Source organism: Antechinus flavipes, chromosome 2, assembly GCF_016432865.1.
Source record: "Antechinus flavipes isolate AdamAnt ecotype Samford, QLD, Australia chromosome 2, AdamAnt_v2, whole genome shotgun sequence".
Taxonomy (NCBI): Eukaryota; Metazoa; Chordata; class Mammalia; order Dasyuromorphia; family Dasyuridae; genus Antechinus; species Antechinus flavipes.
This window is the reverse complement of record NC_067399.1, coordinates 598,333,584-598,405,672: the sequence shown is the minus strand read 5'-3', so window position 1 is coordinate 598,405,672 and position 72,089 is coordinate 598,333,584. Positions and strand designations below refer to the sequence as shown.

The 72,089-nt window shown below is 33.8% G+C and overlaps 1 protein-coding gene across 3 annotated transcripts; it reads left to right on the top strand.

Annotated features, from left to right (window-relative positions):
* The first annotated feature begins 15,727 nt into the window (after positions 1–15,727).
* Positions 15,728–58,892, top strand: FAM204A (family with sequence similarity 204 member A). 3 transcript variants are annotated; one of them, XR_007951138.1, is made up of 9 exons: positions 16,288–16,445; positions 19,855–20,099; positions 20,562–20,652; positions 20,807–20,837; positions 21,544–21,643; positions 33,694–33,783; positions 51,650–51,756; positions 52,057–52,245; positions 58,172–58,892. XR_007951138.1 is itself a non-coding variant. In XM_051981534.1 (8 exons), exons 2-8 carry the CDS (start codon positions 19,863–19,865, stop codon positions 52,106–52,108), a joined length of 708 nt encoding a protein of 235 aa, XP_051837494.1. In that variant the 5' UTR covers positions 15,728–15,767; positions 19,855–19,862; the 3' UTR covers positions 52,109–54,594. The 3 variants fall into 3 exon arrangements, 2 of the variants coding, with proteins under 2 accessions (XP_051837494.1, XP_051837493.1); XM_051981534.1 differs by lacking the exons at positions 16,288–16,445; positions 58,172–58,892 and adding an exon at positions 15,728–15,767 and having other exon boundaries at positions 52,057–54,594; XM_051981533.1 differs by lacking the exon at positions 58,172–58,892 and having other exon boundaries at positions 52,057–54,594.
* The last annotated feature ends 13,197 nt before the right edge of the window (positions 58,893–72,089 follow it).

The following is a 72,089-nucleotide window of genomic DNA, read 5'->3' as shown; positions in this document are numbered from 1 at the left end:
GTGAGATAGTTCAGACCCGAGACCAGCCTATTTCCTTGAATAATTTACTTGTTGTCAATTTGTACAGCCACATTACACATGCAAATTGTGCTGCCTGTGCAAACACCACTTCGAGATGATAAAAACAAATTTACGAAGGCTATAGAAGAAGGATTTATTTCACTTTCTCACCCAGGTCAAGCAATACATGTATCTGACGATTGTGTGTACCCAATTTTGTTGTAATTATATCAGCAAATTATTCCTTATAATCTTATTATTTTTAGCAGTCTCCTTGTGCTTGGGATAATTAGCTTTCTTCACTCAGTGTAAAAACAATTCAACTTGCCAGCCAGGCAGGGCACAGCTCCATTATCTGTTTTGGGTTTAAATTTATTCCCTATATTCTTGGACACTTTGTGTAAATTAAAAATTTCATAGTCCCTAATACTGTACACGCTGTTCATTCAGTGATGAATTAAGGTCCCTAAACCTCTACGTTTGCTATTAGATATCTCACCCACTTTATATGTTAATCTGTGCTAATGAATTCCACAACCCCTAGCCACAGCGAGATGACTAAAATTATTACCACTTACAGAGATATGCCTTTTTCATTTAAAGTTCAATTCAAATTGCTCCCATAAACAGTCTGCCACACAAAGATACCTCCTATAAAGGAGAGTTACTTACCTATAAGTAGAGTTCTCTGAAGGTAGTATTATCTTTGGATGCACATTCCTAGGTCATGTGGCCTCGGGTGTGTGGCAAGGGGGAAGAGAATTCATGGCTGATAGGTAAGACTTTTTTTTTCCTCCGGGTACTTCATTAGCTCTGTGTCTTGTATTCCTGAAGGGTTATTTATGCCCCACCCTTTCACATAACCAACTTCCTATCTTTTATTAAAGGCCTTCATTGAAGCAATGGCATAAACCAACTACCTAATGAGAAGGCCTAGACTCTTGAGTCCCTTACTCTAGATCAGGAAATCTTTGAAGTTATCTATGTAATCATTATCCTAAGTAATGAAGAACTAGCATTTTGGTCAGAGGGTATTATGGAATTCTAAGCATTATCTAAAATCGATACTCATTTGTAATATAGGGCAAATGGCATTGGTCATAAAGTATGAAATTCCATTTCTCTTCTTAGACCAATCCTTAGCAAAGTAAAAAAAAAAAAAAAAGTCAATCACTCCTTTATCTCTTAGCTAGTTTAACCCCCAATTTAGCTATTTCTTTTATCTTTCCTGTCTTCATGAGTAAATTCCAGAGTTTGGGTCTTAGAGTCTTTCTTCTTTACCTTCTTTTTCTTCCACTAATAAGATCTCAGCATAAACCAAGGTGAAAGTTCTAACCTTAATAAAAATTCTGTAAATTAACCTTTTAAGAATACCAATTAAATGGGAAATTCTAGCACAGCCTAAACATATGAGTAGAAATGTCTTATGCTAGATTCTCATGCTAAAGTAAATACAAATTTACATACTTTGCAAATTTTATAAAGCATTTTTCTCATATTGTATGCAATTAGCTACTTAGCCTATTTAGTAGGTAGGATAGATTTTAATATTCCCATTTTGTGGTTATAAAAACTGAACCCCAACAATGTGTGGTGTTTTTGAAGATCATTCCCCTAGGTAATAGAAAAGACAGAAATCAAATCTAAATCTTTAGCATTTTTTCTACTATACAATACTAAATTCCAAATTAAGACTTTAGCTGTTATTTTTTGAGTCATTTCAATCGTGTCAAACTCTTTGTGACTCTATTTGGCATTTTCCTGGCAATGATACTGAAGTACTTTGCCATTTCCTTCTCCAGCTCACAAATGGGGAAACTGAGACAAATAGGATTAAGTTACTTGCCCAGGGTCATGCAAGTAGAGTGACTAAGGCTGGATTTGAACATAGGAATTCCAGTCTTCCTGGCTCCAGGTCCACCACTCTACAATCTTACTACCCTGTAAGACTTTAGAAATCCTCTTCTCAGTGTTGTTCCTTAAAAGCAGTACACGTAAAGGAAAATCTTTAGAAACTTTTGGTTAGAAACTCTAAGCTTGTATTTTTGTGATTCATACATTTTCTTTCTTTGGAAACTCCTTAATAATTGATTATGATGGAAAGTCATTTTACATAAAGCAAATATTTTGCTTCCGAGGAGTTTGTAATTCTCTGCCTTTTATAGTGTCCTCTACTTGGAATCATAAATGGCTTCTAAGAGTCAAGCTTTGCTCTGTAAAGTCCTGGAAACTTCCCCTGACTAGTCTCATACTTAAGACTGGTTGATGAGGTAAAGCTATTACTATATTAGAAAAGCTGGGTAATTGATCTGTAGAATAGAAAGTGACTGTGGCCAATTGTTCAGAAAAGGGCACCAACTCTTTTCTCTTTAGGAGATAGCTAAACTAAAAAATAAATAATAGAGCTGAGCCACGTGGAAGTATATGACATGGCAGCTTAGTATTGAGAGACAGCTTAGTCATCTGGGTAAGGCAGCTAGCTGACTCAGGTGATGGAGTGCTGAGCCTGCAGTCAGGAAGATCTTATTCAGATTTGGTCTCCTCCATTTACTAGCTGTGTGATCCTAGGCAAATCAAGTCACTACTGCTTGTCTTAATCCACTGGAGAAGCAAATAGTGAATTATTGTAGTGCCTTTGCCAAGAAAACCTCATGGACATCAGTAACATGCTGTGGCCCATGGGGAGACAGAGACAGCCAGCAACAATGACCACCTGGGTAAATTGTCATATATGTCTATGCTAGTGTTTTCACTCTTCACATTTTCATTGAGGAAGGAGGTGCTAAGGGCCTTATAAGGTAGCATATACCAGGACTTCTTAAACTTTTTCTACTAGTGACTTCTTTTCATCCAAGAAATATTTATGTGACTGGATATAAGTTTGTAAAACAGGCATACAAATCCAATATTTGCTGATAATAAATCATCATTTTGTGATCCCCACCTTCAGTTTTGAGACTCCAAATGGGGTCACAAATCACAATTTAAGAAGCTGGGACATAACAGGCTTACATGGTGAGGACATTGTGTGATAAGGTACAGTAATGGCTATGTTTTGGCAACACTTTCTAGTCTCTCTTCTATTCTCTAAGTTTCATTTGTGTCAAGTTATAGAAATTTATCAATGAGAGTTTCAAAGAATTGACAAAACCAGAAAACATGAGCAGTAGAACTATTAAAATCCCAGGCCCTATCCACAAATCCAACCAAAAAAAAAAAATATGGGAAAATGACTATGCTAGGTAAAAAACAATTCTTATTCATAGGATCATAGATGTAGAGTTGGAAAGAACATTAGAAGCTATCAAATCCAAACTCCACATTTTATAGATAAAGAAACTGAGCAGCCTGCTAAAATCTATGGATTCCTTTCATAATGTTTATTGCCTACATAATAATGAAATGAAATACTAAATTTTTGTCAGATGTTAGTAAAAAAAATTTAAGATTTTCCTCCCTATACAAAATAGAAAGACTTCCAGAAATGTATTCATGAATTCTTTAGGGGATGCCCAAATTAGGTAATCTTTCCTTAGATTATGGGAGAAACATCATATTACAATAATGTAAGGATTTTTTTTTTAATGAGACTGATCAGCAGAGAGACATTAGTAAACCTATACGTTACCTGGTTTGGGATTTGTCAGGGTAAGAAACAGCGTTTATAATTTTAAGTAAAATATTCTTTGTTCCTTAGTGACTAAAAATAAACAACTTTTTTGATTTAGTAATTTTTTTGGAAATACATAAAAAATGAATAAATTTCCATTTTTTTAGATTATGGGATACTAGTGTAGTAAGGGTGATTGGCTTATCTAGGATAGGCCATTTCTAATCCAAGTCAATCAAGAATTAATTTGTTTTCAGTTACTCTAGTCCATTCTTTGTTCCATTTTCCTCAAGAGGATCTTCCTTCTTTCATCTCAAGTGCCCAGTACATTCTTCTTAGGTCTGTCTCTTCAGTAATATTACTTTCCTCCCAGCTCTACTACTGACAGATAATCAAAACTTCTCCTTAAAAATATCGGCTAAATTAATTTATACTGGCAGTAAAAATGACTAATAATTCATTGCCACTTGCAGGATATGTTTTTATTTTTGAAAGGATCAAAAGCCTTTTATGGGAAAAGAATTAATCTTTAATGATAACAAGTCAGGTATTCCTTAAACCAGTAGTAGATACTTCTTGAGCCTATCAGGGAAAAAATCATAGGATTAAAGTTAAAAAGAACCAGGGAGTCCTTCCTACTTCTAAAATCATTATAAACAGTTCTAGGTTGAAAAGAGAAGTATTACTCCCAGTATAAACAACATTGTGTCTTAATGCTTCTGAAAATCATCTATCCAAGTAGATACTTCTATATGATTCAACTTGGATGGCAAGTGTTTCAATGTTTATGATTTACAAAATATCATGTTATTTCACAGAGGAAAATTAAATAATATTACTTAGAAAAACATCTCTGAGATACTAATGAATGGGCTAATACTATAAAGAAGGATGATTCTTTGGTAAAATACTTACTATTATGTTAATAAAGTTTCACAGAATAACAATAATTTAAAAAATAACATTAAGAGACTAGAAATTCTATTACTAATTAGAGCAAAATAAAAACAGAAAAGATCTAGTAGTTTATGATCTTGGTATATTTATTAACATCTAATTAATTTTTAAAATTGACATCTTTTGTTTTACATTATCTTTGCTTCCAAAAAATATAATTCTTGGGGCTCCTAGGTGGTACAGTGGATAGAGTACCAGCCATGAAGTCAGGAGGACCTGAGTTCAAATCTGGTCTCAGACACTTAATACTTCCTAGCTGTGTGATCCTGAGCAAGTCACTTACCCCCGATTGCCTCAACATCAACAACACACACACACACACACACACACACACACACACACACACACACACATCATTCTTCTTTCACCTCTGTCAAGAGCAATCCACTGTAATAGAAAAGAAAAAAGCAGGGGGAGAAGGAGAGAAAGTTAAAAATTCAGAAAAACCAACCAACATATCAAATAAGTTTCATAGTATGTGTATTGTTCCACATTGAAATTCCTTTTCCCTTGAAAACAAGGGAAGAGGGTCATATTTTCTTATTACCTCTTTGGAAATGAATATGCCCATCATAATACAATGTTCTTTGATGTTCTTTTTCTTATATTGTTTTAGTTACTCTGTATATTGTTTTCCTGTTTCTATTTACTTCAGTTTGCCTTAGTTCATCTGACTTCTCATGCTTCTGTTTTTTGTATTATTTTCTTATGCATAATTCTATTATACTTATGTACTTTAATTTCTTTAACAATATGATGGTCATCTACTTTATTTTTAGTTCTTTTCAACTACATGAAGTGATACTAAAAATATTTTTGCATATATGGGACCTAATATATATATAATATATATGGATTACAATGGGCCAAAGGGAATGAATACTTATAAGCCATTTTCTTACCATGAATCTAAAATGATTTCCAGAATGGTTAGATTAATTAATAGTTTCACCATTCCACCACATCCTGCAACATTAACAAGTTCCATATTTTGGCATCTTTGATAATTTTCTGGGAATAATCTGAAACTTTTTCATTTAATTTTTAATTTGCCTTTCTCTTATTAGTAACTTAGAGAAATCTTTCATGGTAGGAATTGTTCTTTTGAGAAATCTGATTATCTTTTGAATAAATATCAGAAATGACTTGATAATTTTCTATGTAACTTGGATATCAAGCTTTTATCAAAGATATTTGATGAAATTTTCCCCCAAAATTGATAAATTTTCATCATATTGACAAATTAGTCTAATTGGTCTTACCCTTGCACAAGTTTTTCAGTTTCATTCAATCAAATCTGAATAGCCAAAGAACTCTATGGTCCTACTCTCCCAGATTTAGCTCCTGTTTCACAAAATTGTAACATTCAAGAATTATCCATACTCTGTTTTAGCTAGAACTAAATGCTAAAAGTCTCTCACAAGCTTGCTGATGTTATACTTCTATTTTCCTTATCCACAGTAGAACTGGTTAATTTTTAGAAATCTCTCTTCTCCTTTTGCTATTCGTCCATATTCACTGATCCTCTCACCCAAGTGATAACTGTCCCATATCTAAAAACTCTTTGTAACCTCAGACCACCAAAGATTCTGTAGAGACCATAGTTCAGATGCAATCCATTGCTGGAGCCACTGAAAGTGGCTCTAGAGAACTAGTGTGAGGATTTACACCTTTGATATTGGTAAATGCTTTAAATCAGAAATTGATTTATTGTTTTGCTGATTTTTGGATTTAAGTGATGTGGAAAATAATGCAAATTAAACTTAAAAGTTTTCTGACATACTTTTGGGGGGAATAGGGGAGAGTGGAGTCTCTTGTTCAACATTTATCAGCATATCTTTTCAGTATATCCCACCATTCCTTTGGGCCACTATCCTACATATATGGGATGATGGTGGGTAGGGGGAGGGGTAAGGGAAGGATATTATATGCCTCAATTGTTGTCTATCTGACCACACTATTCTAGTATTGTTGGGTGCCACCTACCCAAACTCTCCCCTAAATTTGAATGACAAAAAATTATCTATTTTGTTTTTTGTGATCTTTATCATTTGACCAATTCTCCTTCTTACCATAGGTGGGAAAAGAACCTGATCTCCTTCTCTTCTAAATTTTTAATATTATGACATTTAGTGTTCCAGTCCTGTAACCATTTAAAGTTCATTATATTTATTCCATGAGATGTGAAATTCTTACCATTTTCAAGTTTTCTCAAGAGTTCTTATAAAGGATTTTTCCCCAAACAATTTAAGTTTTTAGGTTTATTGAACACTGGATTATTGAGTCAAATTGCTTCTAATTCTTCTTTATCCAGACTATTTCACTGATCTATTTAAAAAAAATTAATATCAACTGGTTTTGATGATTACAGCATTATAGTAACATATGAGATATAAGAAGTATCTTCTCCTTTATTCTTTTTTATTTTATTTTTTATTTTAAATCCTAGACCTTTTGTTACTTCAAATAAAATTTGTATTTTGTCTAGTCAATATTATGGATTCTCTTGATAGTCTGGCATAGCATTAAATCTCTAAATTTATTTATGTAATATAATTTTTATCATATTGGATAGGAACAGCTTAGAGTATTAAATATTCCTCCAATTATTGTCATTCTTTATATCTTTGAATATTTGATAATTATATCTATACAAGTCTTAAGTATGCCTTGTTAGACTGACATTCCAGATATTCTTTGTATCTTATATCTATTTTAGTGGGACTTCCCTTTCTATTATTTCCTTCTGGATTTTGTTATTGCTATATAGAAATTTTAACATCCCTTTTCAATTACTTTTTGCTATATTTAAGGATAAGGTCATCAAATGTTACAGCTGGAAGAGATTTTGAAGATAACTAGTCTAGACTTCTAATTTTACTTCAATACTTTAAAGATTTTTTATTTTTTTTTTAACATTGGCATTCCCTGTTTTAATGCAGATCACCATTTTTCTATGGCTTAGCAAACTTCTCAAGTTGATGTGACTGCAAATGTTATCAACTTCAGGCCAACCTGTCCATCTTAAAAAGTTTAGTCTTATAATGAAAGGTATACCTTCATGGGCCTTTACTTAAAGTCTTTCCATATAAATAAAACCAACAAAACTGAAATGAACCTAAAGAACCATGGATCATTTTCATACCACAATGTGGCATTACAGTAAAACTTTAATGGAAGAAATTTACCCTTTTAACTTTGAAGAGAAAAATGAGGGACAAATTAAAGATGTAACATGCCCAAAGTCATATTACTATGTAATAATATGATTAGAAATTGGCTTTCTACATTATAAGGCTCTCTATATTATACTACTTTCTATTATTTCTAAAATCTCATCAATGTTGCTACTATCTCCAGAAATATAAATCAGAATTCTTATCTTTTCATCCTGTGCAACTTTTTTCCTAAGCATGGGGGAGGAAGGATAGGAGTGAAGAAAGGGGTGCACATAATATTTTGAGCCTTTCTTCTAAATCTTTTTAAAGTTTATGTATACCAATAGAATCTATACATTATCTACTAGTTATCACTTTTTTGGAAATTTCCCTTTTGGGCCCTACATCTCTCTGATTGCTTTTCTTCATAAAGTTTCTCTGATGCAATTGTCTTTTAGGAACATATTCTCTTATTAATAAGCCTTTTCCTGTCCGTTATGACCAGTCTACTTTGGTAAGTACTTTGGAGTAGATTCCAGTCTACTTTGGGTAAGCCTAAACTTTAATTTTTGGTGACTTATATTCTATGATTCTCATCAGCAAAAGAAGGCTGAAGTTTAAACAGTTAAGATGTATGTGTATATGTATAGATACATGTATATTTACATTTCCTTGAGAGTAAAGATTGTTGCATTCTTTGTATCTGTATCCCTAGTTCTGAGTCCAGGACTTGATGGCTAGTAGGCACTTAATATATGTCTGTGATGTTTATGTGCATTTTGACATACACATATGTTTACATACATATATATTGTGTAGATATAAAAAAGTGTGCCCCTTCAGCCAAGTACAAACTTGATATTCATAAAGGAAGAAAACAGAGGTAGCTAGATGTGATGGTGTTCAAGTTTAAATGAAATATTCCTCATCTTATAGTGGATCTAAGACCTTGAGTAGCTCAACAGTATAATAAGAAGCCAGTTGAGAAGATGAATTTGCCATTAGGACATGAACTGCTTTTAGTATCTTTCTGCTCAGTCACTTATTTGCATAGGCCAAGAGAAAGATACTACATGATCACACAAAATAAAATTAAGGTAAAGTTCCTCTTGAGGGAACCCAGCTCTGAACTAAGCATAAATCTACTTAATAAATTCTTTCATGTACCTGAAAAGTGGTAATAGTATCCAGCTAAATTTTAGTCAAAAGATGTTAGATACTACAATAACCCAATGGGGAAAAAAAGACTGGAAACAAGAGCATTACCAATAACAAAATTCTTGCAAGTATAATGTGAGAGAATGATATGAGTAGTTACCTACACTGGAACACCTAATATGGATTTATTTCCCAATTTATTCCCATTGATAGATTGAGTCCTTAGAGGGGTGACTACTACCTAGAATTCCAAAATTTTCTGAGTAATTAATCCTAAAACTATGCTTCATGAATCTCCACCAGTATGTTTCATATTAAAAAACAGCCAATAGATTCAATCAGCCCTTTACAAAGACAAATAATATGACCAGTAGTTACAAAACATTACTCCTGAAATCCTGAGAAGAGTGGAAACAAATTTAAAGTACAATGACACCAAGGTACACACTAAGAGAGAATGTATGGCAAAGAAAATTCATAAGTCCAAAATTGCAGGTTCTTAATGTCTTTTCTTTCTCTGGAGTCCCCTAGAAGTTCACTATGGAGCGTGGATTAGTCATTGAAGAATTGCTCTTCTCATAGGCTGGTTTTGCTCTTCTGAGAAAGAGTAGCTCTTGTTAATCTTCAAAAGTAGACTTTTTAATCTTCAAAACTCACTTATTCTTCAATGAGAAGTTGAAGATTTCACCATTTCCAGTCTCAACTTTGACTAAGAATTACCAGTCTACATAAAAGATGAAAGGATTCTGCCACAGAATTGGCAGAATCTTTTTTAGTTCCGTTGATGGGGATGAGCCCTGAAACTGTCCCCTTTAATCTGTAAAAAAGGGTGATTGATTTCTCAAGCTTTCCCCTGGGAAAAGCATACTTCTCCCAAACAATGCCCTCTTAAGTGGTCTCATTCAGTTGGAGATCTGGCACCCTCTATTAAGTTGAAGATTAGTCCAGGACCACTCCCAGTAGCTAAAACTCCCAGTTAAGTGATTTTATTCAGTTGGAGATCTTGATCTGATATTCCTATTGAGTGGCTTGAAACTCCAAGATAAGTACTCTCTTTTCAACTGGAAATCTAGGCTTGGGGGCATTGACAACATTGAGGGATTCTCATTCAATTTTGATTGAAAGCCCTATTCTCAGACTGCTAATGAACTCCAAATCTTTGTAGAAGTCTGAAAAAGGAATTTGCTTTGCCAATGGAGCTCTCTTCTTGGCAAGCCTACCTGCCAGGACTCCTGCCCTCTGTGAAGATATACTCTTCTCAGTGCTAATCTTTGTTATTTCTCTGACAGGATCTTGCCACTGAGGAGTCTGTCTTCCTAGCAAAGCTGACTTCTCAGTGACAATAAAATTTCTTTTTGCCTCAGATTTTCAGGTTTGTAAATTCCTTTACATCGGACCTGCGTGGACCAGAGAGGATTCCCCACCCAAATTCTCACACCACTAGCATCACTGTGATCCCAGGGTTTTAGCTCTGAAGGTTCTTAACATTCCAGGGAGGGTGTGAGAAAGGTATAGTCTTTCCAATGTGACAATTCCTTTTTGGATTAGAGTTGGATTTCTTTGGTGAAAGATCCCATTCTATTCCCTAGTACCTTTCTCAAATTCCACATAGTCTTTAGTGACTTTAGGTTTAGTTAGTGACTGAGGGAAAAGGAAAGGAAGCAGATTATGCTCTGAGGACAAGTTCATTGTTTCTGGTGATCTTTTCATATGCAGTTGGGCTACTAGATTAATCAATCAAAAAGTATTTATTAGGCACCTACCCAGTACAAAATACTATGAAGCAAAAGAAGTCAAAAGCATTATCTCTATCCTCCAGGAGCTCAAATTCTGACATGGAATATTTCATCTATATTTGAAAGGGTCTTCCTGTATTTTTTTTTTTTGACCATTCCAATATGCTGGAGGTCTTTTTTTTGCTCTAAGAAATATGGAAAATATATTTAGAAGAATCTAAGCAAATTAGAGAGGATGGACTACTATCAGTTAGCTGACTAAAATGATTCTCAACTACTACTCTAAAAGGGAAATGCACCTAAAGTGGTTAAGCAGATGTTAGAGAATCAGGGTAACTAGATGACAAGCGTACCTGGCTTGGAGTTAGACTCATCTTCACCAAGTTCAAATTTGAGTTAGACTCATCTTCCCCGAGTTCAAATTTGACCTCAGGCACTTATTAGCTATATGACTGTGGGCAAGTCACTGTCAGGATCCTCATTCCTTTCTTTTTACTGTTCAGAGATATCCTGTGTTCCAAAGCTAAAGTTCCACAGGCAAGCTGTCCCTTGAATTTGATATAACAACAATCCTTTGCGCTCTCCCTCTGGATGAACTCAGCTACAGCAAAGTCCCAGAACTGTTTTATCCTAGTACCAGGTGGTTCCTGAGCTCAGACAAGCACCTGAGGTATATATGTTCTGGTGGTGAATTTGGGCTATGAATCATACTTGTATGTCTCTATTGTTGTTATCCTTTTATCAGGGCTACTTTACTGCTGTTTCCCCTCATTATCAGGCTTACAACTCACTGCATAGCCATTAGTGAGTGGATGTATTGAGATTTGTCCACAGTGAAGTTGGTCTCCTACCATGGTCCTGGTACATGTGTCTACTTTCCTTCCTCCAATAGAATAAAGAATGCTTTTTTTTTTTTTTTTTCCTGTTATCTCTTTGTTTTCAGAGTTAGCTGTGATTGTGATAACTGTGTGTTTTGGTATTGTCAGAGTTAACAGTGGGTTGTATAACTACTGTGACTCTTTGGTCATTTGTTTTCAGGGTTAACATCACTTTACCCTATTTACCTCTGTTTCCTCATCTGTAAAATGAGCTAGAGAAAGAAATGGCAAATCATTCCATCTTTGCCAAGAAAAATTCCAAAAGGGGTCACAAAGAGCCAGACACAACTTAACAATAATAATTAGTGATTCATTCACAATTTCATAGGGACAATTTTAGAACCTTGAGTTAGAAATATAGTTTTGTCCTCGGGACCAAGACCCATCTACGAGAAGTTGACATAAAAAACCTCAGAATGTTATAGGGGTTATAATATCTCTATAGACCTCAAATGTGTTTCCCTTCTGGGGAAGCCTCAAGTATGGGGTGATACTAGAGTGCAACACAAAAGTGGGATTTGTAGAGAAAAGAAGGGGATAGTTTATGCTTCCTATGACTGCTTTGTGTTTGTGCATTCTCCGTGAGGTGAAATTAAGTCTGTGTTGTAGCTGATATTCTGTATAGATGCATAGGCATTTAATATGGATATATATATATATACACCTATACAATATATACAAATGTGTATACACATACACATACACAATTACATACTAGACAGCCTTTATTTTACCTTATAGAACATGCACAAACACAAATGGACTCAGAGACCACCATCCCTTTTCTTCTCTTCAAGTCCTACTTTCTCCCAGACATACATATAAAGAGATGTGCACTTTCTCTCTCTCTCTCTCTTGTCTCTTTCTCTCTCCATTTATACATATGTGTCTGTGTATAAAATTCTGATATTTATAGGAGGGATCCTGAAAGTGGGAAATCAAAGAACAATTTGTATAAATATACTGAGGATTAAACTGGGTCTTTTTAAGCTCAAAGAGTGCTATTTCAAGTGTTAACTAAAATAATGTTTCTCCTTGCTTTTAGATCTATGAAGAAGCCAAATTTACCAACTTCTTTACACTGTTCCCTGAGTAAAACCCATTTGATATTCTTCTAATTAGCTATAATTTCTCTGTTTTTCAATTTCATTATAACAAGTATGTCAAAATGGATGTGGCTACCATTAAGATATCAACTCATAGATCACTAGACAAAAATTATAAATTAAAAGAAGGCAACATAGTTGGATAGAAAAAATATTGGATTTGCAATGAAAAGACTTGAGTACAAATCTCAGCTATGCCATTCATTAAGCTATGTCACTTTGAACAAAACTTTTAGCTTTTTTGATACTTAGTTTTTTTCAACTGTAAAATGAGGGGGGGGGGAATCATATTTGTACTGCTTGTATCACAAGAATCAAATAAAACCATGTTTGTGAATGATTTGTTATGCTTGGCCCAAAAAGATAGAAGTTATAGAGGCTAGATTTACAGTGATGTAAGAAAAAACTGTTTGGCAAAATAAGAATTGTCTAAACTGGGATGGATAGCCTTGGGAAGTCATAGATTCCCTTCAATTGGAGGTTTCCAAGTAGAAATTAGATGGCTACTTGTTTAAGATTTTAATATTAATACTAATTGCTGGCATGTCACTTAAAATGTATAAAGTATAGCATAATTAATAGAATTGACTTCGAAATCAGGAAAAACTGGTTAAAATTTTTCCTCTGACATATTGTGTAACCTAACTTTTCAGTGTGCTAAGCAACTGACTAAGATGCAAAAGAAGGTGCCAACATTCATAGACAAGGAAGTTTATCAGGAGTTGTCAATATCAATGAATTTATAGATTCTGTCCAAAATATTTCCTGAACTTATTTATGAATATCTGTGTGTCCTATCTGTTTTATAGTTTCTGAAATGGGAAAAATTAAAAGTTATCCCATAGCTGATAGCCATGTTGTACACTGAGTACCTTCTAGCAGGAAACCCTTTTACCTACATATGTGGAAATACTAGATATGAGTCAAACCTAAATTTTGTTTTATATATTTTCCTTTAGTATCCTTGGGTACAGGAGAGGGGAAAAGGGAGATGAGTAAAACAGAGAGATCAGAGGTTCATAGATTTATATTTGGAAGACACCTTATCTAGTTCAACCTTCTCATTTTACAGATGAGGAGACTGAAGCCCAGGAAGTAACTTAACCAATTTATACACATAGTCACACAAATAGAATCTGAACTCTGATCTTCTAAATCCAAAGACAAAAACTGATCTCTGAGGGCAGGCCCTGATGATTAAGCCTAAATCTGTAAGAATTTAGAGTCTTTTAGTGAAGAGTGGTTGGTTGGCTGAAATGAATTCCTGATGAAACAAAATTCAGATATCATTTATTAGCAGAAAAATGATTATTTATTTCATTTATACTTAATTACCAATGTTGGCAATTTTATGTTTCATATAACTATTGCAGATATAATTATTGCATTCTCAGAATTTATTGTTTGGCAGATATTCACAATAGGAATTTTTCAAAGGAGAGTGATTAAAGGGAAATAAATGACTTTAGTATTTCCCTAGAAAAGTGATATAATTATCAGCAAATAAAAGAGCTATCTTTGACAACAGGAGGGAAAAGTTTAAGTTACAAAATATGCAATGAATGCTCAAGATAAGTATTGAAGAGAATTAACTAATAAAAAATATCAGTTTTTAAAAGAGTGATAATGCTAATTTTAAAAGAGATTTTAGGATCACTGATTAAGAGACTTTGATTAAAAGAGATAAAACACTGTGCAAACCTTAAAGAAAACAAGGCATCAACAGTTTCTTCAAAAATTTTAATTAACATAATCTCTTTAATATTCTTTTTTCTCCCCTGAGACAATTGGGGTTAAGTGACTTGCCCCAAGACCACAAAGCTAGGAAGTGTTAAGTGTTAGATCATTATTTGAATTCAGGTCCTTCTGACTTCAGGGCTGGTACCGCTATACACTACGCCACTTAGTTTACCCCCTCTTTAATATTCTTAATAAAATGTTTCGAGTTAGTTGGTTTGCTGTAAAAAAAAAATTCACAACTAGAGAATGTATTTATCAAAGTTGATTACTCCGTATTTCCTCTCAAGAGCTCTTTTCATTACTGTTGTGCCGTTTCTCTTCTGTTTGTTCATTTTTATTAACAGACCATTAAGTTGCCATCATAACCTAAAATATACTGATCGAAAATAGTTGTCAGCGTCTGACAATTCTGAAGGCGTATAGAATTTCCCTTAGATTATCAAATTCAATGTCATCATTTTATAGATTAAGAAATTACTCTATAGGATATTTGCCACCTGAAAACGTGACACTTGGTAATTGCTACAATTTGATCAGCCCTTGAACCTCACAAAATTAATGTAGAGGGCCTGGGTGCGATGAGTGTCTTCAGCAACCTTTTTCTTTGGCTCCCTAAGTTATGTAGTGTTTTGTTTTGTTTTGCCTTCCCAGCACTCAGCATAGTGCCCTACACCACGTAGGCGCTTGAGAAATGCTTGTAGCATATTCGTTCACAGTGAACAGTCTTTGATGAGTTATTGCCTCATCTTTCCTGCAGAGGCTGACTGATCCAGTACTATTAGCACAGCAACGGAATTTAATTCCGGGATCCTAGAATAGTCCTCCTCTTTCCCTCTCTTTCACACTCCTCGTCCTTCCCCCACCCCTTTCCGCAGTTAGCTTTGTTCAGAGATGGACGGAGACTTTAAGACTTCATAGCTCGGGAGCTTCGTCACTACTCAAAAAATAGTAACTTTGGCCAAATCAGTTCCCTTCGCTGGGTCTCGGCTTCCTCCCCTATAACGAAGAATACACCAGGGCCCATCTACTGTGGGGAGCAGCCACATATACCCGACTGCCTCAGCGTCCACTTAAAGAGCACTAACAACGTCCACCTCAGTTCCCAAATCTCAATCAAGGCCAACTACCCTCACCTTTCAGAAGAGGTGACAGGGCAGGGCATGGCCTGGAGGAAACCAAACCAACAAACACGGGGCTCTTAAGGACAAGGGAGGAGAATGAGTCTGAGCTCCGCACACGCTTCCTTTCCAAACACCGAACTTGGGTGAGGTTGGTTGCTATGGTGATCCCCTCGGCAAGGCTGAGTTTCCTATTGGATGAAAGCCCTACCAGTTCCAGCCCATTGGATAGGAGACCAGAACCAATAGAAAGACAGGATGTTGACGACGTCTCAAAATGGCCGCCGGGTCGCGCGAGCCGGTCGGGTGAGTAGTTCCTCGTCTTGTGAGTTGTGGTTCTCAGGGAGGGTTGGAATCCTCCGGGATTTCCGGTGGGTTGCTTTCTTTCTGGATTGGGGTGCCTGTCGGGCCCTCGGTGGCAAATGCTGCGACTGCGACAGTGGCGACATCGGAGGATTCGGATTTGCTTTGAGGGCACGGGGACTTCGGGTCTGTGCCCGTGGGGGCTTCTTTCCGCGTCGGGAAACCCACGAGTGTGTGAAGGCCCTGGGAGTTATCCTTAATGATAACGAATGGCGTGCATGTTTCTAGAAATACAGAAAAAACAGGGATAGATAAAAACCAGGAAGTTGGAGATCCTAGAAGTCGCATATCTGAAATCTGGGACTCCTCGTTCAGGCACCCCCCACCCCCACCCCGTCTCCCCGAAGGTTTTTCCTTTTGCCCCAAATTGTGGTTACAGTTGAAGAAGTAAAACGAGAAGAATGTTGGGCTTGGAATGTTGGGGGGCCCTGGATTGGGGACCAAGCCCCGCCACGGACTTTGTGGTCTTGGGCTTGTCACTTTCCCTAAGAGAGAACCCCGAGGTGACGTCTAAGATCTTTTCCAGCTCTAAGGTTTGATTATGAGTTTACCGCATTCCGAGAAGAGCCTAATTCGAGTTACAATGCCAGTAGAAGCAATTCCTTTGTATATATAAACCTTGTAAGTATGCACTGGGCAGCATTTCCCTTGTCCCAAGTCTGAGGTGTCACAACTTGAGGGTAGCAGAGGAGGAGTGTTGTTGTTTTCGTTCTCAAATTAAAAGCAAAACAAACGGGTTAGAACCTTATTTTAACTTGTTCTTGAAGAGTTTATCTTATTCGTCTTTAATTTCAGGAGAGACTTGTGTTAATATGATTATTTCCTTGTATTTTAGTGAACAAGGTTTGATGCATTTTGGAATAAGTAAAAAATACTTATATCACTTGCATTGGTATTTAATTCTAAAAAATGAATCATTCTGAATTATAAATATTTTCTATTTATTTGTATTTAACTAATTAAATCATTCAGAATTATGAGTCATATAGCCTTGTTTGTTGTATTAGAATATTCAAATATGAAGGACAGTATTGTAAATAAAGTGAAAATAGCATCAGAAGATTTGGATTTCCATTTTAATAATTTAGTTTAGTGGTAATGAAATACAATTTCACATGTAATGAAAAGTAATTTGTTTCACATACTTTTGGATATTGAAGCTTGGAATTAATGAGATGAATTAGGTGTGGAATTTGAAGTTAAAAGGCCTAGGGTTTGAATCTTAATATAGTCATTTAATACCTTTGTGGCCTTAGCTGTACTCAGTTTTTCTGGGCCTCAGTTTCCTTATTAGTAAAATGAGATTTTTGGAGTAAATGACTCTTTCTGTGATCTTGAATAAGGGATAGATATCCTTTGAAGTGGTAGCTCTTTAAAAGGTCAGTATCATTCTTTTGAAGTTGGTGTCTTGGAAGGCAACTGCCATGTTCTACAAAATATACCACTGTCAAAATACTGTACTTTTTGGACTGATTTACTGATCTTAATAAGTTTATCTTATATCATTGGCTCTTCTTTGTAATTTGAAGAATTTAACCAGGTTTTAATAAGTATGAAGTTTAGCATTGATTGCTGATTTAATCCTTAATGCTTGCTTGCTTTCTCTTTCTTTCTTTCTTTCTTTCTTTCTTTCTTTCTTTCTTTCTTTCTTTCTTTCTTTCTTTCTTTCTTTCTTTCTTTCTTTCTTCTTTTTCTTCCTTTTTTTTTTTTTAATACTGATTCCTTGTTCTTTTATAATAAGCACTTAAAGCAGTTCCTTAGATTTTGTGTAGAATGAATGTTTAGGTAGTTTCCAGTGGAAAATGCGGTTTGTATTCTTTCAGATTTTAAGACTGACTATATATAGTCAATTCACAATCTTTAATAATCCCTTTAGTTAGCAAAAATAGAATGTAAATGAAATTAAGATTGATTATTCTATTAAATATATTTTCTGAAACATAGTTCTAGATTTCTTGGAAATCTGTGACTGGGAATATGATATTCCTATAAAAATGGATTTGTGGAAAAACATCTGTAGAGGAACATAATCTGTAGAGAAGCAGCCTCTTTGTAAAAGTGTCATTTAGACAGCAACCTTATTTTAAAGTAGGTATACAGCGACTGTAACAGTTCCATAGTTTGCTGTAGTATACCAAAAACTTTTAAGAATTGCTTTAAAGATAATACCGAATAATGCAAGACTACAAGTAGACAATAGCTATTGACTTATTTTTATGTCATTGTTATCTTTTTTCCTAAAAGTCATACTTAGGAAATTGATTCTTTCCAATTACTATCTTGAGATTTATTTTTGGAATACTTTACTTGCAAAGAAGGATTTCACCAAAATAAACAAACAAAAAAATTAGTCATGGGAATAGTCTTTATGCTTGGGAGAGAAACCTTCCCCACTAAAGTAGAATACTCATTACATTTTGTGTCCTAGAGAGCAGTTAAGAATAGCAAACAAAAAAAATCTGCTCATTAGATATATGTGATATTTAAAGTGTTAGAGGTAGAGAAGAAATTTAAGTGTAGCCAATCCTTGATTTTATAGTTCCGAGAAAGTAAAACCAATGAGATTGATTTACTCAGAGATTGACTAACTTACAAGTTAGTTTCATGATTTCAGAGTGGAAAAATTGTGTTCTTTACTCTTTAAGTCCAATGTTTTTTGTATACCCAGTTTCCTCCAACGAGTGAATTTTTGCATGGCAATTATTGGTATTGCAGAACACATACAATTCTAGATATTTAAAACAGGATGAAATAAATGTCAATTCTGGTTACAACTAGTGATTATTACACTAAAAATGTATTTTGCATTAAGTTTCAGCATAAATTAGTGAAATAATTGATGAATTGATTAAATGTGCAGTTTCAGGGCTTTTGGTGGGTTTATATTGAAAGTAATGGAAAATAAAATGGCATATACAGAAGGAAGTCAGAGGAGAAGTTTCTGTCTCACATTTTTACTTCTTTTCTGAAGTAGATAAACAGGTAAATTACAAATTTCAATTAAGTCTTGGAACAAATAATAGATTTTTAGTCCATGAACTTTTTATTACATTCTTTCCTGTATGACTTTGGACAAGCTTTTTAGTGTTTTAGGGTTTCAGTTTCTTCATCTATAGAAGGAAGGCTCTCTAAGGCTCTTTTCAGCTCCAAAGTCTGTGAGCTGTTATTAATTAACAATATAAATAAAATGGAAAATAGTGTCAGGCTCTAACATTAAGTTCTTTGTAAGTCAGGTTCAGTTATAACATTTTCTTCTCAAGTCAGTTATCATTGGTATGTGAACTCTACTGATGTACATCATTATCTACATAATCTTGAAAAGTACATAAAACTCAGAGATGTTAATCCATGGCCACAATAGCTTGTAAATGTCAGAGGTGAAATTTGAATCCAAGTTTTTCCTTTCTGCTAGTCCAGTACTCTCTTTGATATGTCATGTCTCTTACCTGTTACTTCCCAAACATAATTTTCTTTCTTTAAAAAATAACAAATGGAAATTGCCTGAAGTTTTTCTAAAAGCGACAAACTTTTATTTCCTAATGCATTTGCTAGTTTAAAACTAGCCTTTGTTTCCTTTCCTGCTGTGTTTTTCCAGGTTTTCAGGTTCAATCTTATCACTATTAAATATCTTAATTTTTAGCTTAAAATTATAGTTTTTAAGATACTGTTAGTATTGAATAGTTATATTCTTGAGATTCACAATGCTATTTTGATTCATATCTTTAAAAATTTAGGTCCTTTTTCTGTTTCTTTTAAAAGTTTTGCATATGCCTTTTTGCTTTTATAGCATAATCCCTTTTATATATATGTAGTTATATATACATATATGTATATATGGAGAGTGTGTGTCATGTTTCTCTTGTAACAAAGAAAACAGTAAGAAAATTATTTTTGAAGGTTGAGATAAGTTTTATATTTTTAATCATTAGATGAAAAGTAACTCATCATTATTATTGTTGAAACCCTTAATAAACTTATTTGGAACTTTTATTTTCTGTTGGTCATAAAGTCTTTCCTCCTTCCCATTTAGAAAAGACAATGTGGAGTGGACTGTTACCTCCTGGAATGAATGAAAGTGACATTGAGTTGAGTTCTGAAGATGAGACTACATCAGAAATCACAGAACTTAGTTCAAACAAAGATAAGGGAGATGGTGTGAGAGAAGAGATTGGGCTCTCTGCTTTCCATACTGATGGACCTAAAAGTGGGGCAGAGACAAATGCAAAAAATGCTGATGAAGAATGTCCATCTGGAATTCCTCAAAATATGTGGAATGTAGGTTTTTCTGAAGCCTTATTGTTGTGCTCTGGGGGAAAAACATTTTCGTGCTGTTCTTAGTACCATGTTATATTCAAATAGAAAATTACCATGTGAAGAGGGGTTTGTTATGAAATTAGCTTTACCTCAGAGTAAACAAATTTTGATTTTATTATTAATTGGCTTTAGCGATGGCTTCCTTTTTTTTGGAAAATACTAAATAGTAATATTCATATTTTCAGTGCCTCGTGAGGCAAATATTGTAGATATCTATCCCCATTTTACAGATAACAAAACTCATCTCAGAGAATTTGTCACTTGCTTGTAGTTATAAACTAGTGTCAGAGGTTCATTTTTTTAAAATTAAATTGAAACACCTGTTTAGGTGACAATATATTTTTCTCTTAATGATAGTTATTTTAACACAGTAGATTTTGTTTTAATGACTTCTTATCTGAATTGTTTTTCATTCCTATACAGAAGTTTCAAGAGTTACATAAAAAGCATACTGAACTGAAAACCTTAACTATTTCTACAAGCAAAGGGAGTAAAAGAAAACGTCCCAGAAAAGGTATTTTATGCAGTTTCTGTTTAATAAACTTAACTGTTAATAAGACTAATGGTAAAAAAGTAATTTCTTTTATTAGTCATTTTAAAGAATTAAAACTTTGAAGGATATAATTGGTAGCATATGTCCCAACTTTTATTAATGCTTTTTTCTCCAGGTAAATTGAAGAATAAAGAAAAACCTGACAGGTATGTAAAAACTAGCAAATAGCTTATAATGAAAAATAGGCATTTTTCCTGTCAAACAGTTTATCTATGGGCTATTGCCATATCTGTATAAATTGTATACCAACACAAGCTATTGATTTTTAGAGTCTTAGAATCTGAGTTGGAAGTTACCTTAAAGATCTTTTAGTTTAAGCCCTACCTGGAAAAAACTGTTCTAAAATTGCTCCTTGTGGTAAACATTTGCTCTTCCTTGAAACCCATAGGAGAACAGGTTATTGTCTTAACAGATAGCTCATTCCTTTCTCTGACAGGTCCACTGGTTAGAAAATTTTCCTTTAAATCAAGCCTCACATCTACCTCTAAAGTTAATTCTAATATTGGCCTCAGGTCCAGTAAAATAGATCTCTCTGCCATAATAACTCATCCAGCTTTCGAAAATGACTATCATTCAGGCTGAACTCTTCACTTCTTTAAACTAAACTTCACAGTTTTTTTTTTTAATTGACCCTTATATGGCATAGTTTAAAGTTCACTTACTATCCTGGTTTCCTTTCATTCTTGTTCCACTTTGTCAGTGTCCATTCTGTAACATGCCTAGAACTGAATATGGTACTCTGTATGTAGTATGGCTAGAACAGTTATTTTAGTTTCCCTGTTAAATATGCTGAAAATAATGATGGTTAAGTCATTTTGAATAAAATATAGCCATTGATTTGTTTTTATGTAGTCAACAGTCTTCAAATGAAGCCCAGTGGAAGGAACTTACTCAGTATTTTGGAATAAATGATAAATTTGAACCTCCCATAATTAATACAACTTTTCAGAAGGTAAGTAATTTTTAAATTTTTTGTCTAATTCAACCATATTTAATGAAGTCATTATCCCCCAAACCCAATACCTAAGAGGCACTATAGATAAAATAAGCTAATACTGACAGAATGTAGGAGCATTACTAAAAGTTGTATTCAGAGAGTCAGACATCATATGCTGAAGTATTTCTCATATTTAAGACCTTTTACTTTAAAGAATTTCCTTCATGAGATTAAATTTTCATTCTTCCTCTTTATATCTTGATATCTTGTTCTCCAGGTTAAGTGGTTCTGGCAAATAATTGTAAACTCTTCTTACAGAGTGGTTGTAATATTTGGGGTGCTGATGTTGTAGAATTGAATTACATAGATAATATTTGGCTTGTTCTTTGAATTCAGTTCAAACTTTCAATAAATATTAGGTGCAGAGTTATGCTGATACCGGGAACACAAAGATGCAACATAGGGCCCTCTTTGAAGAAAATTGATTTCTAATAATGGGAAGGGCAATTTCATACGTAATTGGGACATAAAGGAGAGAGTATAGATAACTACAGGAGAAAAAAATCTATAAAAATCTGAGCCCAGGGAAATGGATTTTTCCTGGAGGAGTCTAGAAGGACTTCATGAAGGATCTGGCATTTTAATTGGGCCTTGAAGGCAAAAAAATACTTCAACAGTTGGAAGTAGTTGAATGGAAAAGAAAGGAGCCAAATATGGGTATAATACAAACAGACATGGAGACAGGGTGGTAGAAGTGAAATAGTTCAATTTGACTATTATAGACTGATAAAGGAGAGTAGTAGAGAAGGATACATCTGGACAAATAGATCAAAGGCCAAGTGTACTGAGCCTTTCTAGGGCCCGGAATTTGTTTTATTTGATAGATGAAAAGATACTGCTGAAGGTTATTAATTAGGGGATTGAAATGGTAATAAAACTAGAAAGTAGATTACTAAAATCATTTTATAGATAGATAGGAAGCAGAACGACCAGGTCATAATATCATGGCTTTAGAGCTGGAAAGGACCTCTGAAATCCAAGTCCCACCCCCTTGTTTTACAGAGGAAGCCTAGGGAGGGCAAAGAATTTGTCTAAGGTTATATGAGTATGGGCGTTAGGGACAGAGTTTGAATGCAAGGTTCTTTTGTTCTAGAATCACTGGATTGTACCCTGCTGTCTTCCAGCTATGGTGCATTGAATTGTTTAGCCATGAAGATAGTTTATAGCTAGTCACCTGAAGTGCAAAGAAGCCAGATTGCTTGTCTGAGATAAAATCACTGGCAAAAGTGAAATAGAACTTAGGGATTCTTCACTTTTTTTTTAGTACTCTTCTACTCCCATGGATTGCCTTTCAGAAGTAGGATAGCTAGTTATTAGACCAGTTTTTCCCTATGTTCGAGGAAGAGTAACATGGAGGGGGTGGGGGGAGGTGGGGGGAAGATGGTGTTAACTTCATTGAATTTTAGAAACAAATAGAAATAGTATGGAATGTAGTGGCAGCAGCTGGCTAATGGAACACCATCTTAGCACACATGCTATAAATTTATGGCCTTTACTGTATTCTGCTTTTTAAGAATATAGTAAAATCTTGGTTCTTTTAGGGGAAATATATATATATATATATATATATATATATATATATATATATATATATATATAATATATATATATATATTATATATATATATATATATATAAAATTAAATTTCTCATTTGGTCATGGGCCATAGAAAAATCCTTGATTCAACATTATTTAAAGCATTTATTGTATACTTTACATATAATCATATGGTATTGTGGTAAAATCATAAATTTAGATTGTCTAAGTTGGAGTTGATTAGTATAGTTATACCACTGAAATTGTTAAAATTATTTTAAACATTTTTTGCCACTGAATTTGCTGAAAACATGTAACATACTTTTGTGGTTTATTTATTGTATTTTGAAAAGTTAAATTACATGTATAAAAATTGATTTTTTTGAAACAATGATGCTAATACTGCATGTTTCTACACTGTAAACTTGTAGCCTTTATTTGAGTTTGATACCAAGGTTCTTTATGACATTCAAGGTGTCTCAAAGTTCTGAGGAATTCATTAGTGATCAACTTTACTATCAGTACTGTCATGTTTTTAATCCTTAGAAAATATTCCTGAAAAGTTACATATTAATCAAATCATGTGAAATATTTTGTAAAATGAAAGATTTCAAAAGAATTCTTTCCAATTTATCTGCTTTATGGGTTCTCTAAAAAGCCAGCAGAAGGTACAACTAGGGGGAAGCACTGGATCAAGCACAGGCCCTGGAGTCAGGAGAATCTGAATTCAAATCCAGGTTCAGATATGTTTTATCTATGTGATCTTGGGCAAGTCATTTCACCCCAATTATGTCCTGTCCCCCATTCCCCTTTTCTCCTCTTCACCTCCCCAAATTAAACCAGCAGACAGAAAATCTGACCCCACACTGGCCTTTACCCAGCCTATGACCTCAGGCATGACCTTTAATCTTTCTATGATTTAGTTTTCTCATTTGTAAAGTGATTAAATTGAACTATATTAGAAATTCTTAAAATCTGTTTTGTGACATAGATCTCCATTAATAGCCTAGCGAAACCCATTATGATTCCCTTTTTAGATTATTGTCTATTATATGTCAACATTGTGCTAAACTCTATATAAAATAAAATATTTGGGATTATATAGGAATTCAATTATGTTGAAATACATTTATCATTTTTTAAAACAAGTTGTCAGTCCCAGATTAAAACCCTAAGTTAGATGATGTCTATAAAATCCTTTCCAGCTTTGAATATATCCTTGTTACAAATAAGCTGTGTAGTACAGTATATACAGCACAAGACTTGGAGTCTTCCTATCTCAAATTTTAACAAATTTTGTTAAATTAAAATTTTGCCTTATTACTAGCTGCGTCACTAGTCAATAATTTACTTTGTGACCCTGTACCTTTTTTTTTTTTTTTAATATAGCTTTTTATTGACAGAAAAAATGCATGGGTAATTTTTTTCAACATTGTCCTTTGCAATCACTTGTTCCAACTTTGCTTTTCCTTCCTGTAATGACCACGTATTTAAAATCAGCCGGAGTCAGGAATTCAGGTTAAGGGAAAAATGTTCAATCTTTATTAAAGTGAAGAGGTGAATAAGGATTGCGATAGCAATATGGGCAAGAAAGATTGCAATAGCAATATGGGCAGCTGCGACAGGAAGCCAACTAACAGATGGGGATCTGAGCTGAAAAACCGTTGCAATGGCAATGCGAGTTCCTCCTTCCCCTTCCTTTTCCACTCCCCTTGCCTCCACCCACCAAAATCGTCATTTCATATGCAACACATCAGGACTTGCACAAAGAGTGGACTGGGGCCATTCTTTCTCCAAGCATATATATTAATAGAATATGGTCCAATTACTATTTAGCCTCATGTGCTTGGGACCTCAGTGCATCAACTCAAGCCTCAGCCCATTACACCTTCCCTCCATTCCTTCCTCTAGATGGCAGGCAGTCTTATACATGTTAAACATGTTAAAGTATATCTTAGCTACAATATATATGTGCATATCCATACGGTTCTCTTATTGCACAAGAAAAATCGGATTCAGAAGCAAAAATAACCTGGGAAGAAAAACAAAAATGCAAGTAGTCCACATTCATTTCCCAGTGTTCCTTCTCTGGGTGTAGCTGATTCTGTCCATCATTGATCAGTTGGAACTGAATTGGATCTTCTCTTTGTTGAAGATATCCACGTCCATCAGAATACATCCTCATATAATATTGTTGTTGCCATGTATAATGATTTCCTGATTCTGCTCATTTCACTTAGCATCAGTCCATGTAGGTCTCTCCAAGCCTCTCTGTATTCATTCTGCTGGTCATTTCTTACAGAACAATAATATTCCATAACATCCATATACCACATTTTACCCACCCATTCTCCAATTGATGGGCATCCATTCATTTTCCATTTTCTAGTCACTGCAAAAATGCCACAAATATTTTGGCACATACAGACCCCTTTCCCTTCTTTAAAATCTCTTTGGGATATAAGCCCAGTAGTAACACTGCTGGATCAGAAGGTATGCACAGTTTGATAACTTTTTGAGCATAGTTCCAAATTGCTTTCCAGAATGGTTAGATTCATTCACAACTCCACCAATAATGTATCAGTGTCCCAATTTTCCTGTTTCCCCTCCAACATTCGTCATTATCTTTTCCTGTTATCTTAGCCAATCTGAGAGGTATGTAGTGGTATCTTATAATTGTCTTAATTTGCATTTCTCTGATCAATAGTGATTTGGAACATCCTTTCATATGAGTAGAAATAGTTTGTTTCATCTGAAAATTGTTCATATCCATTGACCATTTATCAATTGGAGAATGGCTTGATTTCTTATAAATTAGAGTTAATTCTCTATATATTTTGGAAATGAGGCTTTTATCAGAACCTTTAACTATAAAAATGTTTTCCTAGTTTAATGCTTCCCTTCTAATCTTGTTTGCACTAGTTTTGTTTGTACAAAAGCTTTTTAACTTGATATAATCAAAATTTTATATTTTGTGATCAATAATGATCTCTAGTTCTTAAGGAGGTGATGAGAATATCCACTTCACAAACATGAGGGTCAAATGAGTTATGAAGAAACCGTGTTTCTTGACAAGTTTATATTTATGTTGTTGCTTTGGGCTTGCTCCACACTCAAGGAATGTTTTTTCAACCCAAGAAGCTAGAGGGTCCAGCTTCTTAAAACTGTGTATTATGACCCCATGTGGGGTTTTGTAACTGAATTTAGAGGTCACATAATTGTTATTTATTATCAATAAATGTTTGATTTGTTTACTTTTATGTACCTATATATCCATGGTCATATAAAGATTTCTTGGATGAAAAGAATTCATGAGTGGAAAAAGTTTAAGAAGCCTTTCTCTGTGGTATAGTGCAAAGAGGACCCTGATTGCGGATTGAGAGAAGAATGAAACTTTAACTCTCTCCTTTGAAACTTCTCGCTTTTTTGACCTGAGACTAGGGCCTTTCCAGCTCTTCATTTTGTAGGATCCTATGACAGAGAAGTATGGATTTGATGATCAGAGGACCATAAGTTTAGACTAGAAAGGATCTTAGAAGTCATATAAACAGCAGCCTTATTTTACAGGTGAAAAAATGGAGGCCCAAGAAAGTTAGATGACTTTGCCAAATAAGATATGAAATAAATTACAGAACCAGGATTTGAACTCAAATCTTCTGACTCCAGATCCAAGGCTCTTTCCAGTGTACCATGATGCTTTTCCAACTCTTTGGTTTCATTTTTTCTGCACACAGCTGCATAGTTGCAAGCCAACAGAAGTCTCACTTTTTCTTTTGTAGAGATCATCATTGTGAGGTTTTATCCTTTCACTCTTATTCAGATAACACAGTGCCAAGGTTTCCTACTGATCTTGGTAGAGAAGAAAAAGGTAAAGATACCAGGTTAAAAATACCAAGATTAACTAAGAACAAATACATGTCTAAAAGATGATAATGAGTTGATATCTTAAGAAATCAAGAGTGAATAGTGAGAGTGTATGAATTCCTAAGTCCATTATTTAGTTCTCTGAAGTAGATTCTCATCTATTAACTTAGCTAAAAGGGCTTTTTATCCTGTATTTAGTCAGTCCTATGGAATTTATTATTTTTTAAAAACAGAGTGTCATCATTTTTTCCCCTCATACTTCCTTTTTGAAACATTACTTACTATGCTCAGGTTCTTCAGTCAAGATGTATAGTTATACAAAAAAAAAAAAATTTCCATTGTTTCCTATGCAGTACAAAAATATTTATTTTAAAATGTCATCTTCCTCTCATGTAGTGCTGAATTCAGTTCTTTGTATTAAATACAGATATAAATTTTTATCAAGCATTAGATATGAAATACTCTAATCTATAATTATGATGTGATAGGTTATATAGATTCAAAATTGTAATTTCAAAAGAATAAATTTTACCAGTTTTGGAAATATTTTAAAAATACTTACGTGACTTTGAATATTCAACATTCATTGGAGAATATAATGAAATTATTCACTTCAAAAAAATTATTCAGCTGCAGTGGCAGCACCTATAAAGAATCTTAGAAGAATTGTTTACTATAAGTGATTATTTTTACCTAAGAAAATTTTAGCAGGCCTTGTATTTGTTTTTAACAAAGAGTTTCTTCATTAGACAACTTAAGCAATATCTTTGTTTTATTCTTATTACTATAGACAGCAAACTCCAGTATTTTGAAATTTTGTCAGTTTCAAAAAGTATTTTGTAATACAGATTTTGTTTTTGGTCAGAGTCTAGGTTCTGTGTATTAAAAACATTTGATCTATGGTTTTAAAATTCACATACTTTGAATCTTGAAATATTCATTTTGCTATTAAGTTGTTTTCTTCCTGGGCCTGGTAATGTTCCTATTCTCTTAAGTCTAGCAATATTGTAAATAGTAGACCTTAATTTTTTTTTATTTTATTTTTTTAATAGCTTTTTTTTTTTTATAATAACTTTTTATTGACAGAACCCATGACAGGGTAATATTTTTACAACATTATCCCTTGCACTCGCTTCTGTTCCGATTTTTCCCCTCCCTCCCTCCACCCCCTCCCCTAGATGGCAAGCAGTCCTATATATGTTAAATATGTTGCAGTATATCCTAGATATAATATATGTTTGCAGAACCGAACAATTCTCTTGTTGCACAGGGAGAATTGGATTCAGAAGGTAGACCTTAATTTTTTAAATACAATTTACTTAGAACATAAACATTTTAGAAAATAAACTGGTACATTGTGATGACCACGTATTTAAAATCAGCCGGAGTCAGGAATTCAGGTTAAGGGAAAAATCTTTAATCTTTATTCTTTTTGAGGTGAAGGGGGATTGCTATAGCAATATGGGCAGCTGCAACAAGAAGCCAGCCAGCAGAGGTGAAGGGGGGGGGGGGGGTCACGATAGCAATGTGAGCAGCTGTGTCAAGAAACCAGCCCACAGTCTCTACTTCCACTTCTTCCTCTGCCCCCCTGCCTCTACCTACCAAAATCGTCATTTCATATACAACACATCAGGACTTGCACAAAGAGTGGGCAGGGGCCATTCTTTCTCCAAGTATATATATTAATAGAGTATGGTCCAATTACTGTTTAGCCTCACGTGCTTGGGACCTCAGTGCATCAACTCAAGCCTCAGCTCATTACAGTACATGAAACCAGAATTGATATAAAACAAAGTAGAAACTACTTTCAGAAAAGATTTTTTTTTCCCCATGGATAAAGCATCTTTTGCCATAATATCTGGCTAATGACATCCTTAACCTCATTATTGCTATAAAATTAGCATTAGAGTCCAATAAAGAAAAGCTTGGTTTGAATTGAATAGGCTATCATATATTGTATTTAAGGTCTTTATAGCCCAGGTTTCTAGTGCTAGGGGTTCTGTCACTAACTCAGTCTAGGCACTTATTCTAGGTCTGAGTTTTCTCATCAGTAAAATAAGTATTTTAGACAAGATAATTATTTCTAAAATATAATACTTCTATATATGAACTTACACAGTCTAAATAGTGGTTATATGAAGAGACTATTGGTGATACTATTTTTCCCTCTAAAATATTATATCTAAAATTTTTCTTGAATTATATATATTAATTAGAGAAGAGTGTGTGTGTGTGTGAGAGAGAGAAAGACAGAGAGAATAGATTTGATCATTTTGCACTAGAATTTCTATGATCATGATCACCCGATCCAGACCCTCTAGGATTGACAGATGTGTTGTCAGGATACTTAAAACTAAGTTTGGAAGATGCTATATTAGATTATCTCTAGGGTTCTTTCTAAATTTTAAAACCCTCTCATTTTATCTAGAGATTTAGTTGTTACAAAACTCTAGGTGTTCCACAGAATCATCTGTTGAAAAAAATCAAGAAGCATTCAACAACTGAAATAATTTCATTTTCCAATAGCACTGTAATAAATATTTAGAACCAGTTTGGCTCAATTTATCGATTACAGAAGTACTATAATGTCAATTCAAAAAGCTTAAACTGGTTTTTAGACTGGAAAACATAATTGTTGTAGGGAGATCTCAAAGCAGTACTCAAATAGACCTGTTATCTCATTAACTCAGGAATTCCCTTCAGTAAGTGCAGATTATAACCAATACATGCTTGTTCATCCTCTCTGACATTTGTTCCTAGCTTTTTGAAAGTTCATCGTAAGTGGTCCACTCAAGGAGCTAAAGAACATTTTCTCCTTATATCTCAAGAGTACCACTGGAACACTTCATCGTTCACCTGCCATCTCTTGTTCTTATCATGTGACCAGGCCATCTTCTCTATCATACAGTTCTTTAATGATATCCTTTTTTTCTTATTCTTTTTTGGATTTGCTTATATGTTTATATGATACAGGCTGTTCACATCTGCTATGTCCTTCATTACCTATGCATCATTTTCAGCTTTAGTTCTTTGCATGTCTTAATGTTTCACATCTTGCTGCTATATAATAATAATACTATTAAAATATGAAACATTAAAAAGAAGGCTTTGCTTTCACAGGAAGCTTGGAATCTATAAAAATACTTTTCAGTTTCCTGAAAGCAATTTAGCATACTCTTCCATTTTAACCTGGGGTCAGTTCATTGTCTGTCTGTAGTGTTTATCCAGTATATACATACTATTGAACAACCTATAGATTGTTCATGCAAATGCATGTTGAAATCTGGGGTTCAGATATTCTTAATGTATTTAATCTTTCTTTTAAAGATTAGAGATGTCCTACAATAGAGTCTGATATTCTAGGACTTAATGAAATTCGTATAATGCCAATGTTTGTAAACTCTTTTGTACCAAATCCAATGTTTTATTCTATAATGATCATATTAGGCTCAGTGAGATATTGTATTTTTCTATAGCTTTCAGCTTGTTAACAGTATAAAATGTGTTCCCTTATTCAGTATCATTGTAGAAACTTGCCTGTATCCTAGTAACCCCATCATTGAGGAGGATACTTTTGGGCAAAAATCTTTATTTATAGATGAAGAGAGTAGGCACCTAGAATGATAATTATTTCTGGGCTCTTGGTCACCTCTTTGCTTTTAGTGTCTTTCCCCATTTTAGGTATCTTGTATCCCTCAGTGTCTTCACAAGTTCATAACATTAAGCCTGGATTTCTTTGATATGTACTTGTTCCCATAGAGCAAATGTCCTTGTCATAGTTCTCTTTAGTGCCATTTTTGCCTTCTTTATAGGTGTATCTGATTGTTGTTAGCATCCAAGTTCTTTTGGTTTCACTGCCGTGATAGCAAACTAATTTGCTAAAAAATATTTTTGCAAATCTTTTCTATTTTTCTTCAGTTTTTAGTCTGTCAATTTTTGTCCTTAAATAACTTTGGAATGACTTTCTTTCTTGCTAAGCTTTTAAAAACTAATTTATATTTTTAACCTGTTATCTTTGATAGCCTTCCCTCTGGGTTTGACAAATCAGTCAGATGTTTTTCTGACTTGGATACTTTCTTTGTTCTTGTTGGAGCAATTAGTTTATATCACTAAACTTGTGGATAAAATTAGTATTATAGCTATCAATATTATTTCTGTTGTCTGTCATTTCTGATTTTCATTTGTTAAAATAATTGAGGGAAAATAATTTTGATTTTGCACCTTTAAAATTCTTGTTTTTTATTCTGATGTTAGTACAGATGAGTCAGTGGTCTGACTATACTCAGCTGACTCCTACATCAATAATAAATTTTTTTCCATCTGTTAAAATATATTTCATTCTTTATGGTGTCATTTACTGCTTACATGATAATTATAGAAGTATTCATGATATGATGCTATGATACTTATGTGTAATTTGCAAGTTTTTTGGCCTCCCTATATCTTCCTGAACTATGCTTTGCCATTTATTCTCCCTTACTTTTCCGTACCCCAACTTTGCATTTGAGTCCCTAAGTATTAGTGGGTATCTAGATTTTCATTTTACTTTTTAAAAATTCCTTTAAAATTGAATTCAAGAAATCTTTCCTAATGAAGTCTTCATTGATTGTCATTCAGGATCCTGGAAAATAGTGCTTCCACTTTTTCATTACTTGATGTAGAGAAGCCCCCCGGTATGAGAGAAAGATTATTAGATTTTGACTCTGAACATCTAGTTCTGAATCCCTTCTATCTGTTTGACCTTGAGTGATTCATTTTTACCTTAATCATCTTATTTTCATGCTTTCTAATATATTTATATATTTTATATCATAATTATGTTATTCTTTTATGAGAATTCCTTTATTAGCTCCATAAAATCAGGAACTGTATTTTATCCAAACTTTATAAGTTCCTCATTGCTTAATGTAATGTACATTGCTCTGTACACTGTTGATGCTTAAATTTTTTTATTTAATGCAGTTGAAGTATTATTAATGATCACTTAACCTTTATTTGCATATTATATTCTGAATTGAGATTTACTTTTTTATGGGAGATAATTGGTAGTAATTTTTACAATCTTGTTTGAATGGAGATTAAGCAGAAACAATTTTTCTTCTTACCTAACTGCTTAATATAATTTAGTAAGTCTTAAAAGTGGCATTATGTAGGACTTCATTTGTGGGCTACAATAAAAATAGCAGTTTTATGACTTACATGGAACTCTTTATGGTTTACAAAGTGATTTATAACCATTATTGCATTTAAATTCAACAAGCATTTATTAAGATTTACTATGTACAAAATGTACTAGGTGCTGGAAATATAAAGAGTGACACCATCCTTCCTTACCCTGAAGGAATTTACATTTTAGTTGGTGAGGTAAGGCATAACTACAGCCTGAACACAGACAGGTATAAACAACAATCCTTTGGGACAAAGTAGTATAAATGTTAGTTATATTTAACATGGAGATACTGAGTCTCAGAGAAGTTGTGACTCTTTAAGATCATACAGCTAAGCAGTGGTGAAGCCAAGACTTGTATTCTAGGTCTTGTAAATCTAGTACTTTTTCAATCACACCTGCTTAATAAATCAGCATTTTGTTTAACAGATTTGAGAACTCTAAAAGAAAGTATTAAACAGTTTAAAAATGTCAAAGAAAGATCAAAATAGATGAAGTAAATCATATCTAGGGATAAATTGTTGACAGGTATAAAACTATTATGTGTAATACACATATGTGTGTGTATGCCTTTTTATTATAGCAACTGTAGATTAGGTGGAGCTAATGTGTTCAAGCAATTAAAAAAAATATATATTGTTTAATGTTTTTCCCTAGTTACATTCAAAACATTTTTTTAAGATTTTGATTTCTAAGTTCTCTCCCTTATCCCCACCCACAATTAAGAAGTCACTTGTGAACTTAGGCAAAATGTGTTTATGTTCCAGTCTGAGTATTGCATATCATTTGAATATAGTGATAATTTTTATCAATCTGGTTTTAGCCATTTTTTATATTTAAGTTTTTTAAAGTTGTAGGGGGAAAAAAAACATACATCTCCCACCCTAATGAAAATAAAAACCCTCAAGAAAAATCAAGGGGGAAGGGATAAAGGATGGGGAAAGATAGAGTGAGGGAAAGAGAGATGGAGGGAGGCAAAGAGAGGAAGGAGAGAGAATGCTTTGATCTGTATTCAGATACAATCAGTTCCTTTTTTTGGGGGTATGGATAGAATTTTTCATAATAAATTCTTTAGAGTAACTATCAGTGATTATACTACTGAGAATAGCAAAGTCATTTACAATTGGTCATCCCTGAATATTGGTATTACTCTGTATACAGTACAATTCACTTTGTCAAGTACTTTTTTTTATAGATCTTCAATTATATCAATATGTGTTTTAGTGTTTTAGTTCCATGAAACTGTATGTATAGTTCTTTTATTAAATATCTTCAACTTTGTATAAAAATCTTTTATCAAATATCTTCATCTAGTAAAAAAAGAAAAAAAAAGTCATTTTTCTTAGGAAGATTAATTTCCCAGAAAGAAACATTTCTCTTTCATAGACAGCTTAATTATTAATAATGACTCTAATTTAACATTTGTTTTCTTTCTAGTCAGGCCTTGAAGTACGCATCGATGAATCTGTGGCTGAAGGGGATTTTGAAAAGGCAGAAGAACTCAGTAATAGGTTAGCAACTCGAGAGGTAATTAAAAAATTTTTAAACTTATGTTCATTTTAAAAATATTTTATAAGAATATATAGTTAACATTTTCAATACAGTCATTCAGCCTATATATCTTTATTTTATTTTGAAATGTAGAATTGTTGCTAGAGTTGTTTTTAGATCATTTTGTGCTAAATCTTATTTCTGAAATGATTCTTTCCTCATAATCTCATAAGTAAGTAGATCTTTTTTCCCTGCATGACCAAAAGGTTAGCCTTCCTTTCCCATTTGCTTTTTTAACCCCATTTAACTTTCATTGTAGGGGGAAAAGTAGCTTGCTCTCTTTCTAAAGATATGATAGGCAAGGTCACAAATAGGGGTTGCTGACTTATCAAGAGTAAAGACCACATGTGATCTGGCAGCTTTCTGTATAACTCCTTTTCATTTTTTTTTTTTTTTAGCATTTAAAAATATACTTGCAAACTAGCTAAATTCTTATGTTTTATTTGTAGTGTACTAAATGACAGGTTTACCAGTTTGCTACCCTCTTGGGCTGTGTTTATGTGACATCCAATGGATTGGTACATTTAGTAGGGGAAGAAAGAAAGCTAAAATTATTTGTCTTCTACAAACTACCATGGTACATGATTTATAGAAAATATTATACTTCACCTTTTCATTCTGATCATTTTCTAAATGGAAATTTAATAACCAAAATTTCATTTAGTAAATATCACACTATACTGTGCTTTAAAACCAACATTGATTGTTGGAGCTTTATTTTATTTTTGGTTCTGGAGCAGCTGCCTTGATTGGTATAGGGCTCAGCAGATATAGATACTTGAATTCTTTTTTTCTCCTGCTCTTCATTGAATCACTGAATTCTTAAGGAAGCCATTAAGGCTGATTTAGGGGTGTGAACACAAAGACATAGGGAGTATCTTGATCATTTTAAGCAACTTCTTTTTTGGGGGAAAAGGGTTGTATTTTTGATATATAATCTCAAATTTATTAACAACAATTTTAAAAATATTTTTCTGCCTAAACTGTTGTTCTGTTAAGATATATTAGTTCATTGCTATGCTTTATTTTTCATTTTTTGAGGTGCTTATAGCTTGACTTCACTGGGTACTGCATATAATTTGAATATAGTGATAATTTTATCAATCTGTTTTTAGCCATTTTTATATTTAAGTTTTTAAAAAATAATTCATTGGTTTATTTTCCTTTTTTTCCCCCATTGGGTTATTCTTTTGAGAAAATTATTTTAAATAGCATTTTATACATTGTACATACCTGTTAGGCCTTCAGTAAATTTTAGCTAAAAAGAAGAAATAGTGTCCTGGTAAGTAGAGAGCTATCCATGGAATCTGGAAGACTCAGATTCAAATTCTACTCTGATGGATATTTAGCTATATGATAGTTGACAAGTCATTTAACCTCATAGTGTCCAGGCAAGTCTATACTAGACGGGTTTCCTATGACAATGAAGCATAGATTTAGAATTGTTAAAGAAAGTGAGCTGTTGATTTTGTAGTTTGTATAGTAATTTGGGAAATACTGCAGGCGATTCTCATTTTAAACATTAGTTTTATTCTAAAAGTTCATTTATAGTTCAACTGTTAGAAACTCAAAATGTGTTTTTTTAAATATAGAAAAAAATGTAAATGTTGGAGTGAAGTCTTCTGATATTCTGAAAAGCTTATATATGAGTCCTTAATTCCATTTCAAGGAGCTTCTGCAACTTGGTATCTTAGAACCTGTTTCAAGGACTCTGCTTCTACCTCAAGTAAGGAAAGGCTTGGGTAGAGGTGTTTAGCAGCAAGGAGAGTTTTAACATTCTTTCTTACATCATTTGTTAGGTGAATACTTACTAATTGGGGATAAATAACTTCCCATTTAGATCAAGATTACAATGGATTAGCAAGAAGGCCAGTTTGATTTGTAGAATGTATGAATTGGGGATAATATGTAATCTAGCTGGAAAGGTAGATTGTAAAGGACTGTAAATGGCACAGAAGTTACATTTATCCTTTGGAAGTAGAAAGTCATTGTAGCTTTTGGAGCAATGAAATGACTTGAATTAACTTGTGCTTTAGGAATATTAAATTGTAACATTCTGAAGGAGCTAACCATAAAGGGGAAAGAATGAAATCACAAAAACTAGTTAGGTAAATACAGTAGGCTAGGTATGAGCTTATGAGAATTAAAACTACTTTGATGGCCACAGGTGAGAAAATGGGATAGGTCTGAGAAATGTGGAAGTTCAATTGAAAAAACTTGGCAACTAATAGGATATAGTGAATAAAAATCAATAAAGAGTTTTAAATTGTTAACTAGGCAACTAGAGGAATGGTGGAATCATCAATATTAAATAGGTATGTTAGAAAGATAAGTGGTTTTATGGGGAAAGGTAGAGTTTGAGATAGCTTTTGGACATCCAGTTGGAGATAACTAGTAGCAGATGCAGATTTGAAAAAACAATTGAGGACTCAAGATATAAATTTGAGAGTAATATGTATAAAGACGGCATTTGGGATCTGAAGAGATCACATAGAGTGGGGAAAGAACACAGGACAGAGTCCTGCGGGCACATCCAAATGGGAGGACAGGAACTTAGATGATCTTGTGACAAGTGAGAACCTGAACAGAGTAGAGTTATGCAAACCTGGAAAGAGAGAATATATCCATTAGGAAAATAGTGGTTCAGAAAGGAGGATGCAGACTGGAAAGAAGCTTATTGAATCTAGTATCATTAGATCATTAAAGATCTTAAATCCATTTCAGCTAAGGAATGGAGTTGGAAGCCAGATGGTGGGGGCTGAGAAGTGAGTGGAAGATGAGAAAGTGGAAGCCATTGAGTGTAGACTGCACATTGTTGGAATTGAGCTGGGAAAGGGATCAGATAAAGAAAATAATCACCTGATGGGGAGGTAAAGTAAGGGTTGTTTAGAAATTCAAGTTATGTAAAAACAAAAAATGTCAATAATTTTTTTTTAATAAAAGATTGTTGCTGAGGTGTGGATTTGGGTATGGAAGGGAACTTGAGACAGCCTAAGTTTTTCAGTGAAATTTGAAGCAAGATTCTCTGCTGCAGATAAAATAATGAGGGAGTGAATGGGGAGAATGACTTTTGAGAAAAGGCTTTGAACAAATGCTTTGGGGGGGTGTTAAAATCTATCAGAGAAATGTAAAAGACTGGGATAATGAGGGTTCAGTTGAGACTGGATAACGTAAAATTATAGTAGAGTTCATTTAGTAGTTTTATAAACTTCTGGAGAGGTATTATGCAGCCTAAGACAGAGAAAGTGGATAGGATGCACTGAAAAATCTCAATGTAGAGGTAGTGACTGTTAACTAAAGGGATAAGAATTTGAAGGGAGGAGACAAGCTAGAGCAGGGGAGATGGCCCAAGAAAAAGAGAGTACAGTGAGGGGGGTAGAGGATAGTTTAGATTTAGTGGGGATGATATTCATAGAGAGAAGAAACAGGTAATTATGGTCGATAAGAGACTTAGATATAACAATGAAACCTGTCTTATGGGTTGTAAAGAAAGCATTTATAAAGGCAAACTATATAACCATCCATGGGCACAATTGAGGTGGAATGAAAGTTCAGTTTGTTGCAGTTGAATAATAAGTAAATGTATCTTAGGATTTACAAAATGGAAGTCCCCAACTTTAAGGACAAATATTGAGATATAGGAAAGATATATTTGGCTTGGAGGGACCTAGAAATATGAAAAATACATTGTCTCTGTTTTCAAATGGTGGCTAGGTGGCAAAGTAGATAAGAGTACTGACTCTGGAGTCAGGAATACTTGTGTTCAGATATTTAGTAGCAAGTCACTGAACTTCCCTCTCAGTTTCCTCAACTGTAAACAGCCATCACCTTGAAGAACTGTTTTTGAGGGTCACATGAGATAATATTTGTAAAGTGCTTAGAACAGTACCTGGCACAGAATAGATACTGTATGTTAATACTTACTCCTTTTCTCTTTTCCTTTCCAATTCAGTAATCAGAAATCAATGTTAGGTTTACCTTAGGCTCTTTTGTTTACATTTATATATTTATATAACATTTGTATTATAATTTATTGCTTAAATTATATATATATTATATTTATTTAAATAAATATTTATTATATTATATATTATATTATGTATATATAGAGACCATATGTATATGGTCTATAAAAGTTGCCTTAGGTCCAAAGATTAAAAATGTTAAAACAGAATGTTAAAATAAAACACAATATATATAATATATATTGTATATTACATTTACATATATTTTACATGATTACATGATCAAAAATTAATAATGCTGAAATAGTATAACAAAGCAGTTTTTGACATTAAATACTAAATAATTTTGCTGTGATATTTTAAGAGAGAGTACCCCAAAAGTGTTAGTGCAGTTGTAAGCATTAATACTCTATGTCATAAAATTTTAGATTTGTAATGGAACTTAGAAATAATCTACCCCACCATATATCTGAACAAGAGTCTTTCTTTCACATCCTTGACAGTTTTGATCATGTGGCTTTTGCTTGCAACACACTAATGAAGGATAGCCCACTAGCTTTCATGGCATTCTATTTCAGTTTGGAGGCAGTTTTAGTTATTTGTAAGCTTTTTTTTTTTTTTTTTTTTTTTAATATCAAGTCTAAATATCTGCCTCTCTGCGGCTTGCAGTCAGCCCTGTACTTACTAGCTTCTCTTGTTTTTGCAGCAATTCTTTCATTTCCTTTCCCATTTGCATAATAGCATCATAGGATTATAACTGAAAAGGGACCTTAAAGGTCAATGTAGACTAACCCACTCTTTTTTCATTCAAGCCAAAAAAGACCCAGAAAGATTGTGATCTGCCCATTGACATAGAAATCATCATAAATTTGCATTTGGACTCATGCCATTTGATTTCAAATGGAGCACTCTTTCCTTTTTTCTTACCTTGTTCTTTAGAACTACTTTTCAGTCTATATTTGTGCCTAAACTCTGAGAGGGCAGTTAAGATAGCAGAGTAGATAGCTCACTGGGCCTGAAGTCAGGAAGACCCAAGTTCAAATCTGACCTCAGACACTTATTGGCTATGTAACTCTTATTATCACTCTTTCATCTTTTTCCCTGTTTTATTACCTCCTAGATGCAAACATACCCAGTTCTACCTCCTTCAAGCTTTCATCTGTCATTCCTTCAAACAGGCATTTTATAAGATTTTTAAAATATTTTATATTTTAGTAAATATTAATTTTAATTAATTAATTAAAAATTTTAATAAATGTTTTGTATTTTATAAGATCTTTACAACCAGCCACCTAAGTCAGTCATTCTTGATACATATCCTTGCTCACCATTCAGCATTTCTCAACAGCCTCTTATAATTTGTCTTCTGACCCCCACTGTTCTATACAATTTCAAGTTTACCAATGATTTTTAATTGTTAAATTTTAATGATCTTTTCTCAGGCTTTATTCTTGACCAGGTCCTGGTTTTCCTATTGCTTTGGTCTTCTTGCTAATATATCATCTAGTCCTCCTTCCCTGATTCAACCCTCTAAAAAAAGTATAAATGTCTCTCAAGGCAGTGAGTGCCATTAATCATCTTTCATTTCTTTACATTAGGAGCTTTTTATGTTATAAACTTCTTTGACAACCTATTGACCCTTTCACAGAAAATTAAGTACATAAAATAAGATAGATTGGATTGCAAAGGAAATTGATGATATTAAAATAGTTATCAGAATATTTTTGGAAAAAATATTTCAGAGACCCAAGAATCCTTATCTGCATTCTTCCTCAATTTCCACTAACTGTTAGCTCGATGCAAACAAGCCCCAAATCTATATATCCAACTTTCTTTGATTTCCAAAGCCAATCTTATCAATTTGCCCATTTCTACCTAAATGCAACATCTCAAATTCAGCAAGTTTAAATAAAGATTTATCATCTTGTCTCATAAACCCATTTTTCATCCAAATGTCTAGCTACATTCATAAAAATATAATCATAGAATTGAGATCTAGAGATGGAAAATGGTTTTTAGAGGTCATTTTGGATCATCTTCTCTTATCTGTTCATTTTAAAGAAGTGGAAACTGAGGCCTAAAGAGGTCAAATGACTCGCCCAAGGTTACACAAGTAAGAAGAAGAGTAAGATTCAAACCCTTTCCTTTGATTCCAGAACCAGATAACACAATATACATACCATAAAATGGTTTACATTGAGTGGGAATTATGTGGTTCATGCCTTCATTGTCTAAATTAGAGGTGTTAAACTCTGAGATGGCAGTTTGAAAATAACTAGTGGTCTATAAAAGTTGCCTTAGGTCCAAAGATTAAAAATGTTAAACAGAATGTTAAAATAAAATACAATGCAACATAGATAATGCAGATTTGTAGTTTTCTAGATCATTATGCTGCTAGCAGGGAGCTGTTTTTGTTTCAGTTTGACCCCACTAATCTAGACTATTATAATAGCTTCCTAATTGGGTTCTTGCATTTATTTTATCTTCCCTGTCAAATCTGACCTCCTTTTAATGTCACAATTATCTTAAGGTACAAAGTCTGATCATGTCACTCTTCTGATCAATAACTTATAGAGGCTCCCTATTGCATATAAAGCAAAATGTGAATTTCTTAGATTGGTATTTAATATCCTCACCTCAGCTGTAATGTACCTTTCTATTATTTTTTCACATTGTTTCTTTTTGTACACTCTAAGGGACATTCAAACTAGACTCCTTGATTTTTAAAATTTGCCTTCTGGGCATTTGTACAGTCAGCTCTCATCCCTGCCTCTCACAATATATTTATTTTCCTTTTAAGATTTAGCTCATGTGTGACCTGCAATGGGAAACCTTCCATCATCTTTTGGTAGTCCTTTTTCCTCTTTTAATACTTTCCCTCCACAAATTTATTTTTTTTTCCCAATGTGTACAAGTTCTTTTTCTTCCTTCTCCCATCCTCCTCTTAGGACATAGCCCAATTGAGGGCATGAATTATTGAATAACTTTTTTTTAATTCTTGCAAGCTTAAACAGACTTTTCATACATGTTTTTCATATTGAACTAAGTATCCCTCATTGACAAATTTAAAAGTTTTCTGAAAGTTACTATTTTCAACTATAGTTTTTTTGTTCTCTTGAAGTTAAAAGTACTTATTTATACTGCTTTTAAAATGGGAATTGTATGTTATTGACTAGATATTTTCACTCTTCACAAATGTGTTTAGTTTAAAAGGCATTACTTACTTGGCATGGTTTATGACAAATAGGATTGCTTTTGCAACACTTGATACTTTTCATCCTCTGAACTTCATATATAAGGATTGTAAAGATTTTTTTCAAAATTGTTTTTTCTCCTTCACACAAATATAACACTTTGTTCTCAAAAGTAAATTCAATTTATTCGGTTTTTTGATTAAAGAATTCTAATTTTTAAAAAAAAACATTTTTTGAGTTCACATAATTTAAGCTCTGTAAGTTTTCCATGGAAAAGTGGAAAAACATCTGGAAAATGTTTGTTGTTGGTCTGAAACAGACATGGAAAAGATGCTGATGCCATGTTAATTAAGTACTCATGAGGAATAACTAAAGTAATCAAGATTGAATTATTGTTGTATACATAGTTAGAGATTTCATTTTTCTTACTGTCCTTAATGAATATTAAGGTTGGGATTTTGAAACATTAATAATTGTGTGTTTAAGACAATAGCCCTTTTAGAGTAGAATGTGTTTGCACTTGCTGGGAGTCTTTTTGGAAGTCAGGTATATTGGTTTTTAATCAGTACCATTTTCTTTTTCATGAGCAATGACTGGGGCCTACTGATAAAGCCTGGGCTGTGAGGCAGAGATCCGAGAGTTCTTCAAGCCTTTTCCTGCCATAATAAGTGAAACTAATTTTTGATGTATAACATTTATAAGCCTGTGAAAGCAATAGAGCTGCATCAGCATTGAAAAAAAATGAAACCCAAAATAATTTCACAGCAAAGAATAGCCCTTGAAAACGTATCCTGAAAAACATGGTTTGTTAAAATAATGCCCATCAGTGTGCTATCATTGTGATATCACAAGAAATATTCCCCCCCCCCCCCAGATGAAAGTCCCTTAAAATTCTTGATGACATTAGGATGTTCATCATCTGGTTTGAGGGAATGGCTCAAATTCACATATTTGAGGCCCTAGTTGTAATGTGGAAAGGTTTTTCTGTTTTGGTTTTTTTTCCATTGTATGATATTTTGCGGCTATCACTTATATTAAAAATATTTTTTGTTTTGGAAAGGGGAAGAGTTGGGATAAAGAGAATATGCAGAGGTGAAATATATGGTTATGCTCTTTTGTTTATCATACATATTGAACTGCTCTAATTTTTGAGGATCCTGAGGGGTTTGTTTTTTTGTTTTTGTTTTATTTTGTTTTAACTATTACATACCTACTTGTTTTGATCTCATATTGTTGTAGCACTTTTCATTATGGGTAGCAAGAAGTATTCTAGTAAAACCTGACTTTGAAATTTTTTCCCTTGATGTTTTTTTTAGACACAAAACTGTCTTTAAATTGAATAGCCAATGAGAAATCAGTACTTTAAAATTTCTCAAATACTAGAGTCTAGATTTAATTAAAAAGAAGAAACCAGTTAGGTTGAATAGCACATTTGGAAGCAGAATTTTTCTCTTGGCTTCTGCATGTCAGCCTGTTGTAGATCAAAACCAGCTTTCTATTTGGCAACATAACAGTGAGTTTCTATCATCAAATGAGTCACACCTCCACTAAGTTAATGTACTGCTAAGATTGATTTCAGTTTAACTAATAGTGTTAGAAATAGAATGACCAAAGACAGAAAGAATATAATAGTTTATCACATAAAGAAACCCATCTCAGGCTTGCTGTCTATGAACTTCCTTAAAGTTTATTTAGATCATACCACTTACTTAATGCCATTCTGTAGATATTGCAATAGAAAGTATTTAATCAGAGCAGTAGCTAAACTTAATTCACTATTCAAAAAAATATATAAACTTGTGTATTTATGTACATTACTGTAAATAGGTAATATTCCTGTGCATACTAGGAAGAGTAGCTTTTTTGTCCCTTTTACATTTTACAAAATATTAATATTCATACTTGAGATACTCTCTCTTGTAATCCACTGCCATCTGTGCCTGAGCTGAAAGCCTTTGATTAAAGAAAAAGATATGATAAAGTAGTTCATATTTTAAAGCTCATTGCTTGAACTTATATAAATGAGTACCTAAGGCAATGACTTTCTCCCCCGTATATTTAATGATAAAATTCCCTGCCTTATTTCTATAGAGCAAAATATTTATTTAGGAATACCTAGGTATTTCAAGAATAAATGATATTAAAAGAAGTGAGTTATTGTCATTAATTTTTAAAATATATCTGGAGAAATAGAAATAAGTTTGAGTCTATTATTTTTATTTTGCCAGTATGTATTTTCTTCAATAGTAAACTTTATGGTAAAGCTAGTAATGCTGACCTTTTAATTTTAAATAGGATCGGAAAAATATTTTTGGCCTTAAGCTCAATATGATTAGGTCAAGTTTTTAATACTTGAGTGAATTAAATGCTCTGAAGTTTTGGACAAATGATTTATTTTCAGACTAGATTGAGTATATAGTACATCATTATTAGAACAACTTCTTCTTAACTGTGGAAGTGGTCTGATTTGAAATGTCAGAGTAAAGCTATGGAATTTTATCTTAGCATGTAAGTTACTCCTTTCTGAGGAAGGTTAATTTTGTTAAGGATAGATAGATATAGATATAGGTGTACTACTATTCTGCAGGTCAAAAGGAACCCTGAGAATATTCTGGTTAATGTATATCTTTTGTTTCTTTTCTTAGTTTAATGTTGATATTTCATTATCTAAACATGAAAGTTAAAAACTTCCTAAATAATAAAACAATTGTGACATTATGTTTACCTGTCAAAGTACTTTAGTAGTATTGCCCAGCTCAGAGTTAACATTTTTTTGAAGTATTGTTAATTCTTCTAAAGAACAATATATTAAAATGATTGTGAAGGTGCTTTTGGTGTTTTAGTAAGTGATGTATCTAACATAATTTTTTAGGACTGAGAAGAGAAGCTGAGAAAATAAGAGAAATTTTAGTCATTTCAGTATTTCACTGAAGCAAATGTGTATTATTTGAAGCTTTTCGTCCTACAATTTAAGCAGCAAATTATTTTCTCCATCTTTCTTTAATGTATATTTCCTATATGTAAAAATAATACTGATAACTGTTATTTCCAGGGTAAACTATTTTGTATATATATGAAATAGAACAGCATTACAGTGAATTATTATCAAATTTTTCTAATCTCTAAAATTAAAATGGATAACTTCTTAACAATTGTGATTTCTCACCACTTAAAATTGAACAAATATATAAAATACATTAAAAGTAAAATAACTGTACACATGCAGCATTTAAAGAGGGAAATGAAACTATGTTGCAAATTATAATTGTGCTAGTAAATGTCCTGTTTAGTTTATTTTAAGGTAAAAAGTTAAGTTTTTAAAGGTTTTTATATATAAATATACAAGCTTATTAGATAATCTTTAATCATCCTGCTGAGATGCATTTCACTTCTTATTTTTATGAAATATAATCTGTCTTAAAAATGGGTGCTGTTCTTCAATGTTTATTTTAATTTCTATTAAGAAATAAAATGTAATAGCTTCTTTTAGGTGTGTTAATGAGGAGCACTGGATAAGGATGAACCTAGTACATTGGTGGAAGCTGAGAGGAAGCTGGAGGATGAGCTTTTCATTGGCCAGAATCTTCTTCATCCCTGTAGGATAGAGTTATAAAGTGTGTATGTTTATGTAAAACATCTTATACTGAATCATTTTATATTTGACTTGATCAAGACTTAATCATTGTCAGTGCTTCTTAAAATTAAGTGTTCATCTATTATTCTTTAGGCTGATCATTGGACAGGAGGCTCATAAAAGATTATTTCATTTTTCACTTTGGGGTTTCTTCTTTCTTGAGCATATATAGCATGTCCATCAAGTCCTACAGAGATCTCTATATTTGATTAGAAGATGATCTTTTACCACAGCAAATACAGACTAATGTGAGTGTATTCAGGTAAGGGATGTTCTCTGTTACATTCCTTTACAATCCAGCTTAAAGGTTTTTTAATCCCTGCTTAAAAAATTTAATTTCAGAGCACAAAAGTTATAGCATTATAATATTTTTAAAATTTACACTTCTGGTTAAGGACAAGTCTTTTTCTCTGGCTTTTAAGGTATGCTTGAAAATACCTCCTTTTATCAAAAATGTTTTCTTCTAACCTTTGGTGTATGATTGGGTGATCACCTAGAATGGCATTCCTTATGCTCTCTTTTAATTATGTTTATCTGTGCTTTTAACAAACCTTAAAAAAAAAAAAAAAAGATTTCAGATGTTACAAGTCTAATTAAAGAGACAGACAAAGCACAGTTTATACTGTAGATTTTTTCTGCAGTTCAATTAATCAGCATGTTTTCTCTTTTAATTAAAACCATTTTAGTAAATTAAAGCCCACAGCAAAACACATATATAATTTGTTTGTAATTAGCTCTTAATTGGTGGTAGTTGAAGCTTAGCACCCTTGGTTTCTTTCTTCATGATTGCCATTTTATTAGCAGCCAGTCATTAATTAATCTTTTTCTAATTAGCTTATAAAACTGTTGATGGCACATTATTGTAAATGTGATTTTAAGTTCAAAGCTTGTTAATAAGCTTTCTTACTTAGAAGAACAGAGATAAAGAAATTGCTGAAAACAGTACTACAGTTCTTTTTTAAAAAACTGTCTTTCTTATAAGGGGACTGTGTAAAGCATCTAACAGCTTATGGTTAATTTTTTTAGTGCTTTTTTTCTCCCTTATGAATAGAATTTGCTTGAATATAAAGGTCTGTATCTAATAATGACTTAAATAATAAAACATCTTTTTTCCCTCTGCTGTAGCATGATGTGGTAGTATACATATAATTTCAAGTCTTCATAGCCATAATTAATATAGATGCTATACAAAGTATTACCCGGTGAATTCAATGTTGAGTACATGATTGAAAGTGTACTGTTTCCATTTCAAAAACCACATAGACTTGGCATTTCATAAATCATTTAACTGAGTGATTTATATATTTTTGGGGGTTTTTTATACACTCAAACAACTGGAATGCATTTTGAAATACAAATGGTTCATTTTGAGTGATTGTTATAAAGTTGTTGGTGTAAAATACATGTACTTATGTATGCATACGTGATCCCATAATGAAACTAAGTTATATTCTGTAACAAGGGAGGTAATGGTTCCATCAAAATTGATGCTTAAAAGGATGGATTCCTTTATATTTATTTAATAACTTAAAATGTTGGGACATCTCATAGATGTCCATAGATTGACAAGATCAATGTGAATATTTAACATATCCTCAATTTAACATAATACATATCTTCGGAAATTATAAAATCGTTGAAATGCATTGTGAATCTGTTACATTTTAGCCTATATTATAAGCTGCCTCTTAATTGCATTTAAAAGCCCTTAACTAAATAATATTCCAAATTAAATACATCAACATTTGTTCAAAGTTTTGAAAGTTGCAGAAAATATAATGTTATGTCACTGGAAATGTTTTTCCATTTTTACTGCCTTGAACTTTATATTATAATTTTTTTCAACTTCAGCTATTTTCTGCCTGTTTTTAGAAAGCATTTTATGATGCCATGCAGGAAACACTAGAAAGGGATAGCTGACAAAGAAAAAATTAAAAATTGGATAAAAAGTAAATGAATAATGTCATATTACTAAAAAGATGAGAGGCTAATTTGTGCCGACTTTTTGCTAATTTTGTTCAAGCCTCAAAATGAGGAGCTGTCACCCGTTCTGTGTAGCACTGATGACAGTGCCAATGATCCATGAAATAAGCTGCCGCTGGCTTTGTTCTGATAAGAATGAACAAATCTGCACAATGTTCGGCTCCCAGAATCTCATTTTCATACTTGCATGCAGGCTAAAAGAAATAAGCTGTTTGCAGGCTTGATTAATCAGACATTTGAGGGTTTTTTGTCTCTTTGATCTCTTTCGTCTCCTAGGTAACTTGCTTGACATTAATGTTGAGCTTGAGTAAAGACAATCAGGAATTGTAGACCAAACTGATATAAAAATTAAAGACCTTAACACTTTAAGTGCTCCAGTAATGGTTCCGCTTTACTTCAGAAAACATCTGTTTTCATTTAATTAAAGAACAAAAGAGAATGGCATAAATATTTTTCATAGAGACCTATTATTCCATGAAAAGTTAAAGTATGATAATTGGTATTTTTAAATAAGTGCCTCAAAAGTGTCCAAAAGCTATGGAAGTGGAGAGGATGGGGGAGATTCATAAATCTGTTACAAGGTAGTAATTTTGAGATGAGTAAAATATTTTCTGAAATGGATAAGAAGTTTACAGCTATGCTAGATTAAGCTGTTCAAGTCAGATGCTTCACATGATTATCAGCAAACTTTATAATGGCAAGACTTTACAGAGAAACTCATTTGATTTTTAAAGTTTGTCTTTTAAAAATCTATATACTATGTTACAAGGATGAGCCATTATATGTGTTTTACTACCCAAAATGATTTACACACTCTAAACCTGTAAAATTGAAAGGAATTAAAAAAATGTCGCAGTGCGTTTGCTTGAGGTTATGCAGACGCTTTTACAAATCTTCCAAGTGGCTGTAAAGATGAATGCCTCAAGGGTCTAGCCAGGGCCCTGCTTTTCCAACCAGCTAAAGCCCTTATCTTAAATCCAAGCAAAGTACCATTAATCTTTTTGAAAGACCTTTTATGGCTTTTAATATATCCCAAATTAGAACATTTTACACCCTTGGTTCCTGAAATATGGTGATAAAAAGCCTTTAGAGCTTAATTTTCCTTACTGCGTGCTCTGACCAATTTGCAGTTCTTTGTGATAATGTTTAGACACCTTAATTAAAATGCAGCAAAATATTGGATGTTCTATATGGAAAATGCTGATACTTTAGCTACATAAAACATTTTTACGTATATTTTTATTCATATTTTCTGATTTATTTTTACCTTGTATTGCTATTGAGTTGTCTAATGACCTGAAACAGTTTTTAATATAAAAGCCTTTGACTAAGCTTTTATGAAATTTTTAGGTTGGGGTATAAAGGTACAAGTGCTAGGTATAGGTAAATCCTCAGTTCTGCACAAAATATTTATTTATAATATTGTCATATTGAATCTCTTCTCATGGTCTGAAAATTAGAACTTGGTCATCTTGTTTGATATAATGCTTTCTCCTTAGGCTGTTCCACAGAGGATCTTTTATCTTTTTAATTCTAAAACATTCTTTTCAGTGTGCAGAGAAATAAGTGATACCCTGATTTTTCATTACCTTTACCAGCCAAATAGATTTGTCATTACATCTTATGAAAAGTGACAGCAGGCCTTTTTTTTTTTTTTTAAAGTGTTTTTTAGGTGCAGAATATTGTGTTTAAACTAACTCAAGTAAAATGCAGTTAAAAGTTGATCTTTTAAAGGAACAGAACTGTTTGAATGCATTGTCTGTGTACCTAGTCAATTTCTTGTATTATATAATTCATAAAATGATGGAGTCTTCTCATGCCAATACTTGTTTAATGCATTATAAGGTATTATTTTAAGCAAGTTTATACTTTGTCTTAAAGAGTATGTACTTTCAGTCTTTAGATGAAGTATCATCCTGGATTGGGTTTAATGTAACTGGTTTAATGTAAATTGTTTAGAGCATAAGACCATGTCAAGATCGTCACATTTAAATCAAATAACTGCATGTCCTGACACAGTCACATGTACTCGTTTGTCTATTCATGGTCCAGATAATGTAGATTGAGAAATTTCTGTCAATTAAAATGTTGCTATTGAGCTATTTTTTAATTTATAATACTTTTAGAAAAGAATTTCATTATGCTAGTGATGGCAAATGGTATTAGTGGATCGAATTATGTAGCTTTTTTTTTAAGCCAAGTTTGGTTGTATGATAGAAATTTTCTGAGTGCTTTTTTGTAGGGTAGTATCACTACCAGTTATTTATTGCCCGTAGGGATTTTGGCAAAACAGTAGAATATACTGAATTCCATTAGAGTTTAGTGGAATGAAATTCAAATTAAAAAAAGAAAGAAAGAAAAAGAAAAACCTCATGATTTTGTGTAAGCCTTATACATGAAAGTGACAATTATAAATCTTGAAAACTCAGATGGCAAGCTCCAGTCAGGTCATGGTAGCTAGTTTAGTTGGCATAAGTTTGAACTCCTTTCACCATGGTTATGAGAGCTTTTCATTAGGAAATGAGTATAACTTTTTAGTAGTAGTAAAATAACTTAACCATAAACTAGAACACAAAATTCTTCTGAAGTTTCCTTTCTGTTAGTTAGCTGTTGTACCAAAGACCTTCTGGTTATTTAAAATTGTAACTACCTTTCTTGTGAGTTAAATGTTGGGGTCTGCCAAGAACAAGAAAATAAAAATAGAGCAAAAAGTTCAAAGGACTTCTGGAGATAAATCATCTATAATTTTTCTTTTGAAAATTATTGAAGGACATTACTGTAGAGTTTGACTTTATTTTAACTGAAAGGTAGCACCTATATTAGGTCCTGTAATATTGATTTAGAATTTTGAATAAACACTGAATATAGCTTCATGAGCTGTCTCTTAAATGATATATATATTTTTTCGCCAGCTAGTGCTGACTAAATTTTGCTATTTTTATTTTGGTTATAATATTGTTGACTTGCAATTATTATATTTCAGCAACTGTGTACTGAAAATTCTTATCTTTTTTATGGGAAATACGTCACTACTTGGATTTCCTTTTATGAATATCAGTTTAAAAAGCTGTATGTTAAAATGATTTTGGTCCACCTGTGCAACTTACATTCTAAAGAAGAAAACTATGAGTAGCCTATACCAGTGGTCTCCAAAGAGTGGGAGGTGAGCGGTTCAGGGGAAGACTGGAGAAATAGGAGTAATAAATCAAAGGGTGGAATGGTAGACTGCATCCCACTCTTCTTGTTATAGTCAATTTTAGGACTTGTTTCCAGCACAACTGTAGCAGGCCCTTCTTCCATTGTAGGCTAGCATTTGTACTTTGCTCCTTCTGAGCAGCTCTACAAGTTCTCAATCTCTTCCCTTTCTTAGCAGGGTACCCTTCTAGGTAATTATCACTCAGCTTCAGCCTAGACACTTTCATTAGTTGCTGCTCAAGTAAAGTTCTCACCCTACTCACCTTCCTATTTACCTCTTCCCATCTTCACACCCTGTCTTCCCAAAGAGACATGGGCTCTATGTTTTCGGGCCCTGGCCCACTTTTTGATTCTTGTAGGATAAATTGAGTCACATAAATAAAGCAAAAATTAAGGTGGGTTGCTGATCTTTTCCTCCAAAATTTATCCCAATTTTATTCACTCTACCACCATCATCCTAGGCATCCAGATTCTTAATCTTGGCTTTAGCCTCAATCCCTTACTCATTCTTATTCTGTGTATCCATTCAATTGTAAGACCTTATCATTTTTATCCCTAACATAATCCTCTTCTCTCCTGTCATACAGCTACTACCTTAATTCAGACCATCATCATCTCTTATTTATGAAATAGCTTTTTAATTGTTATCTTATGCCCCTCTTGATTCTAATCCATCCTTCCCACAATTGCTAGTTATTTTCCTAAAAAGTATTGATTATGTAAACACCCCACACACACACACACAAATCCAGAGGTTACCTTTTGACTCTAGTATCAAGTATTTCATTTTATCTCATCTCTTTTGTGTCTGTCTTATACATAAATATTAGTATAGTAATACATATTATGTGTATATATATGGTGATGCTGAAATATGTTTTATTATTCATAGTACATAATAGAGATTCTTAAACTTTTCTACTCATTACCTCTTTTTGCCTGAGGAATTTTTATGCAACCCCAGGTATTTAAGTATATATATAAAACATAGCTGTGCATTTTGAACATTTACTGATAATAAATCATAAAGAAATTTATTTTAAATTTATTTTTAGTTCTTTGGTATATGTATAATTTTGAAGATAAAAGCAAATTTGTCTACTAATGAAATGGATGTGCTTGTTTATTTTTTACATAAAGAATTAAATCTTGATGGAATATTTGATATCTTTTACTGATGCTAAATTTTTTGCAATTCCCCTATTCTGTTATGTGACATCATATGAGTTATGCCCCACAATTTAAGAAGTTTTGATATACACCATACTGTTATATACACACACATATATATGTATGTGTAATACTATCACTCAAGCATTTTCAATAACTAGAACTATACTAGACTTTGAGAAGTATTCATAGTAGAAGATAAAAAGTTCTTGCACCTATGAGAAGCTTTTATCTTGATCTGGGTGATATATACATGAAACAACAAGAAACCAATATAAAATAATACATAATTAGATACAAATATGTTGCATATACTTGGTTCAAAGTAAGGAAAGAGATCTTTGTAGCCTGAATGAGAAAACACGAACGAAGAAAAAAGGGAAAAACACTGTTGTATGCAGAATGTGGTACAAAGGTTAACCTGATACAAATAAGGGGGTCTGTATTGGAAAGTAAATTGGAAAGTAAATACTTTTCATCTTTACATTATACTCTATTTGATTACCATGGAAAGAATGATTTAAGAACTAAATGCTACTATATCTGTATAAATGTTTTCAAAGCCACAAGCATCCCTAAAATGTAGGCATTGATCTCTTCTTTTATACTGAGGTTTTAATTAATTGAATCCTAGTTAGATTCAAAGTAGCTCATATTAACTATCATGTTTATTTGTTTGTTTTTTCTTTGCTTTCTTTTAGCTTGGGGTAAAAATTGCCAAAGCTGTTGCATGTCGCAACTTTGTAAAAGCTAAAAAAGATGCTGAAACTTCACAGGAGGTTCGAAAAAGGAAGAAACTTGCATGGGGGTAAGTTAATTTAAGATTCAGATTGTAATTTAGTATCATAGCCTTGTAAGTCACACAAATTTTGCAAGAGTATTTTTACTATACTTCTATAATCTTGATTTTTTTTTTTAAATATCTTTGCCTCAATTTTATCACTTTAAATATAGAAGCTTTTCTTCCCCTTGCATGATGTTATTTTGTAGTTGATGAAGTATTTGAAATAGTAAAACAAATTTCATTTCATTTCATCATATGTTAAAAATATTTTAAGTATTTAATTATCTCAATAATGAATAGCTGATTTGTATTTTTTTGTTTTAGGTTTGAAGCAAAGAAGAGATGGGAAACCAAAAGCAACATGGGATATATGTAACTAGGTCTTCATCTTTGAAAAACAAAGAACTCTTGGTATCTTACTGTTTAAAGGGAGCCAGTGAAATTCGGTACCAGTTAGAAAAAGTAAATGTCAGATTAGTGAGTCAGTTACACATATTTTTTCAATCTTTTAAGGTAATGTATCTTATTTTGTTTTAAAAATTAACTTTTCTTAATGAATATGAGAATATAGTTAGGGAAAAAATATAAGGAATGTGATGTGTACATACATCAGTCTTTAAAGTATTAATGAAATCATTGATATATGGATATAATTGCTATTGGTTCATATTGAAACCTCAGTTTGTACCATAGAAAAGAGTGTTTTTGAATTGCTGTGGCCAAATTTTATTTTCTGACAGCTTTCTTCCAAGTATGGTTGGTGTGGTGGTCAGAACTCATATTCTCTATTAGCAAGTCTTGCACAAGCTTACTATAATATCCTTGAAGGATCACTAATATTGGAAAAATAGATTTATGTACAGCAAAAATTATTTGCTTTTTACTGTTTGATGAACATTTAGCTATTAAGATCCATGTAACTTAAAATATTTATGGTCATAAACTATCCTCATGGGTTTTATTTTTTAAATAACGATTTAATAGTAAATCATAAATATATCTAAGAAGATATAACCATACCAGTCAAGAAACATTCAGTTTTAATACAAGTGCTATTTTGTCTAAATATTTTTTCCTAGAAAATTGGGTTTTCTTTTTTTTCTCATGGCTGTCTGGTAAAAGTCAATGAATAATTTTAAATAGCTTTGAGGATGGAAAGTGTCATACAGTTTGCTATGATTTAATTCTGTCTGAGAATAGACATAGGCTACTCACATCTCATTGTCTCTTTTATTCCTATGATTCTTTGAATTTTAATGTTTTTCTTAGATAGCTTATCAGTCGTGCAATTTGATTATTGATAAATAATTATTTTATTATTAATTGAAATACAATGTTTTAAATTCTTTAAATATATGGTTTGGATTATTTCCATTCTTTTTTCCTTTTGTTTACACACAATTATTTTGGAGAGTGGAAATCTTGAAAGGTAACCTTACCTGTCATGACATATTATCTGAAAATATGCTAGCATTGCAGAATTCTAAAATGAACATCAAAAGAGCTTGTTGAGAGCATATACGCCATTCCACAGAGAGGTGTTATTCTTACATCAAGTTTTCCAAAAGAAAAGATCATATCACTATGTTGATTTCAATTCTCCGAGGTGGAGAAGAGTTTATCACCATTGTCATCAGCTAATGTTGTCTTCTGAGACCAAATAATCCTAATTCCTTTGAATGACTTCCAGTTATCTAATCTAAACCAAACCATCTCAGGGGTTATACACAGTTCACACTATGAAAAACCAAACTCACAATATTTATGTGAATATAAATATAAATTGAAAGCCAAATATACATGAAATATTCAAGGAGATGGTATGCAGGTGTGCTTTTAGGAATAAAAATCTGACTTTTTAAAAGATATGTATTTTAATACATTATATCTCAAAAGATTTTTTTTTAAATCATAGACTATTAGAGCTGAAGATTTTTGTCATATACTATAGATAAAAAGCTCAGAGACATGACGTGACCAAAGCCATAGAGTCAGTCAGTCAGTAGCAGAACCAGTACTAGAACTAAGGGCTTACTTACTTTACTGCCAGTCCAGTGTTCTTTTAGATTGCATGGTAGTTTCTAATCAGTATGATTTTGTTTTTACATAACTTTTTCTGAACAGTTGTATATAGAGAAATATATCTCTACTATCCAGAGTACTAAGTATGTTTTTACATTATGGGCATTAATGTTACTATTTATGTTGGGGGGGGGGGGGTTGTTGTTGTTTGAGATCATAAAAATCCTGTTGTCTATGTAAGGAATGATGATTCATTGAGAAAATCAAGTTTCAGAAGATCTTTTAGACAGTTTTATAATTCATCTTAGAAAAATAAGAATCTGAACTGAATATCTTATTGTTTTTCAATTTCTGTATTTTTTTTAATACATGACATATCTCTGAGAATACAATTATATGCCATTTATAGAATCCCTGTTATATTCAAAATCATTCTAAATGTCTAAGAGAGGTGATAACACATATTGTAATACTAACCATTGTACATACCTATTATGTAAGAAAATATCTAGAATTTCTAAAGAAATTTTCTGTAATAATAGGTATTATTTCTCTGAGTAATCAGATACATTGTTTAAAAATACAATTTTCTAGGGGGCTGGAATGAAAGATTGCTATATTTGATGTAATTGATATAATGGAAAGAGGAATATCCTAGGCATCAGAAGACTTGTTTTTAGGATAGATTCTACCACACATTGTCTCTTTGAGCAAATCATTTCAATTTTTCTAGGCTCTAGTTTTTTTTCCTCATTTATAAAATGGGGATATTGCCATCTGATCTCACTAGATTGTAATAAAACACTAATGAAAATATTAAACTTGTGCCAATGAAAAGTTTAGGGAATTTCTTGTCATTCTATCCATTCTTCTTTCTGCTTCCCTTAGACCTACTTCCTTCAGGCATTACCTAACTCTAAGGGTAGTACTCAAAGTTAAATAATCCTTCCTCCCACAAGTTCAGCTCTAATGACCAACATGGCATGATTTTTAGAAGTATTAGAAAGTCCTACAACTCAGAAGATTTCCTGATTGCTGAAATTTCCCATGTTTGACTTACTTCTGAAGCCTTAGTGAGTCCTGTGTTAATTTTAAGGTACTTGTTAAAGGACTCTCTAGGAATAGAATCTAGGAGTCTTCTTGAGTCTGGAAGAAATAAGTTCCCAGATACTGCCTGAGCACTGCTTTCATTGTAGTTCAACATAAGAACAATATCAGGTCCCTTTGAATGATAGTGTCTGAGTGGAAAGGCATGAGAGAGGTGATTTCGTTAGCAGTAGTCATCAGAGAACCTAGAATTTACCATACCTGCTCTCAGTCACTATCTGAGTTACCTTGAGCTGCTTGGCAAATGCATTATCCCACTTGTGAGGTTGTTAGCTGATCGTTGATTTCATTTAGGTAGAGAGCAGGTGTTAAGGCAGTTTCCCTACCAGGCAAGCCCCTTTTCTGCTCAGGGTACCCTCATATATAGTGTGGCTAATAGGTCTAACCGAGACCTGGGTCTCCCAGACTCTGAAGTCAGCTTCTTGCTAATTCTCTATGATGTACTGCCTCTCCATTCTCTATGATATGAATTAGAAATTGTATTACATCATTTTAAAAAACAATGTGGTTGAAGTAGTGCTCATGTGTACATAGCTTTTAACATTGCCCATACTATTCTCAGCAAGAAAAGGATACATTCTGGAGGAGTCATAACTCAACTTTTTGAAGCTTCTACATATACATTTACTGCACCAAGAATGCTGGAGTTAAATTAGCAATGTAAATGTCAGTTATTGTTAACGGAGATTAATATGTTTCAGGCCACAGGTATGACATTAATGTAGCTGATTTATTGTTTAAGTACTTCAGGCTAAAACAACTTACCAAAGAATAGTAATTTCAAGCTTAGCAACATTGATTCTGAGAACTAAAGTTTGCAGTGCATTTTTGTTTGGCAGCTCTTGGGATGTTTCTGATTTTTCAGTAGAACATTCTATTTCTTTCACCAAGAGGAGAGTTTGAATATGGTAATCTAAGGCCAGTTATAATTAGTTCTGATGACAGACTTAAATACCACTGCCAAGGTTGTAAATCAGTAGCTAAACAGGTTTGTACAACTGATCATAAATCTCTAACTCCATATTTTAAATGTTTCTATTTTTGAGGCAGACATATGAATGGGGAGGACAAGGACAGGAATAAAATATTATTTAACTTTGGACATTGGGTTAGAGTGTTAAATATCAAATCTTCAGATACTTATGTACTAACAAATTTGATTTCTTTAGTATCTTTTGCTTAACTTATTTTCATGTTTTTGATGTATTTTTTGATACCATATTTTATTTGGTGCAGTAAAATTTTGTCATTTGTAAAGCACTATGAAAAAAAAGTGTTTAAACTTTTGTTTAATGTAAAGTGAATACATAATACTTTAGTACGAATTGTATAGTTTTGTTCACTTGAGTTTTATGTATCTGCTCTTTTAATACCCCAAAGACTCCCAAAACCTGTGAAAAGGGCAGTACAAATGTTACTCTCTTGTTTCCATGCAGTAAGTGAAGAAACAGATTCTGAGAAATCATAGGGCAAGTAAGTAGCAGACCTAAGCCTTGAACCTCACTATCTCCTAGTGATGAAGAACTTCAGAATTTCATAGAATGCCTTCAGAAAATTGCATATTCTTAATATATATTGGATTACTTACTGTCTAGAAGAAGGGATGGGGGTAAGAAAGGAAAAAAATTTTGGAACAAGATTAATGTTGAAAATTATCTATGCGTATGTTTTGAAAATAAAAAACTTTAATAAAAAATTTAGCTAAAAAAAAAAATAACTCTAGGCAAGCCATTGGATTGGCCACAAAGTCATTAAGAATTATATTTTCTCCCCCAGATTGGAAATAAAATAAGTTAACACCAGATTAACTGAGATATTTGTAAAGCACTTAGCACAATGCTTGATACATAAATGCCATGCCAATTCCAATGTTATAACATTTCTATAATACCTATTTTGCAGCCTCAAAACCTTTCTATATCAAGTTAATATTATAAATAATATGCCATTTTAAAGATGAAAGTTGTTTTCCTTTTTAAAGAAGTATAAATTGAAGGTGGTAGAAGCAGGTGACATTGGAACAGGTCATACACAGGAAACAAATTTTGACACCTCCATTGTCAAAGAGTCTAGAACCAACTGAAATGCTTCAAGTTTTCCATGCTGGCACAAATCATCTTTATTTTTAGTATCTGGCAGAACAACAAATGCTTTGCATGTCAATTTAGTATTTTTTCAAGCCAACTGTTTATTCACTGGCTTAAAATTTACACTCTACTAAAGTCTTAGCCATGACTTTCATGAAACAAATAGTAATATTTGGACAAAGTATGTACATATAAAATCTTTTCCAAAACCAAATGTCGATAGAACTAGTGCTAGGTATTTATGGCATCCATGTTTTCTAATATGACAACGAATCTAAAAGTGCTTTGAAAAAAGCAAAGTATTCTATAAATGTAGCACAAAATTATTTTGTAATTTAAATATTAATATTATGCCACTAGTCCCATTTAATTATTTAAGAAGTATGAAGAGCATGTGTTTCTGTGTGAAATTATGCTAAATTTCTTTTTCCAGGGTCTTGTTGCATCTGAATCCATCACTTGTATTTTTTTCAGAAACACCAGAAATCCATGTATTAAAGTTTTTGTTTAAGTAGACAGAATTGTGTATAAAAATCTCTCAGGGGGTTTTCTCCCTACCCAAACAATGATCTCTTCTTAATTGCAAAATCTAATGATCTTTTTTCTATCTTTATAATTCTAAAATCTTTGTACATCAATTAATGCTGCTGACCACCATCATCTGCTCCTAGATACCCTCTCTTTTCTGGGTTTTTCTGATAATGATCTCTCCTTGTTCTTCTCCTACCTATCTGACCATTTCTTCCCAGTTATTTTTTTCCTGTCTTTTATGCCTTGCTTTCTATGTGTAGGTTTACCTCAGGTCACTGTCCTAGACCCCCTTTTTTCTTTTCAGTCTCTGATCTCATTAGGTCCCTTGGGTTCAATTACATGTACGGACGACTCCCAGCTCTATCTATCCAATCCCCTTCTCTCTCTTGAGTTCTGGTCCCATATCACCAGTTACCTATTAGACATTTCCAATCAAATGCCCCATAGGCATCTCAAACATAACATATCTAAAGCAGAACTCATTATCTTCCCTTCTCCCCCCCAAAATCCTAATTCTCTACTTGTTTTCTTAACTATAAATAGAACCATGCTTTTTATCATTCAGGTTCACAATGTCAGAATCATTCTTAATTCTTTCTTGTTCTTCACCCCTTCATCTATATTGTTTTCTAACGCTTGTCTGTTTTAGTATCTTACATAACTTTCTTTTTTTTTTTTTTTTTTCCACACAGGTACCACCTTCGTTTAGGCCTTCATGACCTCTTGACTGGACTTTTATAATACCCTATTAAAGTCTCCTTTCAGTCTCTTTCTACTCTAGCCAATTTTCCATATAACTGCTAAATTGGTGTTCTTAAGATACAGGTCTGAATTTTTTATTTACCTGCCCAAAATGGTTTCCTTTAAGATAAAACACCCTTCCCAGTCTGACTCTGTATTTCTAAGCTTATTGCACATTGCCCTTCATAGAAGCTATGGTCCATTCAAACAAGCCACATTCTTCTATCACATGCAATCTTTTAGCTTCTATCAGGACTCAATTCAAGTGCCACCTTCTATATGAGACCTTACTTGCTCCCCTCAAAAAATGATGTTTTTACCCTTAGGAATTACTTTGTATTCACTGTTGTATATATTTTATGCTTGTTTGTCTTGTCTACAAAAAAGACAGATCCCTAGCATAATAGGTAGCATTTTATAAATGATTGTTGAATGAACTTTTATAGGCAACTATGGCTGAAATAAATCACTTGATTCAATCGAAGAATTTTTAAAATTGATTAAAATTTTCAGTGCAAGAAAGAAGGACAGACTTTATGATGTATCTTCCTTCACTCCTTGAAAGCAATAGAAAATGCCTTGGAATTTTTGCCATGTATAGCACAAAACTACTAGTGGCCAGCAGCAGCCACATGTAGCAAGCCATAATTACCATTAAAAAATGTAAAAAGGTGTCTAATTTAATTGGGTCTGCTTTCAAAATGATGGCCTTTGCAGAGCATGAAGCAATAGTGTTTTATTCTATTAGTGCAATGGAGACTCTAGGAAGGCATATTATTTACTAGAATTTGCTCCAGATTCTATAGCATAATGAGATTTTATTGCTCAGTTGTATTTTGTGGTCTTCATTTCAGTTATTGGAATAAATAGACTTTACTCTTTGGCCATCCTTCCAGTATTATTACAATTGGATATACCAGATATGCTTGCAAAAAGTCATGAAATAAATGGGATTGTGATTAATTATATGTGTGGGTAGTTAGGAGGCATAGTGGATGTTATTCAGGTCTAGTTATCAGACAACTGAACAATAATGAATTATATTTTTACTGATGTGTGTACAGTTTTTTTTTTTTTGGGGGGGGGTTGAGGACAAGTCAAACAGAAATAAAATATTTCAAACAGATAGATTTTTTAAATTTTTTATTGCTTTTAGGCCCTGGTTTAATTTTCTAATTTCCAAAGTGGAGATGATAATAGCACCTACATCCCAAGGTGGTGGTGAGGATGAAATGAAATATTTATAAAGTATTTAGCATAGTGCCTGGCCGCCCATACTAGGCATTATATAAATGTTTGTTGTTATTATTATCATGTTATAGGACTACATAGAAAAGGGAGAGTTATATTGGACTAGATGTGTCTATTCTTTAATCTGTTCTCTTTCTCTTCTGAGGACTGTAACATAAAAGTGTTGTAGGATTGAAAATTCATCCTCCTGCTTCTAAAGCCATTGACCTGCTCTTAATTGCTGCAGGGTTGGGGTGGAAGGGTTGGGGAGAGAAGGGGAAGTCCTTCTGTGTCACTAGCACGGAGTGAGGTAATTTTTTCCCAACTCTTAATTGAAAAGGTGTGTCTGTCCAGTTAATACTTGTTCATTGAACTAAAAGTTGAGAAATAGCTGCTTTACAAGCTGTAATTACTGGTGACTGTTTAATATTCATCTCTAAATTCTGGAATGTTCTCAAGTAGTTTTATTTCATTTAAACTCTAGGGTGTATGTCACTTCTAAAACTAAGGGTTTGATGGGCAGCATGAAGTCAGGACTGATCCAAATGAGGGTTTGCCACTTTGGGTTGCACTGGGACATACTTTAGGAAATTTAAATTAAAGTATCTTGCCTCTCCTTTCACAAATAGTATACATTTGATTATCACAATAACCTAGGCAACTAATTTTTAGGGTAAGGCAATGTAACATCTGCATTTTAGAGAAGGAAAACTTAAGACACTGAGGAAATCACTAAATCACATAAGAGTTAAAAGTTGCTATCTTTATATCAAACTGGCTTTTTAAAAGTGACTGATTTTGTTAAACTTAAAAAAAAATTTACCAGTTGCCAAATTCTGGGAATTCTTCTGGGCTTTAAGCTTTATAATGATAGCTAAGTAGAAAAGGGGTGTGTGTGTCTCTCTGTATGTGTTTCTTTTTTTTTTTTTTTAAATTTAAATTTTATTTTATTTAATAATAACTTTGTATTGACAGAATCCATGCTAGGGTAATTTTTTTACAACATTATCCCTTGCACTCGCTTATGTTGCGATTTTTTTCCCCTCCCTCCCTCCACCTCCCCCCCCCCCAAGATGGCAAGCAGTCCTATAAATGTTAAATATGTTGCAGTATATCCTAGATACAATACATATTTGCAGAACCGAACAGTTCTGTTGCACAGGGAGAATTGGATTCTCTCTGTATGTGTTTCAAACTTGCTCTTTTTTTTTTCAATGGTCTGGTGCCTAAATGTATTCAGAAGTAACTGATTCTTAGACCAGAGTCTATAGATGAGGTCATATGAGCATTTGATTCCATGAATGGCTGGGGGACTTTAGTGCCTTGAAGATCAAATGGGTTTTAAATTAGTCTTACCATTCACAGCTTCCACTAGAGCAGAGAACATTTTGTGAGAGAGACTGACTAAGAAAGCAATTTAAGGATTTTTAAAAATATGTAATCTGCTTTAGATATTATGTTCTTTTTAGCTAGGTTGCTCTACTTATTCCATAAATAGGGCCACAAAGTTTTTACCTTTTAATTTTTTCTTACCTTGTTCTTTTAACTGGAATAACTCCTCCCTTTCAGTTCATAGGAATCCTACTCATTTTTTAAGGTATAACTAAAGTCCTGCCTGTGAAGTGTTTTCTGACTTTGTTTATCTGCTATACTTGTCCCTCTCTTGATCTCCTATAGAGTGAACTATATATTTAGTGTATACTGTATGATATTGCCATGTATTTGCTATACATTTCTACCATGGTATCCTGTACACAGATACTTGAGAAATGTTTATTAAAAGACTATCTCAGTGGTTCCCAAAGTTTTGTTCTCAGAATCTTTACATTATTTGAAATTATTGAAGATCTGTCCAAAGAGTTTTTGTTCATTTGGGTTATATTTATAGATACTTACTATTTTAGAAATAAACTAATTTTGATTTTGTAGACCCTCTGAAAGTAGACCCTCAGAGACCTTTAGGATTCTTTGGACCATACTTTGAGAACCACTGGTATCTATAATTAGAATTTTAACTGCTTGAAGGCAGGGACGGGGACTTTGAATTGTTTGCTGTCCATGTGTGAGACCTACTATAGGGTTGGGTTCATTGTATGCATTCAGTAAGCTGTTATTGAACTACCTACCTAATAAGAGGCTATTTTAGAGAATTTACAGAAGTATGTTTTATTATCCTCAAAAGCTCAAAGTAATCTTTGTTCTAGTGGCAATGGCTCTGGTTTATAGCTCACTTATTGGGAAAGTCCCTTTAATCTCCCTGGACCTCCTTTCCCCATCTTTCAGTGAAAAGGTTGGACCATATGGCCTCTGAAGGTCCCATGATGCTCCTAATAGCCAATGCATGTATGATACTTTTGGAAAGTTACATCTCTTGACACCTATGGTCTTATTTTTATTTTTAGATTCTTATGAGAGAGGGAAGTTTTCTTCCAGTTAAAAATGAGATTTTTTTCCTCTATTATATGCTTATCCTTCTTACTCATTTTATACACTTTATTGTATTAAATACTCTTTATGTACAAATTTTATCTTCCCCACTAGACTATCAGCTGTGATAACTAGAATGTTACCTTACCCATGTTTTTGCATATTTTTAGGGCATACTACAGTAAACTGCATAAGAGATGCTGAAGTAATGGTTTTTATTGAAAGTATATTAGGACCGAGAAATAGTATCTCACACAAATTATGTTCCATAGTTATTTGTTTGCATATCTTTTGATGTTTCATAGATGTGTAAAGTGAGATGTTGGGAGGTTTTAAATCATATCTCTTAACATACATAGCTAATACTATCAAACAGCCTAGCATATAACACAAATTCCTTTCTATTTTGTCCCATTGTTCTATGCCAGAGATCATCTTGCCTCCTTAAATGCCAAAGTTCAGCCAAAAGTTGGAAAGAGCAATTATTGCATAGCTTTCATAGTTTTCATCATGTAAATAAAGATAGAATTGTAACATAGACCATAAATACGGAATCTAATTCCATTAAAATAGGTATATATTACTCCAAACAGACCAGTTGTATTCGTGACAATAAAGCTGTAAATCACTATTTTCTAAAAAGAAAAGAGAGGTTCTGTGTCAAAAAACTCAATTGGAATCCTAGTCTGGCACTTATTTCCTTTCCAGCCCTGCTACAAAAAGAGAAAAATTCAAAGTGTGCTGACATAAAAGTTCTATTCCCCAAGGCAGAGGGCTTAATTGAAGTCCTCAGATGTTTTAGTGCACCGTGGAAAGCATTTTTATGAAATTCATACATTACTAGAAGTGGATCCCACAATCCTTGAGGTGAAAAACCTTGTAAATCATGCAGGAGTGATCTGACTAATGCAGGAACCAATGTCCTGGTTTCCTTAGAGATTCTCTTTCTCCTTCTGCACCTTCATATGAATTAAAATGTACTGAGCTAGTCATGGCCAACTATGGATGGTAAGAGCATTTTCAAAAACTGAACTTTATTTTCAGGAACTAGAAGAAAATGGATGTCTTATGTGTGTGTGTGTGTGTGTGTGTGTGTGTGTGTGTATGCTAACAACATTTATCTGGAGATTGCAAAAATTCAGATTACTTATATATGGTCACTCCCTCTCTGGACATTTCTTTTGTATTCATATTTTGTTGGTTGGGGAAAGATCTGAATATTAAATGTACTTGCATCTGGATCATTAAAAAGATCAAGCTAGATTGTCTTTTGACAGAGTATAAACTGACTGATACAGAGCCTGATACATTTGCCTATGTAAAAATATTTCCCCCACCTGGAAATGATTTTTTTCTTCTCATCTGATCTAATAACCCTTTATATTTATACATATCATAATTTATGTTATTAATTCAATTTACATTTGTTAACTGCTACTCTGTGCAAGACACTGTATTAGGTACTGAAGATAAGGATGAAATGAAGTGGTTTAAGAACATGGATAACAAACAACCTTCAGAATATGATGACAGTAATGATTACAGTAGCAGACATGTAAATGTATTATGGCTTACAAAGGTCTTCATGTGTTACATCATACAACACTGAGCATTATTCCATTTTCTTGGGAAACGCTGCTTAGTGGCCCATGACTTAGGATCATAAGGATTTAGAATTGGAAAGGACCCCAGTTTCCTCTTGTATCTCATCCCCTTATCTGAGGATAACATGGTATCTGGTGCTGAGTATGAGTTAAATCTGAATATTAGGTCAGAAATATGGAGAGAACTTTTATAGTCTCCACTCCTTGCTGTCTCAAGTGGTAAGCCATGGAAGCAGACACGGTTGCCACTATATTTGTGATTTGTGATAAATATAGAACCTGGAAACTGAGGACCCTTATTGGCTTGTGCCTTGTCTGTGGTTCTATGAAGTTAAGGGGGAAGGTGGCTTCTTGGCCACTGTTGGAGAATTGTACCTTTCTGTGGATGATTTTCTATCTTTTCTTCCCTTCACCTGAAATCAGGAGCTTTTTGACATGCCTTTCTAAGAGTTTCAGACTTTCATTCCACTTGGAGATGAGGGGACGGGAACAGAGTATACCTGAAAAGAGTGAAAGCATCCTTCCAACCCAGCTGCTCCTCTGGAGTTATGAGATCTGCTTTCCACACTTTGGAAAGGCAGGAGCCAAATGATAAAATTGTGACTGAAAGAATACTAGAGTCAGGAGACCTGTGTCATAGTGCCTTCCTTGACACTAACTCTGGGAGCTTGTTTCCATATATATAAAATGAAAGAATTTAACTATGTGGTTTCTTTAATAAGTTTACTTCTAAATGCTATAAGACTTATGTTAGTTGGGCTCTATTTGATTTTCTTAGTAACAGCTGAATAACCCTTCCTGAATCACGTTAGACATATCCTTTCTCCTTGTGAAATGTAAGAGCTGCACTAAATGACCCTAAAGTCCTTTCTGCTTCTACCAAGATTTTTTGAGCCCTCTTTTCATCATCTCTCCCAAAACTTTTCTTTACAGTATGAGTTAACACTGTACCTATAGCTCTAGTAATCAAAGCTTCTGGGATTACAGGTATGAATTAACTAACCTTGATACATAGTTATCAGGAATAGTTAAACTAGAAAAGTATCATATATTGCTTTCTGTTTGCTTGGGGTTTAGCCTCCCCAGCAAGAATTCCTGGTGCCTTCTCTGGTCCCATGGCATGGGGTCCTTTCTCCCCGCTCCATTGAAGTGGTTTTTATGCAACCAGAGGTTGCCCAGTGTTATAACAGGAGACGGCAAATTGTCAGCAGAGAACAATGTGAATGTCTTTCAGAAAATGAAAAAATAAAAACTTTGAGCTCTCTTTACAATCCAGATAAATCCCTTACCAACTAGGAACTTAAAATGTTAAATGTATTTTGAGTTTAAAAAATTTAATTTTACTATGAGGAAGGATGTAAGGAAAAACGAAATTCCTCTAATTATGGAATGCTTATTAGGCAAGGTCTTATTTTAAGGTTAGAAAAGAGGCTAGGACAAGAAAAGTGCTTCTAAAATGGTGTCCAATACAATGTTTTTGCATTCAGTAATGAGGGTTCAACGAGGAAAACAGCATCTGTGAAATATTTTTTAAATGGTGAAAGAGCACATCAGAAAGAAAAAATTTCTAATGTTTCTGAGGTGATGATATCCAAGTTTTTTTCCTTTGGAATAAATGAAAGGGGATGGTGGTTTGGTAGGAGATAATAAAATGATAGTGATTTAGGCCTAGAAGAAGCTGTCATTTACACTTGAGCTGTCCAAGGAATCTATAGAAGATTATAACCACCATTTTCCTTTTTCCAGAGTGAAGCAGCAAAACATGTCTGGTGGTTGCTAAGCAACCATTAGCCCATTGCTCCTTTTCTATTAAACATCTGTCTTGTTTTAATTTAAATTTTCTAAATGGGAAAAATAATGCAATTAATGTGAACTTGTGATGAAAATGGACCTGAGAAGCCCAATCAGCAGTGACTGTAAAAAGGTCATTGCCAACCTTTTATTAGACATAAAAGTATGGTGGTGTTTGACAAGAACACTTTTGGAAAAGTGCAAATAAGAGGGAAGATACTTAGTTGACTTTAGATGTTTGAAGGGTTATGGAAGAGAGATTTGGCATGGCCCTAAAGGTCAGAAGTAGAGCAAAAGATGGAAGTTTCAGAAAGGCAGATTTCAGCTTTGTGTAAACAAAATCTTTTTAACAGTTGAAACTGCAAAAACAATGGATTCCCTGGGGATAGTGAATTCTCCCTTAGTAAAGGTCTTTAAATGGAAGCCATATGATCACTTGTCAGGGATCTTGTTGAGCATTCCCACTCAAAGTCCACTTAATGATTTCTGAAGTCCCTTTACACTGAGATTCTTTAACTGAAAAACCTGCCATGTCACTGTGCCTCATATTTGCTGATGCCAAATATAATCACACTGAAAACATAATGATGGCGTCCTGCAGGTCATCAACATTAAGGCCGAGAATCTTAAACTTCAAAGGGAAAAACAGTGATAAATGTGATCTTGTTTGAATGATCTTCCCAGTTCACTGGCATGCCAGGCTCCATGACAGATCTTGTCCTTCACCCCCAAACAATACCCAATGTTTAGCAAATCTCTTTATCAGCAAAGGATGGTTGTCAGGGATTGCATCCGAGGCTTTGGCAACAAAAATCTTTTGTTGATAACTAGAATCGCATTATTCACAGTAGGAGAGCACGAGAACATAGAAATGATGCTTGGGAAACAAATTTATGTGAGGTATAGTTTCTGTGACAAGATAAAAAACATCTGGTAGCAAGAGAAAAAACTTTGCTCTGTTAAAGCTGAAGGTGCATACTTAAGGTCTTTGAGGAAAGGAATCATTGAAACACCCAGAAAAGGGAAGAGAATAAGGTTTGGAAATCTTTAGATGAGCTAAATTAACATTATATTTAGAAAAGCAGCCTGATGTAGTGGAAAAAATTTTTGCACTTGGGAGTTAGGAACCAAGTTCTCATCTCTCAGATATTAGTTGTAATTCTCAGCAGATAAATCAAATCTTTTCAACTTTAGTTCATTTTTAAAATGGGGATAATAATGGGGTTAGGGTAAATGAGATCATTCAAGTACTCCATGTGCCTTAAAGTGCTATAAAAATGTGAGCCATCATTATGTATTATCTTCAAAATTCAAAACACTGCCTTTTCTTTGATAATGCAGATAAGCTTCAGAGTAAAGACTAGTGACTAAAGGCAAAGTCAAAATAGGACTTTTTTGGGAGCAAAGCTTCCCTGGAGTATAGAACATGAGAGCAGCTTGAGGGACTTGGAAAGTCATAAGCAAAGAAGGCCTTACCATTTAGTCACTAAATGGTATAGATAGCTATAAATCTTAGAGATAACTTAAAAAGTACCTCCCAATATCAGTGCAAATCAGGTGGTACCATTCTTCAAGCTTCCCATTTGTGACTTTTCCCCCCACATCAAGTCTTCCCTAGAAGCAAATTTGATTTATATAAAAATATATTCCATTTTTGTCCCTCCTCTCTCCCTGTTCCCGCTGTTGGCATCCAGTAGGGGTGACTCTACCAGTAGAGTAACTGACCTTCAGGAAACCTAAGTTGTAGTTCAGAGCAGGAAGATGTAGTGGTGATGAGGTGTGGGAATAGGGGGAGAGATCCCCTCTGCTTGGAAATGCAGGTCCAATGCGAAAGAATTCGCGAACCTGAAAATCTATATGGCAAAAGGGAATTTTATTGTTCACTAAGAAGGAAGCTTTCTTAGTTGGCAAAACTACTCATTAGGAATTTGACAATGAGAAGTCTGCTTTGCAGAAAGCACTGTCTCCTGTGGGTCCTGCCCTCTGACAACACAGATAAATTTATAGGATACACTGGGAAAGGATCTTGAGCTGGAGACTATATGCCATACAGTTCAGATCCTATTTTAAAAGTATCTTCTTTGATCCTCATAAAAACCTTAGGGATACTACTATGGTCTCCATTTTATTGATGAGAAAAACTAAAGTCTAAGTTGTGTTTTGCCCAGGGTCAAATAGCTAAATAAATAGGCAGGATTTAAAACCAGTTCCTCCTGATTCCAAAAACAGCATTCTATCAATAGATTGTTGTCTGATGACAATCTCCTGTCTTTCCATCCCTCCCCCATGTCTTTCTAAGCATTCTCTCCCCATTGTGCTGTCCAGTTCAAGTCCTATTCTCAGAGTTCATCCTCCCTATTCTAAACCTCATTTCCTTCCTTTCATAATTTTCATGATATACTTGTCCAACAAGTTCTTTTCCCTTGTTCTCTGCACTTCTGTGCCACTAATCCTCAATTCTAGTTAACACCATCATGAACCCTCCTTACTTTTACTCACAGTGATTGGGAGCCATGTGATTAACCATATGAGCCATAGTAGCCAATGAGACAGAAATACTGTTCTAATCTCACTTAGGACTTTGTTTTTAATGTCTGATTGACTCTTGAAATGACTATGGTAGCTTTTCTCCTATCTCCAGTGCCACATTCCCAGCAAATAACTTTGCCTCCTACTTGTTTGAGAAAAATTTATCTAGCCTGAGCTTTCTCTTCTCCCCTCAGTATCCTCTTTGAATCTCAATTTCAACATGTGTAGCATGGAATTCTATTCTCCTTCACCACCTCCCCAAACCCTCCCTACCCATGCCAACCCTACACACACACACACACACACACACACACACACACACACACTCGGATGCTCATCTTATTTTCAGACAGTTTAGACAACCGATTAGCTTTAACTTGGCTGCAGCTCAGAATTTATGAGCTCCACTAGTCTCAGCCTCCCCAATAAGAGGAATTACAAGTGTATGTCACCACACCCAAACTCCTTTTCTTCAGGAGGTTCCCGAAACACACACCTGCTTCCTTTTCCATTGTTATCATCTATTGCCCCTGATTAGAGTTGGTTTCTTCCCCAGCTCACAACAGAAGTAGCGATTTGCCCGAGTAAGATTATAGACTTAAAGTTGATCGTCCATTCCAAATCTTCTCATTTGACAGAAAAGGAAACTAATACCCAGAGAGAAGAAGGTATTTGCCCAGTATTATACAGGTGTGTGGCTAGAGTTCTAACTCAGATCTCTGAATTCAAATTCATTGCTCTTTGCATTGTAGTCACCATGTCTTCTCTACTTGAAACAAATACAAAATCCTTGAAATTCAGGGTTAATACAAGCAATAGTGATATGCCAAACATTGGGGTGGGGGAAACATCAGCGGACTTATATTTGGACTTCTGGTTTTTGGAATCAGGAGGAACTGGTGGGGTGGGGCGGGGCAGGGAGCTGGTGCCATTTGTTTGAAACTGCTGAGTCTGAAGAGGAAACCAGAATCTTGGAACAAAGATGTGAAGAAAAGACTAGGGCCCATACAGGTGTCTTCCATTGTTCAAGAATCCCAGCAACAGGTAAGCAAGTAGAGAAAGATTACTTCCTTCTCCGAGAATTCTCTTTTTCCCCATGTCAGAATCTATGACTGAGGCTGGATCCAGTATACACTCCTAATCCCTTAATCTTTTCCACTATTTGCAGACTTACATGTTTTCCTTGGTCATACACGGGGGAGGGCACTCCGGAGGAAATACAAGGAAGCAAGGATGGGAAGCAAATGACATGATGGAGAATTTAACCTTTTTTCCTTCTATTTTTGCTCTGTTATTAAACTATGGAACTGCATATGTTAAGTGTCTTGAATTCTGTTTATACTGAAGGTCATGACCATAGAAAAGAGAGTACAGATGTGGTGGAAGGCTTTTCTTTTTTTTCTTTTCTTTCTTTCTCTCTTTCTTTCTCTCTTTCTCTTCTCTCTCTTTCTCTCTCTCTCCCTCTCTCCTTCCTATCTTCCCTCCTTCCTTTCTTCCTCCCTCCCTCCCTCTCTCCCTCCTTTCTTTCTTCCATCCTTTTTTCTTTCTTTTCTAGTCAATATGGATTCAGATTTCTCTATCATAACTTAAAGTCACATGCCTTCACAACAAGTACCTTCTGATGATCAGAGGGAATATTTCAAGAGACTATTCTCAACATAAACTAGATAAGAACTAGAGTGGCTACTGGACTAGTGACTCGCAAAGAGCACCATCTGGTGAACAATATGGATGGCACTTGCCTTTGCTGGATAATTAATACAGTGACATGCTGTCATCTTACTGGCTTAGGAAAGCCAATTAAGGGGCAGGTAGGTGGTGCAGTGGATAGAGCCCAGCCTTGAAGTCAGGAGGACCTGAGTTCAGTCTGGCCTCAGACACTTAACACTTTGCAGCTGTGTGATCCTGGGCCAGTCACTTAGTCCCAATTGCCTCAACAAAAACAAAAAACCAACTGATACACTGATTTAAGCTGCTGTTACTTCAGCAGTGTTCCTAAGTGTACATACAAGGTAATATGGTGACATATAATAAAGGTAGTTAAAATAACAGAGCATCTAAGATAACCTAGGAGATAGGGAGGGGTGATCAGGGAAGGAAGGAAGCCAAAGAGATCTAAATTGGATTGAGAGGATCAAGGAAAGGAAAGACTTCATTAAGAAGCCTTCTATTACCCTGCTACTGCAACTCCATTTGGTCTGCCAGTGGAGCAAGATGAGAAGTCAGCAAAAAGATAAGGAAGGGAGGAAGAGGAAGTGCCAGGCAGCAAAAGGAAAAAAAATGGGCAGGCAAAATAGGAAAGAATACTGAAGTTACTACAAATTACCTGTGTATGCATATGTTGTCTCCCCTGACTGCAAGCTTGAGGACTCAGGACTGTCTTTATGCCTAACATAGTACCTGGCAAATAACAGGTACTTAATAAACCCTTGTTGATTGATAGATGGATTGCAGAGGACTTACCTGGAGTTTGTTCTGGTGTAATTTCAGAACCGCTGATAATAACTTTCTATTTATAAGGCCATTAGTTCAAGAGCTGCCTGATGACATACATGAAATCTATAGACGGGAGGGAAGGGAAGGGCGAGGTGTCATGCAGTTAAAAGGGACCTCAGACGTCATGCAAGCCAGTGCTGTCCTTATAGAAATGAGAAAAATGAATCCCAGAAAATATAAATGATGTAAAATGGTAGGCCTTCAGACGCCAAAGGCTTGGCCCTTTTAGTGTTAATAAGGAAAGTTGGAATGGGAGGAGTTTGGTATGCTGGAAGAAGTCAGGGCCATTCTAAAGTAACAGCAAAACAAGTTCCAACTACAGCACATTACTGAAGACCCAACATGAAATCTGGGTTCTGAACCTGGCTTCTGCCACCAGCTAATTGTGTGTCCTTGCCCTTATCTATAAGGTGAGAGGAACTGGAGTAGACAAACTGGCAAGAACAGTGACAAGGAAAGTAAATTAGCAAAAGGTTCCTCTTTGTCTCACCATATTAAGGTTCTAGGTCGTTTAGACCTTAGATTCCCCATTAAAGAAATGAAGAAATGTGGAATAAAACGGATGCTAGCCTTAGAGTCAGAGAAAACAGTTTCAGTCCTGGCTAGGATATTGATGATGGACTTTGCACCAGTCCCTTCTGTCTGGACCTCACATTCCCCTTTTAGATGAGAGGGTTGAACTAGGTAACTCCAAGGGTCCTTTTTTAATATTCCATGAATCTATAATTTTGGATTATCTTAAATGTACCTTTTAGTTCAAAAAGAATTCTGTAGTTCTGGGAATCTAGTTCTAGTCAATTAGTTTTTAAGGAGGGTAATTTTATTCCTAATTTTTGAAAATCCAGTTTTAGAAACTAACACTTGATTATGGTTCTTAGTTTCTTTTCCATTTATGTCCATTTATGTTTTTAAGATAGGGTCACCATCTTAATTGAATTGAATTGAATTAAATACCATTCATGAAGAACTAAAGCGTCACATATCTAAGGAGGATTCGGTATGGTAAAGAAAAAGAAACGAATGGGATTGGACCTGTGACTATATTCCTATAGGAAATTCCAACTTGAGAAAACTCTGTACAGAGCATCTTCTCTGAAATTCATAATCTTGTAGAATTGCCTAGTGTTGGAATCCTTACAAAGTATTAAGTCATTAGAGTTGATAGAGACAATAATTATCTAATTTAGCATGGTTCAGTATGATTGATCTGATCTTACAAGGAGATGTTATGGGCTAGAACTTGAAACAAGGTGCTAAGTGGAATTGAGGAGACAATGTTTAAATCTAGTTTAGCATTGATTTAATCATACAACAAATAATGGTTTCCAGTGATATAATAATTGATGTGTACTCAGTGGAAAGCATATAAGCAAGAAGCTCTCAGGGCCACAGAGCACTCTGGGCGGAAGCCCACAAGCCCACTCTCAGAAGTTCCATTCCAACTTTCACCGTGGTGGCTGGCCTCCTGCACTTCCCCCACTGAGACCAAGGCTGGTCTGAAAGGCTCTCCAGAAAGCTGCCCAGCCCCAGGCAAGGAGACAAGAGATTCATTCCATCTTCCACCTTTGTGCTGACAGGAGGCTGAAGAAAGCAGAGGCAGAAGCAAAGGACAAAGCTGTAAGAGCTCTTAGAACCAAGGAGAGAGAGAGAGGCCTCTAAGAAAGCTAACTGAGCTTGGAAAGAGATAAGAAATAAACATTTGCATTTTATCAGCTGGTTGTATTTGCAGTGATTATTACTTTTAACTGAAACTAAGGCTGCCTCCAGAAAATCTCCCCAAGAAACCTGCTCC

Bases quoted from the DNA above. Each gene is read 5' to 3' on its own strand.
- FAM204A (XM_051981534.1), top strand. From the start codon at position 19,863: ATGTGGAGTGGACTGTTACCTCCTGGAATGAATGAAAGTGACATTGAG. The intron at 20,653-20,806 runs GTATTTTATGCA...TTTTTTCTCCAG, and splicing joins AAGAAAACGTCCCAGAAAAG to GTAAATTGAAGAATAAAGAA. The intron at 21,644-33,693 runs GTAAGTAATTTT...TTTTCTTTCTAG, and splicing joins TTAATACAACTTTTCAGAAG to TCAGGCCTTGAAGTACGCAT.